Here is a 72,089-nt window from a genome sequence, read left to right as displayed (position 1 = left end):
CAGCTTCCCACGGGGGGACCTCCTTTAGAGCCTGCTGCCCTTTCCACAGGCAACGAATAAACATTTCAGTCAAGGTTCAGGGAAGATTTCTCCAAAGATCTGTGATTAAAGCCTAACCTTTTCCACAGTGCTATTAACTCCCGGAGTCTTAGCAGCTGTCTGGCCTTAGCCTCTGGCCGAGAGAGACTCTGGACTCATGGCATGGGAAGGATCCCTCCTTCCACTACGGTTGACTTTGGCCAAACACCATGGATTGGAATTTATCTGCAAAGATGACTCCAGGGGAACGGCGCTCAGCGTTGCTATTTATAAACCCAAGACAGAGTATGTAAATACTTCACCATTCAATATTTATGAAGCACTGGCTGGGGCCAGCTGTAAAATGCGACTGGCAGGGCCAGAAGACCAGCACAGAGCCGCGAAGGAAGCCTATAAAGGCAGCATCCTGCGAATCAGGAACTCTCCGAAGAACTCTGGCAAACGTTGAGGCTCTTCATGCCAGAGACTTGGATTTCATGACTGCATTCCGTGGCCAGATTCAGAGCTTTTACCAAGAGAAGACCAGCATGCATTATGTGCATTATGCGCCATTGTCTCTGCTTTTGAATGGGCCTCAGCTCCCAGGTGGTGGTGGTGGCTTGCAAAAAGAATAAACAGAGAAAAGCTTTGCTCCCCCTCGCTCACAAAAACTGGAACTCATGGACATCCAATGAAGCCGAAGATTTGGGACAGACAAAAGGAAGGACTTCTTCATGCAACGCAGAGGAGAACGGTGGAATTCCCTCCCACAAGACGTAGGGGTGGCTGCCAACGTGGATGGCTTCGAAAGAGGATTAGGCAGTTCCATGGAGGATTAGGCTATCAATGGCTGCATTCTACCTCTGCTGTCAAAGCAATTATGCTTCTGAATGCCAGTTGCTGGGAATCAGAAATGGGGAGAGTGTTGTTGTGCTCAGATCCCAATTTTGGGCTTCCAGTAGGCATCTGGTTGGTACCTATGGGAGCAAGATGATCAACTGGATGGGTCATCGGCCTAATCCACTAGGGTCTCCTTACGTTGCCTTGCTCCACCATGAGATTTCCAGAATTTACATGGGCAATATGGAAAACAATGCCATAGAAGTGGCAACTTCCTCCACCTGCCAGTGAGCCAGCAATAAGTCTCATGGAATAAGTGGTTAACTCTTTATTAGAAGCAATAGGATCTGCTGAGGAGTCTAGGGCCTAATGAGCACTGCACCTCTTCTTTGGTAGGTCTTGCCCCTGTAAGGCAGTTGTGGAATTTGAAGGCCCCCACCTTCCCACAGCTGCCTTAGTCGCCTCCTCTCCCAGGTCTTTCCGAAGCAATCTGAGACTGCACCGACGAGCTTGCCTTTGCTCCTCCCACGTCACACCTCTCCTGATCCTAGGAGACCAGGGGAGAGGGGAGCTTGTCACAGCAGGAAGGGAAGACACTCTAGCTTCTTCCCCAGCGTGACTCATCTCTGCCTCTTGGTTTCCCTCCTCTCCTGCTTCCACTTCTGATTCTGATTCTGGACTTCTCTCTGTCACAGACTCTCCCTTCTCACTAAACCCTGTTACCCCTGCAGCTTCTGACACATCCTCCTTCCAGTCTTCTCCCTCTTCTCCCTCTGATCACTCTTTGTTGTCCCACCACCAATCCCCGGGCTCTGAGTCTTCTTCCTCTGTGGGTTCCCTAGCTGGTGCCTCCCACCATTCATCTGTGTTCAGCCAGTCCATGACACCACCCCTGAAGCATAAGAACAGGGGACAAGACCATTTGATGGTAGAAGAGACCTGCTCTGCATGCAGAAGGTCCTAGGATCAATTTCTTGCATCTCTAGTTGAAAGGATCAGGTGGTGATGATGGTGATGACAGGCCTGAGATGCTGTAGAGTCACTGTTAGTCCAAACAGACCAACAAGCTGACCTGGTATAAGGCAGCTCCCTAGGAATATCTCTCCACACACTGAAATACCATGTGGCCCTCATACCCAAGGACCAAGAAAAAAAAACACCTGTTATGTATGTAATGGCGCCTGCCAGGATGATTTATGTGCGGAAAAGGAAAGAAGAAACAGTTTCAACTAAGGATGGATGGCAGATAAAATTGCTGGAGTATGCAGAGATGGATAAACTTACAGGGAGAATAAGGAATCAGGAAGAAAGAATTTTAAACAAAGATTGGGAAAAAAATTATTGAATATTTGAAAAGTTGTTGCAAACAACTTAAAATGTTAGGAGGGTTGATGTAAAATGAGCAGTAAATAAAACTTTACAAGGAAATTGTTAAAGAAAATAAATAATTAAGGAATTATTATGGATATGGAAGGAACCACAAAGGGGGTGGGGGGAAGTCAACTTAACGTAACTTTGATCTTATTTTAGGTTTTGCCAATTTGCATGTTTTGTTTCAAAATGGAAACTGATAAATAACAGTATTTTTAATAACGAAGTACCATGTGGCCCCAATGCATGGAGGAGAGGGATGGGAATACACCCGCTGACCCAACCCTTCAAAATCTGTATGTTCATTTGAAGGTGCACCAGGAATCTCTCCTGATCTTCAGATCAACTCATGAGGGTCAGAGTGATGACAGTAGGGCATAATCCTGCTCTGCTCTCCATGAGGTGAACCTCCTTCTGAGAAAATGGTATGGGCCAGAAGAGTAGTAACCATTTGGGTGACTGCTCTGAGACACCACATTAGGACTGGACCAAGATGTTTTGCAGAGGACAAGATGACACCCATACCCTGACAGGGCAGTTGACTCTTACTTACTTCAGCAGCAGTGATGGAAAAGCTTAGGGGCACACTGCAGGTCAGGAGGCACACATAGAATAGCTAAGTCCTCAAACATCCAGCATCAGCTCCCTTTCCCTCCCACTCCCAGGTGCTGCTGCTTCACTCGGCCCACTGTTAGAGCCAGATTTGCAAATGAGGTCTACTGGCAACTTTCAATGAAATTTTAGGAGGCCGAGAGCTGCAATCTTGCCTGTTGGTAGGGATACAATTCAGGCCAAACTAGATGTGAGGTGAGCTGGGGGGGGGGGCAGCATGAGAATTGGTGATCGGATCTTCAGATATCTTTCTCTTTACTTGAAAGCATGTTAAGGGTAAGGTTGAAGTACAACAGAAAGCACCAGTGACTCAGTCAAGTCCACCATGCAGTCTAAATTCAGAGCTTTTAGTTTATGTCAGGCACTGGGGCGGGGGGGATCTTGGGCTTCCATAGGTAGGAGCTGCGTCATTAGAAAGTTTCCAAAAATAGCCCCCTTGAATTCAGGCCACCTCAATCAAGGCTGCAAATTGATCCTTTTTTTCCCCCTACCCGCTGTTTTGCTGTGCTAAAAGCAAGATTGATTGTAAGTTTATGTTGTAAAAGCGCATCATTATTTCAGCACATTAATGCCGCGCCTTTCGGTGCAAATTGATGTTATTTTTATGATGTTGTTTATGGGCCTGAATAATTGGATTGATTCTTAATTTCGCAGGCTCGCTAGGAAGCAGGAGAGGAAGAAACATATGGCAAGGGCACCATTTCGGGCGACCCATAAGCATCTCCACAGATGAAGGGATGTGGAGGATGGAGACGCAGGGCCCTCAAGAGACACCCACCTCACACCTCCCCAGAAGCCATCCCAGAGAGCAAAATATTCTGAAAAGGATGAGTGCTGCCTTCCTCATCCTGTTGCTGTTGACACCCTCCCTTGAGAAACCCGAAAACTGCTCCTTGCTCCCTTCATGCTCCATCACTAATGATACTCCTCCAATTTCTCAAACGTTTTCTTTCCCTGTGAAAGAGGTATCTATTTTCCTGCCTCTTTCTCAGGGCATAAGAACATCAGACACACACACTCACACCAGTGTCCCTATTTTCCAGTGACAGTCCCAGATTTTTAGAAGCCATCCGGGTTTCTGATTCGATCCTGGAATAATCTGCTTTTCCTTGTTGTTGTTTAGTCTTGTCCAACTCTTCGTGACCCCATGGACCAGAGCATACCAGTCACTCCTGTCTTGCACTGCCTCCCGCAGTTTGGTCAAACTCATGCTGGTAGCTTCGAGAACACTGTCCAATCATCTCATCCTCTGTTGTCCCCTTCTCCATGTGCCCTCGATCTTTCCCAACATCAGGGTCTTTTCCAGGGAGTCTTCTCTTCTCATGAGGTGGCCAAAGTATTGGAGCCTCAGCTTCAGGATCTGTCCTTCTGCTTTCCTTTAAGACGTCCCTATTTACATCGTAGAAATGTTGGAGGGCATTGTAGGACATCCCTGTTTTCACTGAAGAAATGTTGGCGGGTATGCAGTTATGTTACCCCTGAGCCAATGAGGTAAGTAACTATAACCTTTAGAAGACATTTCTGAAGACAGTCCTGTATAGGGATTTTAAAAAATGTTTTATTATGTTTAATATATGTTGAAAGGCACTCAGAGTGCGTGGGGCAACCCAGTCAGGTGGGCAGAGTATGAATATTGTTGTTGTTGTTGTTAAATAGGATGTCCCTATTTTCATCAATGTTGGAAGGTATGGAGTTATGTGACCCCCAAACCAAGGAGATAAGTAACTGTACAGCTTTAGAAGACATCTGAAGGCAGCCCTGTACAGGGATTTTTTTTAATGTTTAATCTTATTTAATGTATTTTATATATGTTGGAAGCTGGCCAGAGTGGCTGGAGCCACTCATTCACATTGGCGGGGAATAAATAATACCATTTTTATTATTATCATGAAATAGTATGTCTCTATTTTCATGGGAGAAATGTTGGGGACGTATGCCATGGATTTTAATAGGTCCCTAACAACAATTTCCCTGTAACGTTTCCAGTTTGCATTAGAAGGAAATTGAAGATATACAGATGTATCTTCAGTTAACAATATGTGCAAAAAGACAACTCAGTGATTATGAGATGCTGTCAGATTCTAGGGATGGCAGAAGCCAACAGGGGAATCCCCCTGGGAGGTCCTGGTGTATGGATGAAGAGGAAGCTGGAATGAATCTTTGTCACAACTGTCTGAACACGGGGAAGGGGAATCTGCTATTTTGCCCTTGCGGTGTGGTGGTGCTGTTCAAGACCTGGGTGAAACTCTACCCCAGTTCTGCCTGTCAGACTGTCAGAGCACTTACAGGCCGTTGTCAGGGCAGTAGAAGCAGTTACCATGGCAAGCTCATTGCTCAGGGCCAAAACACAGGCAGATTTTTTGGGTGCAGCAGCAGTGGTGTGCTTGGGAAGGGCGATGGAGAGAGTTAAGTGGCAGCTGAAGTGCTGTTTCAAGCTGTTCCCTGGCTTTGCTGGGGTTTGGATATGGACACAGGTGGAGCAAATGGTTCTCCATTCATGCAAGCTGCTGGATGTTTTGTTTCATTGCACTCTTGGGCAGGATTGCCTCACAAGGGCCATGGCACCAGCCCTCCTATACTCTCCACCCCCAGAGAGGGGAGGGTGGGACTGTTTAGCTCGCACTCTGTGCATCTAAGTTTGCATCTATAGCTAGGGTGTGTATTCACAAACATTCATTTGATGCAATTTCACATTTTGCCACTCAGATATTGAACGCCAAATGCCAAATGCCAAAACAAAAGGTGACATTTAACCTCCAATTTTGATATCTGGGCTCTTTGAGCCGGTCGGCATCTCCCGATTGTTTTTGGCAGGCATCAAATGCGAAACCTCAAAGGATGTCTGACAGCTGTCAAATACACTGGACAGGGTTGCACTCCCCTTAAGGGACAGATGAGATGCCTCTCACCAGGTTTGACAGGTCATGCATACCGGCTGCTAATTGTCTCCTTAGACTGAGAGAGCTTTGCTACAGTTATCTGCACTCTAGGTTGGACTACTTTGGTGTGTGGGGCTGGCCTTGAAGACTGATCAGAAAAAACCATCGGTTCAGAACATAGCAGCCTGGCTATTAGCTGGAGTCCTGAAATGTAACACTGATCCTAAAAGACCTACATTGGCTTCCTATGCATTTTCAGATCCTACTTAAGCCCTTTTTAGTTGTTCAAGCCTTACATGACAAAAAGGAGTGGAGTGTCAAGCCTCTTGGTTCAGCTTCCTTGTTGACAGCTTCATTGCCTTCCATGTGTTAAAGGTAAAGGTAAAGGGACCCCTGACCATTAGGTCCAGTCGTGGCCGACTCTGGGGTTGCTGCGCTCATCTCGCTTTATTGGCCGAGGGAGCCAGCGTACAGCTTCCGGGTCATGTGGCCAGCATGACTAAGCCGCTTCTGGAGAACCAGAGCAGCGCATGGAAACGCTGTTTACCTTCCCACTGGAGCGGTACCTATTTATCTACTTGCACTTTGACGTGCTTTCGAACTGCTAGGTTGGCAGGAGCAGGGACCGAGCAATGGGAGCTCACCCCATCGCGGGGATTTGAACTGCCGACCTTCTGATCGGCAAGTCCTAGGCTCTGTGGTTTAACCCACAGTGCCACCTGCGTCCCCTTTCCATGTGTTAGGAAGGGACCTTTCACAGAAGGGAGCCTTCTCCACTTATGTCGTAGAAGCTTGAGATGTTACATTACACAGGGAGGCTAAGTAGCTACCAGTAAACTCTTTGCTGCAGAAGCTCCCTTCCCAACAGGTGGTAGAGGAGGAAACTGAGATATGATGGGAGGGGTGGCAGGGCCAATGGACTGGTCCCCTCTCTGCCTCTCACATGGAGTCAGTCTCATGGGTGGGACAGAGAAAACGACTGGAAAGGGTTTAAAGATGCTGGTCTTGGCTTTGGACCACCTTGTCCCATATGAACATTAAGATCTTCATCACAAGCTCTTCTCCTAATCTTCACACCAGGAGAGGACAGGCGTGTGGGGCTGGCACACAACAAGCCTTCTCAGGGGTGGCACCCTGCTTGAGCAATGCCTATTCCTTTGCAGCCAAGGAAGGCACCAACAACACCCTTATCATTCCAGGAACCAACAATGACTTTCTTGTCCTTTGAGGCCTCTCAGTAGTTTGTGGTAGCTTTGGATAGCTTTTACAATTATTGTTTCTGCACATATTAATTTTAGATGAGTATTATTGATCTCCTCGGTTTCAAAAGTTTTATGACTTGACTTATATTGTGTTTCTGTCCAGTGTTTTGCTTTATATTGTCCAAATTGTTGTTAGTGGTTGGTTTTTAAGCCCCTTTGCATATTGCTAAAATAGAAGAGGAACAGAATGCATTAAATAAACAAATTTAGTAAATTCCGCTGCATCTCATCTTTCATATGCTGTCAGGCCCTAAATGTTATTACTTATTGCTAGTAAAACTGCCATTAATTCAATTTTTTTTGTCGCCTTATGTCAAACTCTCAAGGCAGTGTATAACATAAGTGCATTAAAACATGACACAATGAAGCAACCACTAATCTAAACAATAGCAACACACACCCCACATAATCTCCATCATCCTTAAAATTAATCAGAAAGACTAAATAATTCCAATGACACTAACAAATGGAAGGTGTTAAAATTATTCCAAGGTTGGTCTTTGCCTGGCACCAGGAATATGTTAAAGAGGCCACCAGGTGAACCTCTTTGGGGAGGGGATCTCATATGTTCACTGCCTCACCCATGTCATAAAACTCTAAATGCCATTGCATTTCAGCCATCAAATACTGTCCCACCAGCTATCAAATATTGGAAATCGAATATTATGCATTTATCCATTTCATTATTTACATCCTACTTTTTTCCTTTCACTGGGAAGTTCAAGGTGGCAAAATATCCCAACTAGCAAATATGAAACATTCATGCATTTGGGAGGAAATCTTTAAAATGTGTACAGGAAAATTCAAGGGAACTTGTTCATTTCTATTCTAGAACTTCTTTTATCAGCTTCCACTGTCTACACAGCGTAAGTTTGCACGATCCTCTTTCAAAGCCCCCAAACGGATGGTCACCAAGGTCATCCATTTGTGATGAGAGCTGCTGTTTGCGATTCCTTTGCTATCAGACACACACTCCTCCCCATCATTTATTTCTGTGGTGTCCAACCAGGACATCCTGCAGAAATGCTGGATATGAAGAATTAATTCCTACTCAAGCTCCTTGAAGAAGATATTGTCACTGGGGGGTCGGTTCCCCAGCATTATTGTCTCTGTCCATTCCTCTCCCAAAGATGGCAGACATGGAGCACAAGAGAGGTGACCTCTCCTCTGAAGAACTTGGTTAGTAGGTCACTTAAATCATTCCAATTATTCCACTCACAGACCATTAACTTTCCCAATAAGATATGCCATTGGGAGGAGACCCCTCACTTTCTGCCCCCAGTATCTGAGGCAGCCGCTTGGAGGAATCACACGCAGGGTTGAGACAAGGGCAGAAAGGGGTGGGAGCCTAGGCAGAGAAATGTCCTGACATTAGGAATTCAGATTTCATTACAAAGGCATTGATTGCTGTGGACTGATTTAGCAAAGGTCTGATTGTCGGGTGGTGTGGAGAGGCAGGGAAAGGCACCGAGAGTCAAAATTACGGAGAAAATAATGAGAAAAGGAAATGCCGCAAGGATGGATTGTAAGCACCCTTGATCATCAGGGTAGCTGTGGAATATTACCTGCCCGTATGGAGGAATGGAAGTGTCATAAGTTTATGTCCTCGGGCCAAAGAGAACTCTGCCAAAAATGTAAAATTATGATTATGATTATTAGCAAAATGTCTATCATTATGATGGGTGGGTTGTGTTTGGAGAGAGGACTGACTCGTAAATTGCAGGGACACCCCCCCCCCCCAGGACTGTCATACGACTCGTGCTCTGAAAGCTGAAACATAGCTACAGTACTGCCAGTGCCAACACCACCCCCTTCTGTGGTATCTAATGGAGAGGAGAGGATCACGCAGGATCAGCAAAGGGGGTAGGGGGTTTACTGCAAAATGCAACAATATTTTTAAGTGTCATGCTTTCTGAGAGAGGGAGAGAGATTTTGTACTGGCTAGCAACCACTTCCTCAAATAGGATAAATAAATATCATAGGCACTGACACAGGCTACTCTAAACCTATTGTCTGCTCACAGTGAGCCAGCCCATCAAACATCCATCCATCTTGCTCAGCTCTTGTTAACAGAGCCATCCTGCCTCTTCTTTGGTATCAGCTCCATCCTGAGTTCTGCTTCTTCCCTGTGTTGGTGGTTGGAAAACACATTTAATATGGAGAGATTATTGTCATCTTCTTCATCATCATTATCATCACCTCCCTGATGACTTGAATACATCCATCATACTGCTGGTTTGTAGAACATGCCGCAGAAGCCAAAGAAAGAAAAGGCTAATTGATATTATTATTTTTCAAAGGGAAAAAATATGTCCTATAGAACAGCAAACGTCCGGCAAATTGTAACAGAACATTGCGTTTCAAATGCCTGTCTAAATGGAAAAACTCTCCAGCTTGCTTCCAAATGATTGTCTGATTAAGTTGGGCTTCTTTGGACTTTGCCTTCCAGAGCCTGTCTGAAGGCATCTGATGTTTGCTTTTCCTGAAACACCACTAGCAACCAAACCCCAAATCCTTTGGGATCACAATGCCTGTCCTCCATAAAGGGTTGAGCCCCAGCTGCTCTCATTGTAGAAATCAGCTGAATGCTGATTCTGCCAATGAGTTCTTTTAAAACAGCTTAAAAGAATATCTTGATCGGCCTGATCCAAGAGGCTGTTTGGTGGAAATTTTACCTCCCCATGAGCATAGGAAGATGCCTTCTCCTGAATCTCTGAATTCCAGCTTGGCAGCAGCAACTCTCCAAAGTCTTGGTCACAGAGAGGTCTTCTTCTGGCACACACAGCCCTTCAGATCCTTTTGACTGGAAATTGAACTTGGTACTTTCAGCATGCAAATTATATGCCTACCTAAAACTGAGTGAGGGACCCCTCCCATCACAGGGTCTGGCTACTATAAGTCATACTGGAATTATCTGTTTAGTGGTGAAAACTTACCTGCCTCAAAGAGACAGTAACTTTGTAAATTTTGCTGAAGCACATGTATCCCAATTAGGGGAGTTTGCATTCAGTTTGCATTGAAAGGTGAATAATATCTAATGCACACTTGCTGGAACCCAGCAACCCTTGGTAAGTTGCAGTTCTCTGAATTTTGCAATTCTCCTGTCAAGTGTACAGAAATGCATTCCATTGGGAGAGATACTTTGCAATGTGTATGTTAGAGAAAAGCACACTCAAAGATGTGTATAGTAGGAGAAATTTGCTCAGAAATGCTGGTGAATTTTCATGAGGACCTTTTAAATAAATAAATAGATCACAAATGGATGTGGAACTGTGGAGCACCAAGCTTATGATGGGGCGGGTGGGATAAGAGAAACTTATCTGTCCCTCCTCCCAGTTTGGTTTCCTGTCTGGTGGGCACGAGGCCAGACTGGCAAACACGGTGCTGGAACCAGCCCTTAGTAAACTCTGTGTAGCAGAAGGGTGGTAAGAACAGCCATGCAAAAGGTGGCATAGGGAGACCGGGTGCATCAAGCAAGTGCCACCATCTCTGCCCCAGGAAATGGAATGGGCTCCGGAGACCAAGCGGAGAAGCAAACTTCCCCTTGGTGAGTTATTATCTCCTTCATTTGCTGCTTCCCTCCTGTAGGATCCTTCAGGCTGTCACTGCCACAGCATAGAAGCCAGCAGACAAGCCAAGAGGAGAATGCCAGTTTTGGGGACAGGGGGAGGAAACAAAAGACTAGACAAGCTTTGGAAACTGTAATTCACTATGCCAGCAATATTACAGGTATGTGGACTTACCTGAGAGTAAGCTCCAGAGTAAACATGGGTAGGCTTGGGCTGCAGTAATAATCACCTGGGGGTACTTTTAATGGGCTGCTGAATCCCCTCTCTTTTTCAGAAGGTATAGCTACCTTTGTCTGCTTAGCTAATCAAAACCTTTGGCATAAGAGCATCCTTGTTGCTGAGACAACAGAAAATCATAGAACCTTAGAGTGGGAAGGTACCTCAAAAGTCATCAACACCAAGCCTCTGTTGGTGCCAGAAATCCACTGCTACAGCACCCCAAGAGTAGGGGTGGGCATCAAAATTCTGCTTTAAAATCTCTGAAAAAGGAGAATGAAAGCAGCAAAACACACCATGAAAGTCAAATTTTATGATTTGGTGGGGGAATAGAGTTTTGCATATCTGAATTTGACACATAAGAAATTAAATTAAATGGTGCAGAAATGTTCCGGGTCTTCCTTACCCTTAGAAATGTGTAATTTATGAGTTGTTTTTATTCTTCTACATCTACATTACCTGCTCCTGTGTTGTGTAAATTTTATTATTTCTTTTGTTTGGTTTTGTTTTCAGTTTTATGTTAATAGAAAATTGTAATAAAAAAAAACTTCTAACAAAGATAATCTATTGCCTTCTACATAGGGGTGTTAAAGAATTCCAACAAAAACTGAAACAAGCAGAAACCAGGTTTACTTACTCCTCCTGGGTCTGGAACACAAATAAATCCAGTGAATACTGAGTGGTATTCAGCGCTGTTTCCATTCCACTGCATACTGAGTGGTATTCACGGTTGTTGTTTTCATTCCACAAATGATACCTAACTGATTACTTCCACACACACACACCCCGATTATATTGTGTTTCCTTTGCATTGATATGAAAAGTGTAGAAATAACTATGCCATTAATTATGTTAAATTTGTAACTTACATCATTACATCAACTAGTGGACAGTGAGACAAATAACATAGTATTTGGTGAAACTGAACTGCAGTGGAATGGAAACAGTGCTGATTGTGACAAATATAGGACTTCTTATGTCCTGACTTCCAAGGCAGCTTCTTCTACTGTCAGACAGAAGTTCTTCCTAATGTTTAGCGGAAATCCCCTTTCTTGTAGTATGGAGCTTCTGGTTCGGTTCCAGTTTTCTGGAACAACAGAAAATTATTTGCTCTGTGATCTGTGTGACAGCCCTGCAAATGCTTAACCACCTCTTATCCAGGCTGATTTGATTTAGCTCCTTTCCTCCTCATGGAGCTTGGTCTCCAGCCCCAACACCATCATTACTATCTTTGCCACCCTCGTCTGGACACCTGCCAGCTTGACAATATCCTTCTTAAACAGGACACAATCCTCCAGTCAAAGCACAACAGAATGGCGCCATTACTGTACCTATTGTGGATCTGGTCACCATGTTTCTATTAATGCAGCTTGGACATTCACACAGCTTTATCACAAATCCTTGGTGACTGAGAACTGGACTCCTGAACTCCTGAGTTGATGCCACTCACTATCATCAATTAGAATAGGCTCAGGTCGCTATTATCTATTAATCCATTAGAAGAGACTCAGGGTTTAACCTGACCTGGAGCAGAGAGTGTGCTGTTTTTGCTGGACAGCTGAGCTTCAGGGAAGGGCAGAAGTAGTAGCACACCTAAAGCAAAACAAGCATGTGGTATGGGTGTTGATCTTTGCACCAGAGACTGACCAAGTGTAGAGAAAGCAATAGAGTCAAGGGACTTAGTTCCTTGGAAAGGGACCCGCTAAGGAGCACCACCACTGCCCCCCCCCCCCGTTTCTTTTTGTCTGCTTAATTCTCTCGCTCACTTCCGCAAAGTCATAGTTTCACAGGGTTGCATCCCCAATGGAGAAACTCAGCAGGAGAGCAATTATATATCATTAGTAAGAAATGTGTCACTCCTTCAATTAATTAGTTTCCTTTCATCATTAAAAAAAAAAGCCCTTACATTTTCCAGAATCACACAAAATGGAATAAAAATAAATTTTGTACTTGTGTAATAAGGTGAAATGTGTGGCCTTTAAAGAATATAGTTGCCTGTGTGTCTCACCCAAATGTCACACTATTCTTATTCTTATTTTTAATTTTATATACCACCTAATGCCAAACTGGCTTCTAATCCATTTACAAAGTCTAAAAACCAGCATCACAAACATTAAATTAGAAACACCTGTAATTAAAATAGTCAATAAAATAATCCCATTGAAATATTGAAATATAAACATCCATAATTAAAATATGCAATAAAGCAAATCCCATTTAAAGCAAAACAGCCATTACATGAGGAGGCTCAGGTCAAGGGGTCAAGGGATTGTCTGTGTAACAGGTGTGCCTTCAGAAGTCAGTGGAATGCCTATACAAATGGGGTATCTCATATTTCAGCAGGAAGTGCATTCCCAAACACTGGTGCCACTATTTTTTTTTTAAAAAAAAAACAGCAACAGAAAGTCCAACTCTGCATCTCTAGAGACCAATAATCCTCAGGCTTTGGCAAGACTAACCAGGCTTCATCTGTGTGGACCTAATGGGTTGTTTTGTCCCAAGCAGAAGGCAAAGCCTTTTTAGATGTTCAGTCTCCTTATGTGAAGAGAGCACCAGGTTTGTACAATGTATTTTGAAGTAAACTATTTACAAAAACACAGGTATGCCTGGGGGAATTAGGGAGGCACCTGCTTAATAGGTGGCAGTGGTCTTCAATGCATCATCCCCAAGAAGCAAAACCACACCCCTGTAGTCCCTTGCCAGCCAGTCCCAAAATGCATAATGCTTCTTTTTCACTAACGAGATTCAGAGCTGTTGCCTTCAGCCCACAACAAGGTTGGTTGGGAAGTTACATAAATTCCAATGGGCTGTAGTAGCCACCAGTAATCATAGTCTGTTAACTGGGACCCTGTTGTCCATTACCAAGTGCCAAAACGCAAGTATCTCATTGACATCTCTTGGCCAGTGTGAGATGCTGCAAGATGCTGCACCCGATGGGCCATTGGCCTGATCCAGCAGGCTCTTCTTACATTGCAGGCCCATGCACAGCATTCTCCCCATGGACAGAAGGTTGAGGTGTTGACAGGTTGAACAAATTGACACAAAAAATGGGAAGCAAAAATTGACCACAGCTTTATTGATTACAGGTGTAGGTAGGCTTTAGCTCAGGCATTGGGCATGTATCCGGTACAGTGGTACCTCTGGTTGCGAACAGGATCCATTCCGGAGGCCCGTTTGCAACATGAAAAGAGCGCAACCTGAAGCGCCATATCGCAGCGCGATTTGGTGCTTGTGGTCATGCTCAAAGTGCGATTTGGTGCTTGTGGTCATGCACCAGCGGCGAAACATGGAAGTAACCCTTTCTGGTACTTCTGGGTGGCCGGGGGACATAACCTGAAATAACGTAACATGAAGCAAATGTAACATGAGGTATGACTTCCTTCTGGATGAAGGCTAAAATTTGAACAGGGTTCTGGATCACCTCATGATACAGGTCCACTAAGCTGGCCTTTCCCAGACCACTATTGAAAGTTCTATGGTTCGTCTGCCCTCCGCTTGGCTTCAGGACATAAACTTCCACCCAGACCCCTTTGCTGGGGTACTCTGAGATATCACACCTGCATGAGGTCAGGGTGATGCACCAAATCACCTCACATCTGGAATTGGACTAAGGATTCTACCCAATGCCTTAGTTATGACGATTACTCTGAGGAAGGCAAAACCCACAAACGGGCCCAGTTTGTTTGCAGGCAAATCCCTTTGCAGCCCTGAACATGGCAACCATTTTGAACCACAGCAAGGTCTTCCACCGACTGTGCCCATGACTCCAGGTGACTCCAGGCATGGCTGGCTTCAATACTCCAGCAGTGAACCAAAGTGAAGTCTTGTTCGCTCTGGTCCGCCACCCAGGCCCCACCCCCACAAGGGCCATCACTGGCCATTTTAGATTCCAATTTTTGGCATGCAATCACGCCACGCCACCCCACCCCCCACCCCCCGTGGCTGGCCAAGGAGAACCCCAATGGCTGGCTATGGGGGATAAAATGTTTTTTCTGTGCCCCAGGGGAGCTGTGCCACAACCACCCCCCCCACCCAGAATTTGAGTAAGTGATCCTTCTTAAAAACCTAGTCAGAAAGAGCTTTATCCGAAATAGAGCTTTGCTTGCTTGTTGAGCTGTCTAGCATATCACACCTGTTCTTCAAAGTTATGGAGGTTATTTACAACTTATTTAAAATGAAATAAAATACATTGACATTATTAGGATGGGGCAACTTTCCCCTTACATCTCATGTGTTCCATCTGCTGAATCTCCTGGCCTGGAAATGGGGATGAATGGATCTGTCAATTTTGGTTTAATCATTTTTCCACTGTTATCTCAAAGTGCACAGGATCAAGGCCCGCCTATCTAGTGAGGCTTCCGCTTAATTAAAGGTTCTGAGTTACATTCAGAAGATGCATGTTATACAGAAAGTTGCAGAAACTGAAAGAATTACTCTTGTTTAGGGCTTTGAAGGCCTTCGGTTTAGGCAGATCCTAAATGTCTTAGTTTTGAATGATTGTGAGCGTCAATGAGAGTAGAAGATGTGCAATTGGAAGGGTGGTTGATAAAAGGTTCATTGGTGAGATTAAATTGTCAGCTCCAACATCATGACCCTGATTCAGGCAGCCTCTGCCCTTTGATCAATTCTTCACCATGCAGTGGCACGGACCCAGGTGTGTACTGTACCAAAAGTGCCACCCTGTCCTAGGAGATACAGTCACACCCATCTCTGCCCTCCTCCCTGGATACAGGCCTCACCTCCTTGCTTCTTTGCACTTCCCACAGCAGGAAGCCGTGGTTGCAACCACGTGGTGCTTATTGTATCAAGGCCTCTGCTACTAGCTTTACTCAGCCCTCTCTGCATTTGCTTTGATCTCATAAAAAGTGAGAGTCACCAGCAATATTGACTCTGAGATTTAATATATAAGGCCATTGTAAATCATTTATTTCATTTCCTTGGCAAGGTCTTCATCTGTTGTGACTTGGAGAGAAGGGAAGGTGCTTGGTGTCTGTAAGCAACAGTGATTGCTAAGAGCAAATATTTGCAGAGCGGAAATAGCACATGTGGCACGACCACGGCATGTACCTACAAGACTGTGGCCTCATTGAAAATTACCTTTGCACTAGGAGCCATGAACTAAAGCTAACCCCTCCTCCTCTTCCAAAAGTGCAGATGTTGCAGTTCCAAGAGGAAACTGCCAATCAGTTTGAGTGGCAGAGCAGGAGTGTAACACTGCCTCCCTCTGCTGGATGGAAGGGGAATTCTGGGTGCTAAGAACCTTTCCCCCTCTCCACCCAGGAAAAGAAATCCAGACTCACCAGATTAAATAAATGTCCTTTCAAGAGAATGTCACCAGAGAACATTTTCCACCAGAGCACTTCTGCAGGTGACAATAGCAGCAACATGGTAATAGGTAAGGCAATCATCTGAAGCAAGACCAGCAAAGGCCCTCTTTGAACATTGTAATCCATTCATGGAAGACATGGATGAGTAGTGAGGCTGTGTATCCTGGCCCCACCTCCGATGTTGCACGTCTCTCATCCCTGCCATCTGGACAGCTGCAACTTGACATGGATGTCTGCAAAAAAATGAGGAAGTCTTTGTGTGGAAGACTTTGCACATGGAAAGGCTTTTTCTTTGCAGAGGTCCACTTTAGTGTGCAGACATGAAGGTGGTACAGCTGGGGGTGGTCTGACATTTGCCATAGGGGCAGGAGAAATGGTCATGCTCTTGTTTCAAGAGTTTGGCCCTCAGTGTAAACTGGAACACCTTGAAGAGGGCTACAGAGATAACTCAAGGCTTCTGGCCAATGGTAATCAACTTTCAGCTTGTCAATTATTTTTACTAGTTATTTATCCTCATTTGTATTTAATTATTTTTGTCAAAAACCCTGAAGGTGGGAGATAAGTTATTGAATCAATAAAATACAACATATATATACCATAATTTTTCTCTTCCTCAGTCATTTGTATGAACGAGGCTTAATTATCAGATCATCTGATAAAGTCCACCTAAGCTTCTGCTGTAATCTATTTGTTAGTCTTTAAGGTACCACCAGACTCTTCACTGTTTTTCTGCAGCAGGACAACACAGCTACCCTTCTGCAAATTGCTTAATTATAGGAAACTGCCTTATACTGAGTCAGACCAATGGTCCATCTAGCTCAGCATTGTCTACACTGACTGGCAGCAGTTCTCTAGGATTTCAGGCAAGGGTCTCTCCCAGCCCTGCCTGGAGATGCCAGGGACTGAACCTGGGACCTTCTGCATTCAAAGCAGATGCTCTAACATTGAGCTATGCCCCTTTGGTCACTCAGTTGCCAAATCCTACCTTAGACTCCTACAACACATAGTTTTAGACTCTTGACCTCATGGTTTTATGTGAGGGCCCTTTAGATCAGTGTTCTCTGATATTGGGGTCCCAAAAGTTATTGGACTACAACTACAATCCTCCCCTGCCTGTGTAGCCAATGGTCAGGGATGATGGGAGTTGCAGTTCAACATCTGGAGGCCCAAGGCTGAAGAACACTGCTTTAGAGAGCAACGCGTATTACGTCGCTTACTTCAAAATGTGATAAGCCAGCCTTCTTGCCTTTAGTACTGGGTGAGTCCTGCTCCAAAGTCCTGCCCTGGTGGCCTACAGCACCAAGGGCTCCAGACAGCCATCAGGTCCAAGGAATTTGGGGTTCAAAAGCCTGCAGTGCTTGACCCAACAAGTTGCTCCAGGCGTCATTACAATTGCTCCATGTTTCTCTCTGTGTGGTACCAACAGACATTATAAAGGTAGTGTTTTATCAGACAGGCACTGGAGGCAGGGCTCAGGCAAGTGGTAGATCCTCAAAGTCCCATAACCAACATCAGGAAATAGGAGGCCTGGAATGTACTAAAGGTGTATGATAATATCAACAGTGCAGGATATCAAACCGTGACTTGAGGAGAAAAATCAGCATGGAAAGAGACTGTTCCTTCTTCTCCAAACCTCCACATGCATTCTACATTAGATTGCTCAACAGTCTCCTCTTTCCCCCAAACCTTGATCCTTTAAACCATGTTTAAACTCAGGAGGTGTTGCCCCTTCTGTCCCTCAAATGATTCTCTGTCTACTTTCTGGAATGTTTTCTTCATTTGTTCATTGCCATTGATGTTCCAGGCCTTGGCATGCAGGGACCTCCATTCCAGTATGTTTGCGTGATTTACCACCTGCACCTTCAACCCTTTCCCTTATTACAGAATTTTTACATTTGCCACCATAAATCCAGTTTGCCAGGGTGATCGTGATCTTCAGGGTCTCCTTTAATTTGCACGGAGTTGGTGACCCATGCTCTGGTGAGAACCATCGCACCGTGTTGGGCCTGCTCCCTTTCTCTTTAGGACTGTAAATCCACCTTCCCTCCCTGACAGGGTCACAGCCTTGATGCTCTAATTGCACATTATACTCTGGGAGAATTGGCAATCCTGCTTCTGCTGCTCATTCACAGGACTATCACTCTGCCTGTCCCTGAGATGAAAGACAGTCTCTGGGGAAGGAAGGAAGGATCCATGGCAGAGGATAGAGTGAGGCTCCAATCAAAGGGTGATGTTGCCAACTTGGTTAACAACTGGATTGGGAAAACAGAGACTTATCCTCCATCGTTAGCTTTTGCTTCTCATATATCATACCATTTTTAAAAAAATCCAGGCAGCTCCAATGCATTTTTGTTCAGTAGTTCAGTGGAACTTACTCCTAGGTAAATGTGCAGAGAATTGAAACCTCAGGTACAAGGGGGAATACACAAATAACAGATGGGGATGAAGGCCACAATGAGAATGCCTGCTGCCAACTTTTAGGCGTCCCCCAGAGGGAGATTCAAGCTCATTCTCCCGACTTTGGCACCGCTGCTTTGCTATGTCTTGAAAGTAAAACAAAGAATTCCTGGCTTGGTAGTTTTGTATTTGCATTCATTCAGTTCACATTCCAAATATTAAGATCTTGCGAGGTCTCTTTCAAACAGAGCCTTCCTTCTGAACTTCTAGCGATTCAGGTTCAGCAAAATTTGCAAAAGAGCTCTAGCCTCCCAAGGGGTTTTCTTTTCATCCAGCAGCCCAGGTTGCCCAAGATTTATTTTAATTAAGTTACATGGGAGCTGTCTTGCAAAGTGGTTCACTTCCACTGAGCAACCAGAGTTTACCTTAATTGCAATTACAGCATCAGGAAAGCGAAATGAAAGCGAAACCAGGAGGGAGGAGGGCAAAGAGCCTTAAAATCTGGAGCTGGCAATTCCAGGCATTCCATTTCGCTTTTCCCCCTCAGGGACAGACAAGGTCTTACACATGCCTATATAGTTAACAGGATTGTGAGAGATGCCTCGGGGTTAGTGCGGACCATCTGTGCTACCATAATCAGAGCCATGCCTGGAATCTGGAGAGGCAGACAAAGGGACTCCGGGGGCAGTGAGAGAAAACAAGCAGATTGATTGCCATGGCAAACTCACGGGAAGTCCAGTTACTCTCCTGCTCTGGCTTCTACAAAGCCAATTTGCTTCTCATGCAACTGCAGGCCCATCAAGCAAGGCCTCTCGAGGAAGCACCATGTGTCCTTGGCTGGAAGCCTGATTCATTTCCCAGGAACTTTCAGACGACACTTCCTGTCCTCATCAGACACAGACAGTGACCTCTCTGCTTCATGGATGGAAATTTGCCTGTCATTAGGCAGAGTGAGGCAACCACCTTAGGTAGCAGGTGTTGGGTACAGCCTTGGTGGCATCATCCCCCTCCCTAACTGTTCCTCCTGATTCACCCCACAGCTTTCACCCAGACTGGATTCCCAACCCTCATCCCAATTATCAGGCCTCTTACCCTACAACCAGCCCATACATAGTTACAGAGAACCAGACAGAGGGCCTTCTCGGTAGTGGTGCCTGCCCTGTGGAATGTCCTCCCAGCAGATGTCAAGAAATAAGGAAATAATTTTTAAAAGACATTTGAAGGCAGCCCTGTTTAGGGAAGTTTTTAATATTTAATGCTGTATTGTTTTTAACACTTGATTGGGAGCTGCCCAGAGTGGTTGGGAAAACACAGTCAGATGGGCGGGGTATAAATAAATTATTATTATTATTATTATTATTATTATTATTATTATTATTATTATTATTATTACAAGGGAGAGGGTGGCCTTCTAGGTCAAAGGTATGATTTGGAGAACAGCTTGTGCTCAAGTTCTTCTCTTCTGAGAAATTAATTGTTGGTTCTTTATCTTCCATAAATACATTCAAATTAATTTTTTGTTTTACCCCTGTCAATGAGGTCTCAAAGTGGCCTCCATCCCTTGCTAGAACAAAGCCATAATCCTCCTTGGTCACTATGGCAACGCCCAGTAGCCTTGGCCTCCCACAGCCCCAGCATAGAGGCAGGGAGATGTAAATGAGGGAAACAGAATTTAAGCCTGTTTTCCTGCAGGAGGCTCTTTCTGTCAATATTGTGCCATTCCATATGCTGAGGGCTGAACAAAGAGAAAAATCCCATGTTTATTAGAATGATACCATCCAAATTTCACTTGGTGATGCCAAGGCACTGTGGGCATTCAACCACACCTTGCTCGTAGAGTTAACAACAGGGTTTCCTTGAAAGGTAGTCATGGTTGGTCCATAGGTAAACCCCCAAAATCCATAGTAGGGCAATATATTGATCAGGCTATCCAAAATATCAGAAAACAGAAAGCTTGTTATTTTTCCAGAACTCTTCATCGGATTAGATGGTTAAAAATCAGGGGAAGGGGTGAGACTTAGCCAAGGTCCACATCTGCTGAAGACCGCCTCTCACTCTCAGCCTCTGGTGGTTCTGCAGGGAAACAATTTGCATCAACCTCTGTGTTCCCTCCTGACCCTTTTCTGAATTAGGCCTTCTCCTAGCCCTCCAGCTTTCTCCCTTGCTCATCTGTTGTAAGCCAGAAAATAGCTTATCTCCTGAGTTTATGCCAATAAAACTCAGAAAAGTGAGGCGTTAGGAATATAACGTTGTTTATTGCGAAGCAATAGGTTACAGTCGGATCATTCTGCAAAACTGCAACCCTGTCCAGGCAGTGGTATTTGTAAAATTTCAAACAAAGCATTTCAATTTTCACCAATCATATACAACATTACCTCATTTCATGTTTAATACACATGCACAATAAGCACTGGCAATTTCTGCTGATAAAGTTCTGATTCCCACCATGTTCTGTTACATTGTGTTAGTGTGCATGTTGGGAACCTGTGTTACGTGTAGCTATTTGCAACATGTAGCAACTTAGGTTCTAACTTTGAGCTGTATCTTTGTGATTTACATACAGTCATACCTCGTGTTACGTTTGCTTCACGTTGTGGCTTTTCAGGTTACGAACGTGGCAAACCCAGAAGTGTTTACTTCCGGGTTCGCCGCATGCGCATGTGCAGAAACTATTTGTGCGCTTCACGCATGCACAGAAGCTCTGCAGAAGTGCTCTATCATGCTTCGTGCATGCACAGCAGCGGCTGTCTACTTACAGACTTTTGGGGGTGCGAATGGCACCCCGAAACGGATCACATTCATAAGCAGAGGTACCACTATATTAGCTGTATTTCTGCCCCAATGGGAACAGCAACTTGCAAAATCATCAGTTTCATAACATAACAGGGTACCATAACTTCTCTATTAGAAGCACACTCAAGGATTTACAGGAGTACACATTATCACATTTATTGTGGCCCTTTGGGCCACTACCACACATCCACAGGCCTCCTCCCTTTCCTCCACCCTTTCCTCCTCTATATCCAACATATTGCCATTTTATTTATAGCATTTATTTTCCACAAATAAATTTGTGCTCAAAGCAGCTCTCAGGAAAAAATACACGATGAGTCACATAATGTCACTACAATGTAACACTAAGAAATTAATAATCAACCATTAACAATTAATTTGACATGTATAAACATTGAACTAAGCATATGGCTTGTTAATAAATCAAGTCAACATATACATCTTCCTCTGGATGCTGCTTCCTTATGAAGGCTCCTAGGGCTGGAAGGTTGAGCAACAGAGGTCTTACTTCTCTGTCCCTGCCTGTTGGAGCTTCCTGAAAGCTTTGGCTGGGTTCCCGCCTGCTCTCAGTCAATCCCTTATCAGCTGGCATTCCAAGGGGTGGGGGAGTTGGCACCAGCTGATGTTCCTCCTGCATGGCAGTTAACTCTCTTTGTACCTGGCTGCTTTCTTCAGTTGGCTGCAAACCTTTACTGGGAGGTGTCTCATTCATGACAGAGGGTTTGGCCTTGGGTACCCATGGCAACAGAGCCTGCAGGGTTATGAAGGCATTCTGCCTCCTCGGTCTGGCCTAGGGACACATTTGCAGCTCCAGCAAGCTGAATGCGGCAGCTGCATCAGACTTTCCCCGGTGCCATAACAGCCCACAGAATCAGGCCCTTAGTGGAAAAGGCAAAGCATTCAAGGCTTGTCTCAGCCTGTCATGGAGCAGTCCAGATCTAGCCATGGGGAGTGTTGGCCAAACCTCCCTCCTGCCTGCACGCTCCGCAGGGTGCCTTCTGGACAGCAGAGTCTCCAGCTGTTCAGCCGATTCAAATGACTTCTTTTCTTGTTATCAGCGAGAGGCTCCCTCTCTGGCAGCCCACGTCCCTTTGCAAAGGAAAGAGTGCAAGATCTTTGGGGACGCCAGTCATCATCAGCTTTTCTGAGATGAAAGAGGAGAGAGAAAAGCATATGGCAGTTAATTATTAATTTTTTGTATTTTATTTTTGGGGTTTTCTTTCTTTAAGAAAAATATATATCCCGCTACCTAGAGATATTCTGGTATGATAAACTGTGAGTGTTTGAATTGCAAAGTATCCTGGGGTGGGGGAAGAGCAAAGACTCCAGAATGGAATTTAAGTACACAGAGAGACATTTTGGAGTTAAATCAAAGGGATGCTGAGGGGCCCGTCAGTGAACAGAAGAGAAAGAGAGGAACATACACAGAATTCTTGCCAGGAAATGCCCTCAAAAGAAATGAAAAAGAACAGGGAAACTGCCAAGCGGTGAATTGTATATTTGGCTGGATATCACCTTTGCCTGGGGGCTGTGTAGTTGATGACCCCAGCGGACTTTCTGACCACTCCCGGGATGCAAATATCTGGTACACCGCCTAAGATGCTAGCTCTGCCTGCATTCTCCAGGTAACTGGCAAAAGACGACTGCCTTACAAAAGAAATAAGACACAGGAGGCCTGCTGGGGATAGAGTAAACATCTCAAGATGGAACAATGAGCAGAACTCAACTGGGGAAGATAGAATTCTCCATTCATCTCTGGCGGCTGTTGTCCTCATTAATTTTACGTGGAAGGCATTGGAGGCCTCACCTTTCAAAGCCAGCATCAAAGCCTTGAAATCTTTTTGAAGCTCTGCTGAGAAGAAAAGGCAACCGTTTTGGAGTGAAACGTTGGCCACTTTCCATCGCTGACCGAACTGGAGACTTCTTGTTCAAACTGAATTGAGCCAGCTTGGTGCTCCAACAAGTATCAGACGCAGATTGAATTTTATTTTTAACATTTCTATCCAAACATGGATCTCAGGGTGGTTATACAAAGATGTCTGAAATGGCAAATACACTAGAAAAATAACGCAGTGAAATTAAGGGGAACACTGTTCTTGAGTCCTTTGCATTTGCACGACTTTTCTTTGTATCTCTTTATGATCCTGGTTATGTGGCTTTCCCAGTTGGAATAAACATGGCTGGGCATGAGTCAAGGGAAGTGCCCCTTCAAGTCTTTGCAACATCTCTGATTGCCTAGTTAGAAATATTGGTGTGGCTGCAGCTCAGCAACAGAGCACCTGCTTTCCATGTGAAAGGTCCTAGGAATCAATCCTTGGCATCTGATAGGGCTGCTAAAGGCTTCTATCTGGTATGTAGGAGCATTGCTTCCTCCAACAATGGAAGCAGAGCAAAGCCATCGGGACTAGTAGCCTTCAATAGCCCTCTCCACCATGGATTTGTCTAATCCTCTTTTAAAGCCATCCAAGTGGGTCGTCATCACTGCCTCCTGTGGGAGTGAGTTCCATAGTATAGCTATGCACTGCACTGGGACCTTTCCCTAAGGTATATTAGAAGAACCTACTACCTAGGTGCTTTCAATGCTGACTCAGCAACAGGGACTTCTCAGTTATCCATCACCCATGCCTCCACTCCCTGGTGCTACCTAGACCAGGCTTCCTCAACCTTGGCCCTCCAAATGTTTTTGGCCTACAACTCCCGTGACCCCTAGCTAGCAGGACCAGTGGTCAGGGATGATGGGAATTGTAGTCTCAAAACATCTGTTGGGCTGAGGTTGAGGAAGCCTGACCTAGACCAAACTCTAATAGACCATCTTTTTATTCTGTCTGGCAGTGAATGACACTGAGAGTGAAAAATGTGTACCTGGCTCACATTTGATGGGTTGTTTTATTATTGTTTTTACACTGGGGAAGAGGGGGAGGGACAGGGTTGAAACTCTGGTTTCCAAAAAGCAACAGCCATTTTCCCACGATCCCTTCCCAGCCTTTGCAGAAGACAACAAAAGAAATGTTTTAATAAGCAGGATGCTCTGAGTGTGCCTGAGCCGCGTGTCAGCATCCATTTGTAATACTGGTGACAGACGGATCTCTGGATAATAGCAGCCTCTTCATACTCAATGGAGCTGGATTGGAGCAATTGAACATCTGAGGAAGATTACCAGCAGTTATGGATATTGCTTGTCATGTTAGCCTCAGCAAATGCCTTCTTCAATTGACCAGTCACACGCATTTCCGGAACAGACGCCGGACGTGTTTTGTGCCACAAAATGAGGCCATCGTGGCCCTTGTGAAAAAACTACTGGCATCATCTGTCAGTGAAGCCCAGGATTCTGTAACCCTTCAATGTCTGTTTAATGGAAAGCACTGGGGAAATAACCCAATCTATCCTTGTTGATTTTCAAATGAAACTAGAAGTCCTGCAAAGCCATTCCTGGGGATCCATGGGAAAAGCAATGCCCCGTGAATCCCAGAATTCAGTCTGATGACTATTTCTCTCTCTCTCTCTCGTACACACACACATGGTAGGTGAGTCACATCCAGTACGTGTCTCTATGGACCACAGGCAACCACCTACAAAGCTTTGAAGTCCATATTGCCTCTCCATTCCTGAGATAACCCTGAGCCCATACAACATCAGTTCTTACACTCAACTCTGGCTGGTTTCCATGGGAACCACATCCAGGCCCAGTCACTGCAGTGAACACTGACTTCATGTGTCTTGGCAGCACCAAAAGGACTTAATCAGCTACTAGATTTGCAATGGAGTTGGGGCATTTTGGAGAAGGGAGGGAGGGTCCCTCAGAATCTCCTTAATAGACTGTTGTGGAGGTCTTTCCACCAGTGGTGTCTGGTAGGGCAGAAGGCATAGGGGACCAGCTATAGAGGGAGCAAGAGCCAATGACAGGGAGATCCACCTAATTCTTGCTTTGCCTCCCTGCTTTGCCTCCCTGCTGAGTTTTACAGGGGCAACACTGAGGCTAAGGAGGAGGAAGTTGACAGGTGATGCCATGCCGTAACCCGATTGCTCGTAAGGGTTAAAAAAGGTGGGAAGATGGGAGCTGGTTGAGGGCAGACTGAGGTTGCAGTGGGAGGCAATGCCCCATTTGCCTGAATGAGTCAGCTTTCTCTGCTTCCCACTCCTTCCCCATCACCAAAACCACATTTACTATTTCCTCTCCTCCTTTTCCTTCTTTCGCTGGGCCAAACTAGATGTGAAGTGAATTACATGGATGCGATTAACAGGCATGTTTTCAGTGGTGTAAATGCAAGCTGAGGGTAAGCCTGAGTAGCCTTGGGAGCAAGGGAGAGGGGGAAAGGAGTTCAGTTCTTCCCCTCTCCCTTTCCCCATCCCAACAACAACAACAACAAAAGCCACCTCTCCAAACTGCTCTTGGCATTTCATGAGAAGTTCCCATATTGACACCAGTGGATGCTTCAAATGAAGGACGAAGAGCAGCTTTTTGAGAGGAAATTTAGGGAAAGTGAAACGCCCCTTCCCCATGGTCCCAAAGCTGCTCAAGCATCCCCTCAATTAAAACATTAATTGCATTCATGTTTAGTGTGGTGCTCATATCCTGCCTTTTGGTCTGTTTCTGGAAAGATGAGGGAAGGAAGCAGGGAGTCAGGGTAGAAGGCCAAGCATCAACCCTCAGGCAGTTGGGTGACCTCTCAGTGCTTGCTTGGCCTCGGATGCCCTATTCTGCTTCGTCTTTGGATGATCAGACCGTTTCAAGGTAGCCAACTCCTGTGTTCAAAGTCCACCAAGACTGCTGTGAGGAGCTTTCCAGACCCTGCTCTTTAGATGGGAAATGGAGGCCAGCTGGGGAGAGAATTTCTTCAGAAAGATCTAATTTTCCCTAAAATTGGCTGTGTAGTTCTCAAATCGCAGCTGTGATGATTCTTGAGCCTCACTACAGAAACACCCAGTTACAGAGTCATAGATCTGGGAGATGAGCAAGGATGGAATTAAAGGGTGTGCATCTCCTCCACTGACAGACTGTTTATGTAACACCCCAAAGGTTGATCCTCTCTTGCTTTGACTAAGCCTTGCGCAGTTTGTGTCAGTCTGAGACATGCAAACGAGGAACACCAGATCTATGCATGTGCCAAGTTGCAGAATTAATGTTCCGTGTTCCCAGCAGAAACTATTTGCATGTGAGCCCATTAGCCTAGACTAGAGGAGTGTACATGCACAGCTGTCAATTCAGCTGTAAGATCTAGCCAACACACCAGATAGATTAGGAACACTAGAAGACTTACTGTCTAGATCACAGTTTCCCAAACTTGGGTCTACAGCTGTTTTTGGACTACAACTCCCTTCATCCCTAGCTAGCAGGACCACGAGTCAGGGATGATGGGAGTTGTAGTCCAAAAACAACTGGAGACCCAAGTTTGGGAAACCCTGGACAGGACCTTGGACAGCTACAAGAGACTTTACCTCTATAGGGAGACTGAAGCCTTATGTAGGCTGACCAGTCCTGGAGTGTATTAGGCTACACCTCCCTGGAAAAGCTGGCTACTTAATTAAAGGGCCCTCACCTAATTTTGCAGTACTTAGCAGTACTGCAAGGGATGCATCCTCTGACAGGGGTGGCATATCAGTACTTTCCAGCAAGTGGACACCATATAAGGTACTAGCAGATCTCTCTCCCCAAATAAGTTGCCTGAACCTTGTCCTCATCCAATTTCCCCACCCGGCACTGCAGGATCTCCAAATATAAGAAGAGTCTTCAGAATTAGGATCACTGCTACCTCACTGTGAGAAGTGAAGTTACAGGGAACCGGGCAAAGGGCCTTCTTGGCAGTGGCGCTTTCCCTGTGAAACGCCGTCCCATCAGATGTCAAGGAGATAAAGAACTACATAACTTTTAGAAGATATCTGAAGGCAGCCCTGTATTGGGAAGTTTTTTAATGTTTGATGTGTTATTGTGTTTTTTATATGTGATGGATGCTTCCCAGAGTATCTGGGGAAACCAAGCCAGATGGGCAAGGTATGATGATAATAATAATAATAATAATAATAATAATAATAATAATAATAATACCATACTTTTTTGTGTACAAGACAAGGTTTTTTTACTGTATAATAATGTTCAAAATTGGGGGTCGCCTTACACACAGATAGTGCTGAGGGGGTACTGGCAATTGGTTGCAGCCACAAGCAGGAGCTCATCAGCGGCGATAGGGTGGGTAATTGGTGTCTGTAAAAAGTGCTGTTGAGGATTGGCAGCTGCTGCAGCAATTGGTCATGTTCTCCCCCCATTTTTTTAAATTGGAGTCCCCCAAAATAGGGGTCGTCTTATACATGGGGGCGTGTTATGCATGGGAAAATACGGTAATAATAATCCCATCTAGTCCAGTATCCTGTTTTCACGTTAACCAATCAGATGCCTCTGGGAAGCTCCTGAGCAGAACCTGAGTGCCACAGCACTCACTTGTGATTTCCAGCAAATGGCCTTCAGAGGCAAACTGAACCCTGGCTGTGGATCATGACACACAAATGAGAGGAAATGTAGCTGATAACATGCAAGTTATTATAAGACTCTCCAAGTGTCCTTGCTTTTTAATTGTTCTCACTGTGTGTATGAGTTGCTAGCACAGTATGGATGGACTCAATTTATTCCTGATTCTGGAGCTTATGTCAGAAGAACGTGTTAGCCTTTAAAGTGCCACAAGACTCTGTTGTGTTTGCTGCAACAGACTAACACAGCTACCCCTCTGGAAAACCTAATTATGTCGCTGTCTTGCTTTGAAACTGTATATGCTAATTTGTGATAAAATTTAGAACCATGGACTATTTTTAGCCTTTCGGTAGTGAGAATGGTGGCACTCAAAATGTGCCATCTAAGTGTGATAAACCTTCCATCTGAGTTGCAGTGACATGTCTTTTTGGGAATGGGAGCCTTTTCCAAATTCCTTAACAAGCCTTTGTCCTGTATCTCATAGAAGTTGCTTGCTTGGTTGGTTTATTCCTTATCATATTAACACCGCGTGCATTTAATCTACAATGCACATAACTGATTCACTTTCTCAAATATTAGCAGGTGAATTCCAGAACGTGAAGATGGGTAAGACTTTGAACCCAGTAGATGAGCAACTGCCACATTCCTTGACCCTCTGAAAGAGACGGTGACCCCGGTTTCAATTCCACCTGCTGCCCCCCACTCTCAGCCTCCCAAAAGGCTCTACTGAAAAAGAACTAAGCTGTCTCCTTCTTCTTAACAGCATTTCTCCTCCCTCCCCACACTCTTTTCCATCAGAGAAAGCGAGAGTGTGTGTGTGTGTCACACATGTGAGTATATATATTTATCCTGCTAAATGCTCTGTTGCCAGAGGGGGCCACAGCCAATAACTGCACCACACTTAAACATGATCGATGGGGAGCTCTGCGGTAACATGGTCAGGCAGTGCATCTGGAACACCCCAAGGATGTGGAGATATGCAATCGGGTCTGCTCAGTCCGGGCTTCCATTCATCACTCTCAAACAAGGCACAGGGAGGGCTGCTTCCATTGGCCCCCGAGGGAGCGCATCAGAAGAAGACCATTTAGAACCATTGTGGGGCAGACCTGCAGACCTGGGTCTTTGAATTGCTGGAGCAGAGTGGAACAGTGCTCTGCTAGAACAGCAGCTCTTCATCTACAGCCCTTTCCTTCATTTAATGCCAAAGATTTGGTGCTGGAGAAAGGCCCACAACCATCTCCTCGTGTGGTCCAGCAGTCATTTGGGGGAGGCTCACTTTATTTATTTATTTATTTATTTATTTATTTATTTATACATACCCTGCCCATCTGGCTGGGTTTCCTCAGCCACTCTGGGCGGCTCCCAACCGAATATTAAAAACACAATAAAAGATCAAACTTATAAAACTTCCCTAAACAGGGTTGCCTTCAGATGTCTTCTAAAAAATCAGGTAGTTGTTTCTTTCCTTGACATCTAGTGGGAGGGCTTTCCACAGGGTGGGCGCCACTACCAAGAAGGCCCTTTGCCTGGTTCCCTGTAACCTTACTTCTCAAAGTGAGGGAACCACCAGAAGGCCCTCGGTGCTGGACCTCAGTGTCCGGGGAGAATGATGGGGGTGGAGACACTCCTTCGGGTATACTGGGCCAAGGCCACTTAGGGTCAGCACCAACACTTTGAATTGTGCTCAGAAACATACCGTTTAAACATTAGTGTTTAAAGCCCTGAATGATTTATACCTCAAATATCTGAAAGGCTGTCTCCTCCCCATGAGATTCGCTCTTGTATTAAGATCAGCAGAGGGGTCCATCTTGGTAGTCCCACCTTCCTCAGAAGTTCAGGAGTGGCTTCTCAGGGTAGATATTCCCTGCAGCAGCCCCTAAGCTGTGAAATTCCCTCTTCCCAGAGGTGGGCTTGACATCTTCATCATGTAGTTTCCTTTGTATGCTGAACATGCGCTTCTTTATCTTGGTCTTTGACCTCTGCAATGTATATTTTAGGACCCACCTTATTCTTGTGTTCGTACTTCTTTGAAACTGCTTTTAGTATTGTATCTAAAAATTGCTGTAACCCACCCTGGGACCTATGGGTGAAGGACAGGTAAGAAATCAAACAAATAATGGATGGCATACATTCTTGCTTTTGAAATCTCATCAAATACCAACATTCAACTTCAAGGCCCAGATTCAGAACCAGCTGGAGTGCCAAGGCTTTGTGAAAATATAAAGATGAGGGCAACTCTGAGCATGGGCAGAGAGTTTATTTTCTTCCCTTGCTCTAGTGGAATTCCAGCCAATCCTCATACAAGTGCATCATGGGAGGCTCTTGCATTTCAAAATTCTCCCACAGGCAAGTATTTTTCTATTATTCCCCTTGGGCCTACTACTCGTGGGTCACAGCAAGTCACAATGCCTCCCCTGTCATAGTCTCCCATTCCGGTGTGGCTCTCTATTCACAAAAGGAGACAGGTTGTAGAAAAGAAGATCGGCAAAAGGGAAGTGAAGAAGAGTTAAGAGCCTCGGATATAAGATCTCCAGGTTGATGGACGCTGGGAGGTTGATGGAACTGGTGGCAGGGGCCGAGACCAGGGAGGGGAGACGGTGGAAGAAAATTGGGAATTTGAAGTGTATATATGGAGATTTTTAAAAAAAAAAAATTAATGAGAGATGGAAAAATCGTGGAATGAATTTTTTATGACCCTAGGGGAAATGTCTTAAGAGATTAAGTTCAAATATATTAGTTTTAAGGAGAAATAAGATTTAAACAAAGTAAAAATGGATGATTAATTGGTGAAAGAAGAGAATGTTAAATTACAGTATATTAAGATAAATTATTAGGATAAAAACAAAGGTGAAGGATTTGCTGAAATATCTAACTGAACCAGAATACAAAGAGGGGAGGTGTGAGGAGGTCAAGGAAATAAGCTAAAGAAAGAAAGTTATGTAAAGGTTTGATTTGTTCTTTTTTCTTTTTTGATTGTATGCATTTTTTTTCTTTTTTGTCTGTTCTCTTTTTTATCTTTTTTTCTTTGATGGGACTTGTTTTTATGTATTGTTTTGCTTTCTTTTTTGGTTTAATTGGGTGTTTTTCTGCTGTTATTTTTTTTATTACTCATGCAATCTTTAAAATTTCAATAAAAATCTATTTTAAAAAAATGTTATAAGCAGAAGCACCAATTTCTCTCTTATCGTTTCTACTGCTGTGCAAAGCAAGCATAATACAATAACCCAATGGGGCCGTCCGATGAATGACGCTTAATGCAGAAGGAATTGGGAGAGACAAAAGCAAGCAGCTCATAGTTACAGCTACTGAATTTCCTACCACATGATGTAGAGTTGACCACCAGCAAGGACAGCTTTTAAAGAGAATTAGACTAATTCACGGAGGATAAAGCTATTAATGGCTGCTAGTCATCGTGGTCATGCCATACCTCCACTGTTGGAGACAGTATACCTCTGAATACTGATTGCTGCAACCACAAGAGGGAGGAATCCTACTGCTACACTTGGGTCCCACTTGTGGGCTTCCCAGAAGGGTCTCACTGGCTACTGTGGGGAAATGATGCTGCACCAGACAGGCCTTTGGTCTGATCCAGCACAGCGATTCTTATGTTCTTAGGCACAAGCAAAAGTTGCCACTGATTCCAACTCTTGAATTTCCTGCTGGGGTGATTTTCTATCCTGAAGTGTAGATGTCTTGCGTTTGTAAGTTGTGTTGTTACAGCACCTAGAGAAATATACAGTGGTACCTCAGGTTAAAGATGCTTCAGGTTACAGACACATCAGGTTACAGACTCCGCTAACCCAGAAATAGTGCTTCAGGTTAAGAACTTTGCTTCAGGATGAGAACAGAAATCGTGCTTCAGCGGGGCAGCGGCAGCAGGAGGCCCCATTAGCTAAAGTGGTGCTTCAGGTTAAGAACAGTTTCAGGTTAAGTACGGACCTCCGGAACAAATTAAGTACTTAACCCGAGGTACCACTGTATATAAGTCTGTGTGTGCATGTGGAGACAGAGATGGAGATATTTCCGTCTTCAACAAAGTGTCTGGAAATCCATTTGGGGCAGAAGGGTTTTGCAAAACTAGACGGATGGGAAAGGAACTGCAAGATTTTTATTTTATTTTTTGCCAGATTCAGGGTGCTTTCATCCCTAGGGAAGAAAAGGGATGCCTTTCAGAAGCAGGATTCTGAATCGCAGGATTCAGCCTGCAAGAACAAGAGAAGCAGCAGCGTTTAGGACTGCCAAGTCCACCAGGGTTATACAGGAAGGCTGTGCTTTATTTTGGTTCCATTCACAATGTTTTACAATACTCTCTCCCTACCACAATCCCCACCACAAGGTTCCAAGGAGTCACACACTCTGTAGTGGGCAGAGAAGAAAAGATTCAGCCAGACTGAAGCACTAACACTTGGATACATTCCAAGTTAAATTGGGGCAGCGGGCAAGTGGGCGGGGGCCGGGAGAAGCAGTGTATTTTAGGAGCAGCTGTTGTGTTTATTTTCCTTTTTTGTTATACTTTGCAATAATTGCAACAGTGTTATCAACATGGACCAGTTACTGTCCTTTCCAGGCAAAAAGGATTTATGTGTTTGGCACCCCTGCCAGCCCACCCAGCGCACAGGCCCATCCTAGCGTTTATAACAATAGGCGCTCTGTGAATAGAAGCTAACTGTTCCCAAAAAACCCCATCAAGCATCTCTCTGAGAGGTCATCTTTGAAGGCAGGCCTTTGAACCAATGCTGTCTTCCAGAGCTTAATTCAGAGTCACCGCTTCCCACTATTTAGCACTGGAACCAGCTTTAAGAAGAAGAAGAGAAGAAGAGTTTGGATTTGATATCCCGCTTTATCACTACCCGAAGGAGTCTCAAAGCGGCTAACATTCTCCTTTCCCTTCCTCCCCCACAACAAACACTCTGTGAGGTGAGTGAGGCTGAGAGACTTCAAAGAAGTGTGACTAGCCCAAGGTCACCCAGCAGCTGCATGTGGAGGAGTGGAGACGCGAACCCGGTTCACCAGATTACGAGTCCACTGCTCTTAACCACTACACCACACTGGCATCACACAGAACACACCCCTGGAAAAAAAGTAAAGGACTGAGAAAGAGAGTGCTCGGGAGCATGTGCAGAATGCTTCTCTCTCTCTCTCTCTCTCTCTCTCTCATCACTGATTACTTAAACCAGCTCCCAGTGATGTGGGGTTAAATGGTCAGAAGATATAACTCCCAAGCTCAGTCTGTAGCAACTCACCTATTAGAAATAAAGGGTTGCAGCAGGGGCGCCGACTTATAAAAAATATTGGGGGGGCGGGGGCCCATACCGACTTATAAAAAATATTGGGGGGGCCCAAGACCTCCAAACCGCTGCTGCTGGGGGAACGAAAGGGGCGAGCCCCGGGCTGCCCCGACCTTAAGTGAACCTGTGAGGGCCCGCCCTTTGCGGCAGCCGATTGGCTGCCGCCGTGGGCAGTGAATATTAATGAGCTAGGGGGAATCCCCGCTCCTCGCGGGGCTGACGCCAGCCCCGCGAGATTGTTGATGGGTCGAGAGCCCGCAACCCCACCCCCTCTCTAGATCGGGAGTGGCTTTGTTTTAACTCATTACTGAATGTATTTTAAAAGATAACTATCGTCAAACAAGGAAAATAAAAAATACCAACATAATTTTGTGATTTTACAAAGCATAATATAACTAATAATTTTCTTAAATTATTGGGGGGGCGGAGCCCCCCCAAACGAATTTTTGAGGGGGCTCGGGCCCCCTCAGGCCCCATGGAGTCGGCGCCTATGGGTTGCAGACATACTCAGGCCACATCTCAGGCTTGGGGGGGGGGTAAAATGTGGCCCTCCACTCCTCTCTATGTGACCCTCAGTGCTCTTGCCAGGCTACAGCTCCTCCTCAGCCACACCCACACAGTTCCCAAGCTACACCACACACAGTCCCTGCTTTGAATGTTTTTTGCCAGGCTAGAATTCTTCCTTGAACTTTGATAATGATTCTCGCTTGCCTGGATGGAAATGGGGGGCGGGGGTTGCACTGTTCAAAGGCAAATTTTGCATTTGCTACTCCACACTCTTTTGCCTCTGTCCCCACCCACTACTTGCATGCAGCCCCCAGAAGGTTCCCCGAGAGGGAATGCATCCCTCTGTCTGAAAAGGGTTCGCCAAGCCAGGAGAAGACTATTGAAATTAATGGACACGCTCCTTTCTCTCCTTTTCCCTTGAAAACCATTTAAGTAAACCATCACTACCTTTCCTCAATGTTCCTCTCGAGGAAGAAACAACAAAACAAAAAGAGACAACAGCAGCACTTTTTGTAATGCAGCGGAAACGCTTCATTCCATAAGCGCTTGGGGACCCACCAGATTGTGTCATGTTTCTCTTTAATGAGCCTTTTGATCAAGCTCATCTTGTGGGCCTGGGACCCAAAATAAAAGGAATGTTCTGTGGTCAGTGTTTTAATGAAAGTTGGGCCTCTGGAGGGAGGCCAGACGCACCAGGAATCCTCTCCCGCAAATCTTCTCGACAGCTTTGGAAAGAGGAGTTGGGAGCACCATTTCAGCATCAGTGACTTTGCAGATTTCTCAAAATATATACTGCCTCGGTGTGTGTCTGAAGTCGTGATTACCTTCCATTCCGCCTGTAGATATATCGTTCTCTGTAGGTCTTTTAGAACAGCACTAAGGGCAGCAAAATTAGCCGGCCAAGGTCTGTTCTTGCGTAAGCAGGAACAGGTTGGGGAAAGTGAGGATTTGCAACTTCGGAGCCAGAGTGCTGAACCCCGGTGCTTTGTGGGTATCATCTCGGCCCACTCTGACACGCATCGTGCCTCTCATGGTGGCCCCAGAGACCCCTGTCTTCCCTTGGGAGACCCACATGCATAGGCGTGCACACACCTCGAAATGGCAAGAAAAGCAAGGTGCTAAGCTTAGCACTAAGCTAAAAGATATCTATGGATCTAAATTTATAAAGCTAAATTGAAGCTCTGCTCCCATTTTCATTAATGACTTTCTGGGCATTGGTGAAGAAAGAAAGGACAATATACATGCCAGCTCCTAGGAGCTGAGCCACTTTTGGGGGCCCCCAATTTTTTTTCAGGGGGCTGGGCATTCAGCTCTGCCCCCTGCCCCCTGGCTCCTTGCGACGGCTGGGAACACGCTTGCCACCAGTGCAGGATGTCGTGAATTCTCCGCAGCGCTTTAGCAGAAATGCTCAGAGTTCCAGGTTCTTCAGCGAAGTATATTTATTGTGAGCTATATATACAAATATCTACAGGCTATAATACACAAGCAGTTCATACAGTCAAACAAAGTACCTGGCTGCACCTTAAGGCAAATAGGAAGACCTTTCTATCTCTCTCTCTCTCTGACCACACTCTTCTACACCACCCCTTTACTGCTGCACAGGTTTCCCTTTTAAACCCATGACAGCCAATCAACTGTCAGCACATTACAGCTGACTCATTCTGACCCAGCACTTCCATAGAAAGTATTGCAGGCTGATAGCATCAGCCAGTTGCATCAGCTAGCAAACTCAAGCCTGCAGACTTACTATCTCACACAGCATTCTGTGAATCCCGTCGCAGGAAGCTTTGCCCACAGTTTCAATTTTCAGTACTTCATTTGCCCTCAGTGACATCATCACATGAGCCTTCTTCAGTCATTGTCATTAAGTGTTATGAAAACAACTGGAGTTGGCAGCAGGGGTCGGTGCAATAGCTCCATACATACCTTCTTCACCATTATTTGCACCATCCTCAACTGTGGGTTAAACCACAGAGCCTAGGGCTTGCCAATCAGAAGGTCGATGGTTCGAATCCCCACTACGGGGTGAGCTCCCATTGCTTGGTCCCTGCTCCTGCCAACCTAGCAGTTCGAAAGCACGTCAAAGTGCAAGTAGATAAATAGGTACCACTCTGGTGGGAAGGTAAATGGCATTTCCGTGCGCTGCTCTGGTTCACCAGAAGCAGCTTAGTCATGCTGGCCACATGATCCGGAAGCTGTACGCCGGCTCCCTCGGCCAATAAAGCGAGATGAGCACCGCAACCCCAAAGTCGGTCACGACTGGACCTAATGGTCAGGGGTCCCTTTACCTTTACCTTTACAACTCTTGGAGAGTGGCCGTCTGAAGCAGGAAACATCTTGCACTCATGTGTGCTCCTTGTGCATTTTATAACCCTGATTTTCCTGGCTTCTAAAACATGTGGAGCCACCACAAATAGACAAGGCTCCTTGCTTGTATATTTGGTGTCAAACGTGAAAAATAACCAAAGAAGAACTAGCACACAACTCATGCCCACTGTCCCTCTCACATTTCTTTTCATAATATTTAATGTTAACACTTTAAGTGGGCTACACGCATAACTCCATGTAGTGCTGTGGCACCAGCTTGTTCAGTATATGATCCCTGATTGGCTGGGATCACTTGAGAAAGGAGAGAACAGGTAGAAAGCTGCACTGAAGAAGCAGCAGAAAGGAGAAACTATGACTGTGAACAGCTGTTATCAGTCAAAAATAGGTAGAGGCTTTCTTCTTCTTCTTCTCGGAGCATTTCGACCCCACTGAAAACATTGTTTTTGCCCTCCCCAGATCAAAATAGGTGAACTTTTGACACTGCCCTAGTTAAAACGAACCTGTCAGAATATGCTATGCCTTCCTTTCTCTGGGCAAAAGCAGACAACAGGCTCCTTCCCCATCCCTGAGCTGCCCCCCAGCTGTGTATAGTTGACCCCCTTACAACAACTCTTTAATGAGATGAAATAAAAGACTTGAGACAAACTATCCTGTCCATACCACTCCAAATTAAATGAGCAGACTTGTGCTTTTCAATCTGCGCTTGGCCTTCCCCAGTTCTTAGCAAACCCTGAAGTTCTTGTCAGAATGGATACGAGGCATTTAATAAGGTGTCTATCTAAGCGCTTGCAGTTGCTCAGGTCTAGGGCTGAAGTCCTTTCCTTTAAGCAACATTACAACATTACACACACACACACCAGATTATACTGATTGATAGGCTTTTCCATCCCAACCCAAGGACACTTGAATTCTAGAGCTTGCAAAGCAAGGGTGAGTAGGTTCATTGTTCACCCTATCTGTATAATGGATCAAAGAAGATGGAGACACGTGTGTCAGACTCAAGCACAGATGATGAGTCCAGGAGCCTTCTCCTTCATTTGAAATCGCAGGCAACAGCTTAACTCCCTCCTGGCTCTATATTTATCATCATTAAGCCACTTCCCAGAGAAAGGGGAGCGCCACGCAGAGCAAGAGGTTTGTCTTGACTCATCACCGCTTTTGACAGCTCCTGCTCTGAGAAGCTGGTTTATAACTGACACACTTCGCTGGATCATGACAGCTATCCCTCCGGCGGTGGCTGTAATATATAAATAACTCTGTTGTAGACCTTTACCTCTGGCAATAGTCAAGTGGTTCCCCATGAACAGTCACAAAAAGCATCAGTCACTCAAACTCCTCCTCTCTGAAAATGCCCACGACTCCCCACGCCCCAACTCTTTAAATTTGGGGGGTTTTTTAAGGTCGCAGCAGTGAATTCAGTTGTCACACAGCTATGGAACTAGAGCAGAAATGAATATCCACAAAAATGTGAAATTCGTCAAAAGCTCCTGTGTCAACATTCAGATTTTGAACTGAAATAGTTCGCTCACAATTCAAATTTTCAGCATTCAAGTCTGTATTGGACATTGCCTTGCTAGCACAAGGGCACTTGCCCTAGGAGGTGAGTTAGTTTGAAAGTTGCACAACAGAAGCCTGTTGCATGTAAGATTGTGTGGTCTATTGCATAACTAGATTGCCAGCAACCTCCTTACACATTTTACTTGTGCAACAATGTTATACTGGCACATACGTTTCACCTGTCGACCAAGTATACAGTGGTACCTTGGTTCTCAAAGGCCTTGGTTCCCAAACACTGAAAACCCAGAAGTAAGTGTTCCGGTTTTTGAACATTTTTCATAAGCCAAACGTCCGATGCGGCTGTCGGCTATTGTTTCCAGGATGCCTTCACCAATCAGAAGCTGTGCCTTGGTTTTCAAACATTTCAGAGGTAAAACGGACTTCTGGAATGGATTAAGTTTGGCACTTTTATTTTTGCTATTTATTTAGATTTTTTGATTTTGAAGCTTTTTTTTTAGTTAATTTGTTTTTGTGACTATGTACAGTAGAACCTAGTTCAGATACTTATTGATTGATTGTGTGACTGTGGAAATGGATAAAAGCCCCCCATCCAAACAATGACTATCATCAGTGCAGGTAAGAAAAAAAAATAGTTTTAATATTTATCCTCTACTATACTGTCTTATTTATTTATTTTATAGTACAGTACATTGATTATTGCTTTCATTTTATGGACCAATGGTCTCGTTAGATAGTAAAATTCATGTTAAATCGCTGTTTTAGGGGTTGTTTTTAAAAGTCTGGAACGGATTAATCTGTTTTGCATTACTTTCTATGGAAAAGCGTGCCTTGGTTTTGGAACGCTTTGGTTTTAGAACAGACTTCAAGAACGGATTAAGTTTGAGAACCAAGGTACCACTGTACTGCTAAGTGACTTAGCTTATTGGCATCCCATAATTTTCATAGGGGCAGCAAAAATTGCAACAAGTCTTGAAGCATAGTAAGCTTTCATGGGCTTCAACCCACTTCATGAAATGCATGAAGTGTTATCCTGAGTTGCAGGAATACATATGTATATATAGCTGGAGATAGTACTATGAACAGTGATAATTACTTTGTTAACAGTGATTGTTCACAGACAAGAAATTGTCAATAACACAGACATCCTGGCATTGGTAAGCCAATTAGCAAATGTGTTAAAAATCCATGGTGCCAATTCAATTCACAAGAGATAGGCGTGACTGTCTTGATGAATTGTAATTCATTGGTTTCATGTTGCAGTCTCCCTTTGAACTCTGTTTGCTCCAGTATGGCCACTTTAAGGTCAGTTAAATCACATCTTAGTTGCTTTGATTTTCAAACATGGAACTCTCCAGCTGTTAACCGCTTGGACTGTAAGATATGAAAATGCAGAAATCAATGTCAAGGTATCAAATTCTGAAGTCAACTGACATCAGAAATCAAATACCCGAATATGAAATGCACACTGAACATTCACCAAAAGGTTCAGAGGAGATGCCGTGAATATTTATCATCAAAGATTATGGAGGGAAACTTCTAGGAAAGCAGTTTGAACCAACCTCAGGGATGACCCCTCCCCATATGAACCAACCCGGACAATGTGATCATCATCTGAGGCCCTTCTTCATGTGCCATTTGCTCTTTAAAGCTTAATCAGAGCAAACAGCAATCCGCAGAAAACCAAAATTGATATTTGTTCTGATTGAGCACTAAAGAGCGATTTTTTGTAGACAGAGAGTTTTTAAGTACAGGCCTGTGTCTGAAAAGAGCAGGGCAAAAGGTAAGTTTCAATAAGCCTATAGTGCCTGTCCACCCAACTGAGCCACAGAGAAATGTAGGGTTCCTCAGGGTTCAGTTTTATCCCCTATGCTGTATCTACATGAAACCACTGAGTGGGGTGATCTGAAGGTTTGGGGTTCATTGTCAGCAATATGCTAATGACAGACAGCTCTGCTTCTTCTTTACATCTGCAGGTGAAGCAGTGGATGTGCTGGACTGTTGTCTTGCCTCAATAATGGACTGGATGAGAGCCAACATGAAGCTTAATCCAGATAGGACTGAGACACTGTTAGTGGATTATTCCCTAGACCAGATGGTTGGGAGGTTAACAGCTCTTGATGCGGTTACACTCCCTCTGAAGGAGAGGGTATGCAGCCTGGCGGTACTTCTTGATGCATTGTTGTCACTTGAGGTTCAGGTGGCCTTAGTGGCACAGAGTGCCTTCCATCAGCTTCAGCTGGTGGCCCAGCTGTGCCCCTATCTGGACAGTGATAGCTTAACCTCTGTTGTCTGTGCTCTGGTAATCTCTAGGTTAGATTACTACAGGCATAGGCAAACTCAGCCCTCCAGATGTTTTGAGACTACAGTTCCCATCATTCCTGACCACTGGTCCTGTTAGCTAGGGATGGTGGGAGTTGTAGTTCCAAAACATCTGGAGGGCCGAGTTTGCCTGTGCCTGGATTACTACATTATACGTGGGGCTGCCTCTGAAGACAATTCAGAAAACTCAGCTGGTGCAGAATTCAGTGGCCAGGTTGCTCACTGGGGCAAGACGGTGTAAACATATTAGACCGATCCTGGCCCAACTGCACTGGTTGGCAATTAGTTTCCAGGCCCAATTAAAGTACTGGTTTTGACCTATAAAGCCAGAAATGTCTCGGGACTGCAATACCTCAAGGATCGCTTCTTACCATATGAACCGACCCATACCCTGCAATCATGAGGCCCTTCTTTGGGTGGGTTCCCCACGAGAGGTCTGGAGGACAGGCCTTTTCTGCAGTGTAGTGACTCCCCATTTGTGGAACACTCTCTCTAAGGAGGCTCGCTTGGTACCTTCATTGCATATCTTTAAGCGCCTGGCAAAAATGTTTCTCTTTGACTAAGGCTGGATCTACAATGACCTTTTAAATGTTATTAGAACAATATTAGATATGTCATTCTAAAAACGTCACAGGGCATACTGGTAAATTAGAAACATTCCTACCTTGTTTCTTCAGTAAGAATGCAGTTTCCCTTACTGCTGCTTCCTGGTTGCTCTGCAGTGTCCTCTGGTGTGACATTTTAATAACGCATTATTAATGCTACAAGCAAAACATAATGTGTCCATTACGTTATGAAAATCATTCCTTAATCCTTGAGTGTAGATCCCTCCCAGGTGTTGGGCTCATTAACATTCTATGGCCTTTTAAATGTGTTTGTTTGTGTGTGTTTTATGTATTTTGTGTTTAAATTTTGTATTATTATTTTTTGTGAACCAACAGAGGGGGGTAAAAAAATTAAGTCTGAAAGTCTGAAGTCTACCTGCCCCCTGGTCTCCTTAGACTGTCGAGTCTCAGGGCTAGAGGGATCTTTTCCCAGGCAGACCCACTTTCTGAGGTCCATCAACTAGCAATGCCAGAAACTAAATTTGCAAAGTTTGTGTTCTACCACTGATCAATGACCCTCCCAACATGCATGCAGGATCCAGACTGCTGGCAGTGCTTGAGCCTTTCAGAACTTATGTTCCTCCAGATAATACTAAGTGGGACAAACTCAGGGTGTAGCAAATAGGATTCTGGAGAAAGCCACTTAACTTGCACAGTAAGAATTAACCAATTAATGGTTTTGTTTACGTGCGAGACAATGACAGGTTCATTAGGGGGTTTTAATTCTTCAAAGAAAAACGTAAGGGGAAAAGCTAGGCTTTTGTCTTCCATATTATAAACTCAAAGAGTTAATTGGGAAATATTCATTTTGTTGCTATGAAACATAATCACCCACTAATCAGCAAGAGCCAGTTATTCCGATATAATTACAGGATATTATATAAATAAGCCTGGGGAGGGGAGCGAGAGCGGGCAAAGAGATTGGTGGAGATGGTTCAGTCTGGTATTGCTGGGATGTTCCAGTGCAAAAGGAGCTGTGGACAGAGGTGGTTCCAACTTGCAAAACGGGATGGGATGATTGCAGAAATGTTACTAGTCCTTCAAAACTTCCTGCTTAGAGGTTAGGTTCCATGCGATACAGGAGATCTACAGTATGATCCACACCCCAAGTCAACGGCACATGCCCCTTTCATCCACACTGCGCTGGAAAGGCACTTATAAGCCCTGGTCTATTGGATGAGGCCACAATCCATCCTCTTGCATCTTCCCTTCCCCTTTCCAGCACAGCATCTCCAGGAAGTACTTAGCAAGTGCTTAGCAAGTGTGGGATAATCCTGCTCCTCTCCACTGAGATGCCTGACTCAGCTTTTGTGTCAGGGACAATGTCAGAGGAATAGCCAAGAAGCAAACAAGTCTGTTTACAATGGAAATGCCAATAGGTTCGGAGAGCAGATCTCGCAGATAAAAGAGGAGCCCTAATTAGGAATGAAGGGACTCTACCCTGCCAAAGAAAAGGAAGAGGTGTGGTAGAGAGGAGAGAGGAGAGCAGACTGGAGGGAAGACTTGCATGGAGGAGAGGCAAAAGGACAACAACCGGGGGCTCACCCAGACTTCCTTTTGTGCCATGTTTATAGGCAGAGGTCCACGCTTTAAATTGCTGTGTCCAAGTGCTTTTTGTGTGTGTGCCCCACGGTTGTCTCAGGTGAAAACAAGGTTGTCATCATATGGTGGTACCTCTGGTTGTGAACGGGATCTGTTCTGGAGGCCCGTTCACAACATGAAAAGAGCGCAACCTGAAGCGCCATATCTGTGCAGGTGCACGGTGCAATTTGGCGCTTGTGAGCATGCACAAAGCGCAATTTAGCACTTCTACGCATGCTCGAGTGGCGAAACCCAGAAGTAACCCTTTCCAGTACTTCCGGGTCGCCGCGGGACATAACCTGAAAGAACGGATGGTCCGCCGCTGCCACTTAATGGATCCAAATGGTTTCCAGAGAGTGGTAGGGGATGCTTTATCCCATGTTGATGGCCTTTCAGCTGATTCCCTGGTGACCCGCTGGAATGCGGAGTTAACCAGGGCTATCGACTGTCTGGCTCTGAAGCGCCCTCTCCGATTGCATGAAGCCCAGACAGCCCCGTGGTTTTCTTCAGAGCTGAGGGCGATGAAACAATCACTGAGATGGCTAGAGCGTCGGTGGCAGAAAACTCACTCCAAATCTGACCGGACACAGGTTAGAGCTCAACGTCGAGCCTACCAAGTGGTGATAGCGACAGCGAAGAAGACTTTCTTCACCGCCTCTATTGCATCTGCAGAAAATAGTAGTAGGAGACTCTTTCAGGTGGTTCGCAATTTAACGGAACCACCTTTACCACCGGGGCCTTGTAAAGACCCCAAGATCTCCTGCAACGATTTTGCAAAGTTTTTTTCAGATAAAATCACTCATATTCGGAAGGAGCTAGACACCACCGTGGGAGCAGGGCTGGGGCGGGAGAGTGCTAGAGCTCTGTCTGGTCAAGTTGCATGGAATCAATTTCAATCCATTACCCCTGAGGATGTGGACAGGCTGCTTGGACGTGTAAAACCAACCACCTGTCTCCTTGATCCTTGCCCATCCTGGCTATAAAAGCAAGCCAGGAAGGGCTGGGCGATGGGCTCTGCGGGGTGGTGAATGCTTCCCTCTGTGAGGGAACATTCCCAGATCCACTGAAAGAGGCGGTCATTAAACTGCTTCTTTAAAAACCATCTTTAGACCCGGCCAGTATGGCCAACTATCGCCCAGTCTCAAATCTTCCATTCTTGGGCAAGGTGATTGAGCGTGTGTTTGCTGAACAACTCCAGGCACGCCTGGAGGATGCAGACCATTTGGATCCCTTCCAATCGGGATTCAGGCCTCATCATGGGACTGAAACTGCCTTGGTCGCGCTGGTTGATGATCTCCGACAAGCTAGGGACAAAGGTGAGAGTTGTTTCCTAGTTCTGCTGGATCTCTCAGCGGCCTTTGATACAATCAACCATAACATCCTTCTGGACCGTCTAGAGGGGCTGGGAGCTGGGGGCACTGTTATAAGTGGTTTCTCTCCTTCCTCCTGGGCCGTGTTCAGAAAGTGGTGGGGGGGATGAGTGTTCAGACCCCTGGGCCCTCACTTGTGGGGTGCCTCAGGGTTCCATCCTCTCCCCCATGCTTTTTAACATCTATATGAAGCCACTGGGAGAGATCATCAGGGGGTTTGGATTGGGTGTCCATCAATATGCAGAAGATACCCAGCTCTACCTCTCTTTCAAATCAGAACCAGTGAAGGTGGTGAAGGTCCTGTGTGAGTGCCTGGAGGCGGTTGGAGGATGGATGGTGGCTAATGGATTGAAGTTGAATCCTGACAAGACAGAAGTACTGTTTTTGGGGGACAGGAGGCGGGCTGGTGTGGAGGACTCCCTGGCCCTGAATGGGATAACTGTGCCCCTGAAGGACCAGGTGCGCAGCCTGGGAGTCATTTTGGACTCACAGTTGTCCATGGAGGTGCAGGTCAATTCTGTATCCAGGGCAGCTGTCTACCAACTCCACCTGGTACGCAGGCTGAGACCCTACCTGCCTGCGGACTGTCTCGCCAGAGTGGTGCATGCTCTAGTTATCTCCCGCTTGGACTACTGCAATGCACTCTACATGGGGCTACCTTTGAAAGTGACTCGGAAACTACAACTAATCCAGAATGCAGCAGCTAGACTGGTGACTGGGGGCGGCCGCCGAGACCACATAACACCAGTCTTGAAAGACCTACATTGGCTCCTGGTACGTTTCTGAGCACAATTCAAAGTGTTGGTGCTGACCTTTAAACAGCCTCAGCCCAGTATACCTGAAGGAGCGTCTCCACCCCCATCGTTCTGCCCAGACGCTGAGGTCCAGCTCCGAGGGCCTTCTGGCGGTTCCCTCATTGCGAGAAGCAAAGCTACAGGGAACCAGCAGAGGGCCTTCTCTGTAGTGGCACCCACCCTGTGGAACGCTCTGCCATCAGATGTCAAAGCGATAAATAACTACCTGACATTCAGAAGACATCTTAAGGCAGCCCTGTTCAGGGAAGTTTTTAATGTATGATATTTTAGTGTATTTTTTGTTTCTATGGAAGCCGCCCAGAGTGGCTGGGGGAACCCAGCCAGATGGGCGGGGTACAAATAATAAATTATTGTTGTTGTTGTTGTTGTTGTTGTTGTTGTTGTTGTTGTTGTTGTAACGTAACATGAAGCAAATGTAACATGACGTATCACTGTACTTAAAAAAAACCTGCTGGACTTCTTTGACAAGGGATGAGAGCAGGAAAAATTAGGGTGTGAACCAGCCAGGCAGCAGCGGCTTTCTCATCCTAGCCTTCAGTGCTCTTTTGAAACAGCTGCCTGATACCTGTCTTGGTGGTATGCAACCAAGGAAGATGAACATAAGAGCCCCATTTAGACCAGCATCCTCTTCTCACACTGGTCAAGCAGACACCTTCAGGAAACCCACAAGCAGGACCTGAGCATTAAGAGCACTCTCTCCTGCTGCTGTTTCCAGCAATTGATGTTCAGAAGCGTTCTTGAAAGAGCATAGTCTCTTTCATAGTCAGTAGCTGTTGATAGCCTTGGACTCCGTGAATATGTCCAGTCCTCCAAGTTGGTGGCCTTCTCTGTCTCCTGCGGAAGTGAGTTCCAGTTTGTGCTGTGTGAAGAAAGACTTTCTTTGATGTCCTGAATCTTCCCAAGCTCAGCTTCACTGGGTGCACTTGAGTTCTAGTGATATGAGAGAGGGAATAAAACTTTCCTCTGTCCACTTTCCCCATGTCATGTATAATTTTATAAACTTCTGAAATTCACGGCACCTCGTACGCTGAAAGAAAACTATATGAAAATGACGTGGCGGTGGAATTTAACTCCTAGTAAATTAGCAAAAATGTATAAAACAAGTACAAATACCTGCTGGAAATGTAAAGAAAAAGAAGGTACCGTTTATCATATGTGGTGGTCATGTAAGGCAATAAAGGCTTTCTGGGAAATGTTATATAATGAATTGAAAAAAAATGTTTAAAATAACCTTTGTAAAAAAACAAAACCTGAAAATAGAAACCTTAATAGAAGCCTTTCTATTAGGAATTATAGGTACTGATATTCCAAAGGAACAGAAAAGACTCTTTATGTGTGCAACAACAGCAGCATGGATGCTACTAGCTCAGAAATGGCAAGAAGAAAGAGTCCCTACCAGAGAGGAATGGCAAACTAAGCTGTTAGACTATGCTGAAATGACAAAACTGACCAGGAAACTCAGAGATCAACAAGACAAGAAATTCAAGGAAGAATGTTTAGAATTTACTTCGGAGACCACTGTAAGCAGATGAAAACATTAGCAGGATTCTAATCTCACTTGTAATGTAACAAATACTATGGACAATATAGATGGATACAAAACATAGACTACAAAATAATATGCAATTGGAAATGTTGACAATAGGACTCCTGGAGGGGATGGGGGGAAGTATCAAGATTCAGAGAAATCTCATTTTATGGATATGTATTTGATATTGTAACTAGTTTACATTTGTAAAATCAAATAAAAATGATGGGCAGAGGGGAAGCAAAAACTTCTATCATGTCACCTCAAAGGCTTGGGGTGAATTGGCCATGATGCCAAGGGCACTGTAGAGTCATGTAGTCCAGGCAAGTGACCAGGCTCTAGCGTGTCATCACCCCAGAGGATGGTAGGACTCTGCTCTCCCTCCATACCATTTGGGTCTCTGCATTCCCTCCCAACCAGAGACATCTCAGAACTGTGAGCAAAAGGGAAACTGATCCTTTCCTGACTGTAGGGAGAGCCAAGCCATGGCTGCTACTTCTTCTTCTTTTTCGGCATCAGCGAAAGGGAGGCAAAGCCTGCTCTCCATCCCCTTTGCCTCCCTCATTCATCACTGTCACATCTGGAGAGGTTTTTTATTTAACAACCAATTTATTTCCAATTTAACTAATCTCGGGCTGCAGCATCTCGCACAAACACACCGAAGGCGTCGTCTGCTGTAAATAGACTTACAGGCCACACCAGTTAATATAAACTCCCATCAAAGTGCATCAGGCAGGAGAGAGATACCAAGGGGAGATTGCGGGGCCTCTAAAATATGCACGGGGGCACGCTAAGCGCCAGCTTCCCACCCGCTCCTCTGCTGCTCCGGGCTCCAAGAGCTGCTTAGATTTATATATTTGCCTTCCGGATCGCCCCGTCTCACCTTGAGAAGGCAACAAAAGCTTTCATAAACAATTTATGGAGAGATAATACAGAGAGACTTGGAGGCAGGGGCTGGGCGGGGGGTTGGAGAGAGAAGGCAGAGAGGCAATCAGGGAGAGGACACTGTCTATTTCCCCAGAACCTGCCGCTCACTTCATAACTCCCAGCCAACTCCTCATCATTGTCCCTTTCCCTGTAAGGTCATGTTGCAGCCAGAAGATGCACATTGGAAACAACAATTGCATTCGATAAGGTGGGGAGGGATGTACCGGGATGAAAGGGGCAGTTAATCACATGGCAGCAAGGCCTCCCCAAATGGCTCACAGACAGATCCAAAAGGAGAAGAGGGAGTGAGTTGTGGTCTCTCTCTCTCTCTCTCTCTCTCTCTCTCTCTCTGTGTGTGTGTGTGTGTGTGTGCTGCTCATCTCGACAAGCCAGCTAGCCTCCCATTGCCAAGCCAGGGAGGCCTCTAGTCCTCAGGCACCTCTCTTCTGCTGCTGTTTTTCCTCCAGAAAGATAAACTTCCGACTGTCCCTTCAAAGGCAGAGGAGGCTTTTAAAGCATTGACTTATTAAAAGCCCCCCTCCCGATTCTGATCTTTCCATAAGCCCCTGAATGCAGCAAGATAAACAAGCCCTCAAAAAAAGGCCTTTTTATCCAGCCGGGGCTCTCAACAGACCCAGCCTAAGACTGGCTTATGTCGCTGTTGAAGCTGACAAGAGACACTCGATCTCATCAGCTGTCATTGCAGAACAGCGCCTGCACTTAAGCACTGCAGGAGGCCTTCGCTACCACCTGCTGATCTTCTCCGACTACTGCGGTGGCATGTTTGATCTCTGGAGACAGGCCTACAACTACGCTGCACGAGCCTCTGAGCCAGTCAGATGAGCAGCAGAGGCCAGTGGCCAGACCAGGGCGCTCTTCCGGGTGCTGATTTAGACCAATAGCTTGCAAAATAGTATACCAATCACCCTTCACCAGGTTAACAGGCCCTCCACATGTCCTGGTTTTCCAGAGAAAGTCCCGCAATTACAAAAGCCATCCCAGTTTCTGATCTGATCCCATAATGTTCCTATTTTCCTTGCCAGTGCTGCTGCCGCCAAGCTCAAGGGGGACACCATTTTCCCCAGCGGTAGTAGCAGTGAAGGAACATCCCATTGCTGCTACCAGCTCCCCCTTGGGCAGCTTGTAGCGGTTGCGGGAGAGAGGGCAAGGTGCCACCGCTGAGGCCCAGCACCACATGATATGCCGGTTCTGATGGGCAGACCGAAAGCAGAGCCGCCCTAGGAAGGAAGGAAGGTGAAGTAGAACGGTGCAGAAGGAGTCTTGATTTTATTTAAATAAAGTGCTTTGCGCATCTGCACCTAAGCTTGCCCCTTTCTAAAATTTGTTTATTGGTGTGTGTTTTTCTTTTTGTAAATCTACCCAAGAATAACACAAGATAAAACTGGGATTAAGGGGTTTTCTCAAGACAGTGGAGGGTATGTGTGCTGTGTCCCATTGGTGAAGTGGTGGTTTCATATGTTGTTATTTGATTGGTTTTGGGGGGGGTTGGGGGAAAGACAATTTTGAAATAAATAAATAAGGTTCAGTCTCCACCACTTAGTCTCCCACAGAGAACAACCAGATTTCCTGGAAAACTCACACACAGAGTGAGGTAGAGGTGACCATCTCCTGCCGCTTGTACCCCCTGCCACAGGGTCAGCAACATCTGGCCAGAAATATGGAACACTTCATGAATGTGCACATCAACCTTGTGCAGCAGGAGGGGGCCAGGCTGGCATCCTCTGTATCTTTCCTTATAAAACAATTCACCATCCCTTTCCTGACATCCCCCGCTCTCAGCTGCTCTTGTCAAGCACACGTTGTTGTTGTTTAGTCGTGTCCGACTCTTCGTGACCCCATGGACCAGAGCATGCCAGGCACTCCTGTCTTCCACTGCCTCCCTCAGTTTGGTCAAACTCATGCTGGTAGCTTCGAGAACACTGTCCAACTATCTCATCCTCTGTCGTCCCCTTCTCCTTGTGCCCTCCATCTTTCCCAACATCAGGGTCTTTTCCAGGAAATCTTCTCTTCTCATGAGGTGGCCAAAGTATTGGAGCCTCAGCTTCACGATTTGTCCTTCCAGTGAGCACTCAAGGCTGATTTCCTTAAGAATGGATAGGTTTGATCTTCTTGCAGTCCATGGGACTCTCAAGAGTCTCCTCCAGCACCATAATTCAAAAGCATCAATTCTTCGGCGATCAGCCTTCTTTATGGTCCAGCTCTCACTTCCATACATCACTACTGGGAGAACCATGGCTTTAACTATACAAACCTTTGTTGGCAAGGTGATGTGAAGCACACACACCACCAGAGAAGCCAAATCTCTTCTCCACCCTGAGTATCCTGGGTGGCCCTGAGCAAATCAGAGCTTTTCCGCCTCAGTTCCCCATCTGTAAAATGATAATATTAGTGGTCTGGCTCCCAGCACTATTATTCATATGTCCCTGGAGGGACCTTTGTACCTTGTACAATCTTTACAGCAAGGCATAATTGATAGTCTAATTAACAGAGTGCCTGCATTTACTGACTGCTTCTGGATTCTGAAGGGCAGCAGACACAGTCAAGTAGAGACCAGCTGGAATATGGTGTCATGAGTTTGTGGGGCAGGGGGGGGTCAGTTTGGATGATATCCTGTGCGCCTTCCACACCTGAGATCCTGTCTGTGTGGCGCAGGATGTCTTAGAGCAAGCTTGCCAAACCAGTTCCTTTGTCAAGGTCAGGGCTTTGGCTAGCTAGTTTACCACAATTAGCATAACTAAAGAAGCTGCATAGAACAAATGGTTGGACCTTTCCCCCATCCCCTCACCTAGCTGCTGTGTAGGAGAACAACAGTCAGAGATGTGTGTGAAAAGGCTGTGAAAAACAGACTCAGGGCTGAAGACAGAAGAGAGATACATTTTGCTCTGTGGTGAGCCTCAGCTGGATTTGGGGAGCGCTACTGGAAACCTAAAGAGGAAGCAAGAGCTATGGTGGTGTTAATGCTGTGACCCCTCTTTCCTATGCTCAGGTTGCACTGTATAGGTATATAAAATAATAATATATCCTAAAGACATCTTAGTCTCCATTGACCTTCATTTTAGGGAAACCAAAGCCTTTTTTAAAGCCATCTAGGTTGGTAGGTTGCCACCTGTCCTGTATAATACAGAATTGTTCTGTATTCCAAGATAAAATGCTGCATCCTGTATTGATCTCTCTCTCTCTCTCTCTCTCTCTCTCCCAAGTTAGGGATCCTCTCCAGATGCATGTGTTTGAAAGGGTGTGTAAAAGGTCATGAATTTAAGTTCTGGGTAGCAAAGCACAGACAAATTTACAAATACAGGTGTATGTGCATGTGCGTAAGTGACAAATTCCAGAGGGACATCCTATTAGACTGAAATAGACTGTAATGGATTTCTTTGAAGTCACTCCAGCACTTGATGGGGAGAAAAATCACTCTCAACCACCCACCCTGCCTCACCCTGTCCTGTATTTTGCCAGAACAAAGGTGGCAACCCTAGTTGGTAGCAATCACTGGCTCCTGTGAGCATGTGTTCCATAGTTGAACTATGTGCTGCATGAAGATGTACTTCTGCTCATCTTGTATATCTGTGACCAAATGCAAATTTTATGAAAAAGTCCAAACCCTCCTATGACCTCCTTCCAAAGGAGACCGAGACCTGGATGGGCACTGCACTCCTGGAAACTTCTTGCCACTCCTAACAGGGAACCAGGCAGAGGGCCTTCTCGGTAGTGGCACCCGCCCTGTGGAACGCCCTCCCAGCAGATGTCAACAAGAACAAAAACTACCATACTTTTAGAAGACATCTGAAAGCAGCCCTGTTTAGGGAAGCTTTTAAAGTTTGATGGACCACTGTATTTTATTTTTGTTGGAAGCCGCCTAGAGTGGCTGGGGAAACCCAGCCAGATGGGTGGGGTATAAATAAATTATTATTATTATTATTATTATTATTATTATTATTATTATTACTATGATTCTCTCGTTTACTCACCATTTCCCTGCTCTGTGGGGCCAACACAGCTGCTGAGACTGACATTCTCTACTGCGTCCCTGATTTAGTTAAAACTTATTGGCTGTTGTCCAGCTCTGTGCATTTAAAACGAGAAAAACAAAAACAGCTTTCTGCCTTGAAGCAGGACCTTTTTCCTCTTTGATGAATGGATTGAAAGGTTTGCTTGGCATCAACGCATCCACCACCGAAACGTGATGATGTAATTTCATGCAGCAACACTTGCCGGCCGGGAAGCCGCGCTGGCCATCCTCCCTCCCTCCCTCTCTCCTGCAGGAGCCTGGCTTCCAACTCCCTACAAACCACGTACAAGGATATAAATGAGGGAGAAGCGGCACTGACATTGACGCAGGGATGCTGGAGACGTGCAAGGAGGCTGGGTCCTTAATAGTCTGCATCAATGCTCAGTCAGAAGCCATACACAATCCCTGGAACTGAGTTACTTTGACAGGGCATCAATAGAGTGTTTTCAAGGCAGAGTGTTTAGGAGAAGCATTCTGAACAGCTTGGAGAGATAGATGGCAGCAACAAGGCTCAGGGCTCAACCTCCAGATCTCGTCCAGGCCTGTGTTTCTGTATGTGAATTTCACAACCTGGACGGTAAATATTTGCAAGGACACATCTTGTGGGAACAAGTTGCACAGGTAAACTACAGAAGTTGCTTTGCACAATATATAGAGATGGCTACCATCTCTATATATTGTTTTAAAAGAGTGTGAGACAGATTCATGAAGGATGCAGTCATCAATAGCTACTACCCATGATTGCTGTGTTCACCACAGAATAAAAAGGTAAAGGGACCCCTGACCATTAGGTCCAGTCATGACTGACTCTGGGGTTGTGGCGCTCATCTCACTTTATTGGCCGAGGGAGCCGGCGTACAGCTTCCGGGTCATGTGGCCAGCATGACTAAGCCGCTTCTGGTGAACCAGAGCAGCACACAGAAATGCTGTTTACCTTCCCGCAGGAGCAGTACCTATTTATCTACTTGCATTTTGACATGCTTTTGAACTGCTAGGTTGGCAGGAGCTGGGACCGAACAACGGGAGCTCACCCCGTCGTGGGGATTCGAACTGCCGACCTTCTGATCGGCAAGTCATAGGCTCTTTGGTTTAACCCACAGCACCACCCTCATCCCCTTCACCACAGTATAGGGCTGAGCAATATCTGGTTTTCAACATTGTGCTATATCAGCAGCTAAATACCATGATGTACTGATATATCATGATGTCTGACTCTGGAATGTATCTCAGCTGCTTCTTCCTCCCCACCTTAGGGGACAAAGAAGCACCCGAGATACATTGTCCAACTCTACAAAGCCCCAATTCCACTCACATGAGCCAGAAGGATATCAGGGCATCATTCAGCTGCTCAGTTGGGGGGCGGGAATCATTCCTATGGGTCCTGTGTGGCAGAGACTGTCTGCCGGCCTTCTTTGTTCCCCACCCAGAGTTGCATGGACAGCTCGGCCCACCAGTTACTACTTTGAAATGTCCAAAGATTTGGAAGCTTAACCTGATATAGTCATTTTCCTATCGCTCAGGTGACAAGGGGAGGGTGCCACAGCAAAAAGATGGGCCTCTTCATCAATGCAGAGAGCTCGACTCCTACAGCTGGAGGATCAAACTGTCCTGGAGTTCATTTCTGGGCCTCATCCCAAGCCCCTTGGCAGAAGTGGAACGGACGTCTGTTTGTCTCTGTGAGCTTTAAATCCATCGTCTTATTAGCAACTGTGACATAACAGATGCTGGTGAGTCTGTGGAAGCGGTAATCAAATTTCATGCTTTGGAGCAAAACTACCAGATCATCGGCAGGGGGTTAGCAAGGACGCGCAAGCCTTGAACCCTCTCATCACGACACAGCACAGCACGCCTCTTGGAAAAGGGCAACGGCTTGGACTCTTCCTCTGAAGGTCTGGCACATGCCAAAGGCAGAGATGCCAGGCTAAAGGGGGCCAATGAACCGAGTGGATGAAGTAACCTCTGTTAATTAGAAAGCAGTAGATGGGAGGGTGGGCGGCTGGGCGTGAGGGGGAGCTACTCACAGGGCTCTCCTGCCTTGGCTTCCCACCTCCTTGTGTGTGGCAAATCTGGGGATTTCATAGAATCATAGAGTTGGAAGAGACCACAATGATTCTATGATTCTATGATTCTATGATTCTATGATTCTATGATTCTATGATTCTATGATTCTATGATTCTATGATTCTATGATTTGTGAATCCAGTTTAGGACCAGGCCCCATTCAGCTCAAAACCAGCTGGTACTGTCACCCAACACTGTTTCCCAACAGGGTGTGTCCTTTGCCTAAATGCATCCAAGACAGATGTCTCTCAAAGCTTCTTTTTATTTCCTTCTTGCCCTCTTGAGTGTTCAGAGGAGATCACAGGGGGTTGTTGGGGCAGATTTCAGGTCCCCATCTGCTCTGCATCACCACCAGAACTATAGCAGAAAGCCAACAGGATACACTCCAGAGGTTACTGAACTCCAACTCCCAATATCATTGGCAATTAGCTATGTGGGCTAAGGCTCAAAGGAGTTGTAGTCCAACAAGTTCAGGAAAGCACCACACAGATTACCCCATGACAGTTCATTTTCTTTGCACAATGATAATGGAAGAGGATCTTCAAGGAGAGAGGCAAAGCTGTACCCCGTCACCACACACAAGGTTAATATTCCTCCTCCAAACCTTATGCATTATCTGATTATAGGCACTCACTTCCTTGCCTGTTTAAAACTACTGGTTCCTCCACTATTCAAAGTAGATATGGAGATAATGGTGATGATTTTGATCTATTATTACCTGCCCTTAACCCTAAGGTCACAACATTAAAAAGAGTTTTAAAGCTAATTACAATCAAAAGATGATCAAAATAAATACTTCAAGTGTCAAAGGCCACAGTAGACAGGTGCATCTTCAGCATGTAAGTGAAATTTGCATAGTGAAGTTGCCAGATGCACCTCTATGGAGAAGGAATTCCACCCCTTAGGGGCTGCGACAGAGAGGTCCTTCCCTGGACCACCCTCTCTGAGCTTCTGAATGTGGTGGAACACCCAACAGAGCTCCCTCAGCCAATCTTAACACCCAAGAGCAGCGGTTCTCAACCTGTGGGTCCCTAGATGTTGTTGGACTACAACTCCCATCATCCCTGAGCTCTGGCCTTGCTAGCTAGGGGTGATGGGAGTTGTAGTTCAACAACATCTGGGGACACACAGGTTCAGAAAGGCTGCCCAAGAGGGTCTGTAGGGAAGGAAAACATATTTGGGGCCTAAGTCATTTAGAGCTTTAAACACTAGCAGGAGCACCTTAAAAAAACACCCAGAAATAAACTGACAGCCAGTGCAGCTATTTTAATATAGGGATTTTATGAGTTTTAAATGGAACCCCACCCAGCTATCTGGTTGCTCCATTTCAGATCAGCTGAAGTTTCCAGGTCATCTTCAGGGGCAGCACCATGGACAGCACATTGCAATAATCCAGTCTGGGAGTTACCAAAGCATGGAGTACAGTGGTCAAGTCATCTCCATCCAAAAGGGGCTGTAGATAGAGTGAATGATGATCCCCTTGCCTTTTCTGCAACCATCTGTTTGGAAATATATATTTAAAAGAGCCAGCATATCTCCCTGAGGCTGCAATCCTAAGCACATGCTCTTGGAAGTTGGCCCAGTTAGAATTTACAGGATTTCTGAGCAAACCTGGTTCAGAGGATTTTAGCTGCTACTGTCTTCCCTCTAGGCTAAACGTACCCCGTTTGCTTAAGCCTTTCCTTATATACAAGTTGCCCTCTTGACTCCTCATCTGCTGAGCTCCCCTCTGAATTGTTTCCAATTTGCCAACCTCCTCCTTGAGCTGTGCGGACCCCCAAAATGGTACACAGGACTCCATATGTGGTCTTAAGACTGTGTCCTGGAAATGGCACAGTGTTGCTGGTACAACAGCAACCGCAGCACTGTTGCTGTGGGTTGTTGCCGGGTGCCGGATTACAGAATCCTAGCAGTGGGCTGTTTTGTAGCTGCCCATCATTCCTTTCTTGTAGTAGAGGGTGGGGTGGCAGGATTTAATATATTTTATGAGTTTAGAAAAATAAACCACTGGAGAAGCAGAGAAAGGGGTGATGGTGGTCAAGGAAACAGAAACCGCCTAGCCTTCTCATTCCTCCGCAGCTCAAGGAATGTTTTGTCTTCTGCTTTTGTTCCGTTTGATCCCCCATTCCTGGTAACAAAGCAATGTTTCCATGGTGATTGCCAAGCGGCAAAGCTCTTTGATTGTTGCCCAGAGCATCAGGCTGAGCCTGGATATGACTTTCAGAAGTCAGAGCCTGCCATGCTGCTGGGAAGGCTTTGTTCCTGCTCGGGATTTCTTCCTGGAAGCCATCCTGTATAAACTTCTCTTTATATGCTTCGGCGGAGGGTGGGGCACAACAAAATGCATCTGCATTGGCACAAAGAGATTTAAAAGCCCAGGCTGCCCAACCCCCAAGGACATGAAGGTCTAGTTCTATCCTGAACACGGTCTTCTGAGGCCACCACTTAAGAATCTGTTGGGAAAGGAGAAAGAGGATGGGATGAGATGGGATGGGATCCCAGCATGCTTGTACTCCCACCCAAACCCAAATTCACATGTATAAACACAAAGGTATGGGGTGGCTAGCACAGTTAAATGCATAGGTAAATAATAGTGAGTGTCAGGGACAGAGGAGGAATGATGGAGACCACCTCCCCCTCCTCCTCAACCTTCCAGAGAAGAAGAAGAAAGTATAGGTGTACAACAGTGGTTTGCAGAAGGTCGCGGCTCTGAGACAGAAGAGGGGCAGAGTTGGGAGATAATGGGAGAAGAGGAAGAGGGAAGCAGAGCCAGAACAGTTGGCTGACACGTTATCACTAGAAAGCATTCCAGACCCCCCCCCTTCTCCCAGAACCCAGCCAGCAGTGAAAGTAGAAGAGCAGAGAGCTAAGAGGCAAATGGCCTTAAGCAGCCCCTGTAACTTTTGAATAAATGTGTTGTTGTTGTTGTTGTTGTTGTTAAAGAACTATGGAACTCACTTCTACAGCAGGCAGTGATGGTTACTGACTTGGGTGGCTTTCAAAGAGCATTGCACCAATTCATGGAGAAAGCTACCAGCAGCTACCAGCCACAATGTCTATGCTGAACCTCGTACTCAGAGCCAGTAAGGGTTCTGAATACCAGTCATGATGTGTATAGCCAGGCAGATGGTGGGGGGCGGGGGGGGGAGGCAGCTGCCCCCACCCACTAAATCAAGTAAGTAAGTAAGTAAGTAAGTAAATACTTAAAAGTAGAAATTGTAGAAATGTTTCGACAGATTTTTCAGAGCGCTTGGGGTCAAAAGAAAGTAATTTAAAACAACTGTTGCTGAGACATTTCGTTCCAAATCCGTTAGGTGGGGCCAAACAGAGGTTGGTGGCAGATGGGGGTTCTGCCCCCTGCAACATAAATCCTGGCTACGCCCATGATACCAGTTGCTAGAATCGACAGAAGGGGAGAACGCTCTTGTGCTAGAATCCTGCTTGTGGGTTTCCCAAAGACATCTGTTTGGCCACTGTGAGAACAGGATACTCGACTAGATGGGCCACTGGCCTGATCCAGGACGCTCTTCTTGTATAAATAGAAGGGAAGAGTGTTTATGCCCCTCCCCATCTCCCAGGTCTGCCTTTTCGCTAGCTGGAGTGACTTCCAGTCCCAGTCCCAGCTTGAGGGGAAACAAGCTAAAAAAAATGGGCATTTACAGGAGAAATATTTATTGATTGATATTTATTTATTTAGCAAGGTTTATTTACTGCAAGAACTTCAGCACAGTTTGCATAAAACGCTATCAAATATTCATTAAGAAAGCAATGGAAGGAGGCATTAAAAGCAGCAGACACAAAATTATCAAAATATAAATAAAACCAGTGGTTTTTGAAACAAATCCACATAATTAAATTACATGTCTCGGTAAGGTTGCCTTAAAAAAAAGAAAAAAGAGGGAGGGGCAGCCAGGGGTGGGCAAGGTGGCCTTTGCCAAAGCAAAATATATGCTGCAAAGCTAACAATTTTCTATTGTATTTGTAGGCTGCAAGATTCAGCGGCAGAATTTTCATACATTTTAGGTTAGTCACAAAGAGTCCACAGGCTCTTCCTCCCAGAATAATTCCATAGAATCATAGAACTGTATAGTTGAAAGGGATCACGAGGGTCATCTAGCCCAACCCCTTGCAATGCAGGAATATTTTGCCTAACGTGGTGCTTGAATCCACAACCCTAAGATTAAGAGCTGAGACTTCCCAGCAAGGCACCCCCATCTTATGACAGGCAATTCCAAACAGAAGAGGCTGGTGGACTAACTCATTTTTACACCTTGATGTGCAAGACAAGAACCCAAACTTGCACCAGCCGGGCTCTCTGCCAGCTCTGGGGAATATGTGCATGTTTGTGTGAAAAGGAGGGTGAGGGAGACAGAAAACATCAGAAAGGCTGCTCTAGGGCACTTTGGACTGTCCTCAGATGTAGAGCAAAGCAGTTTTCGGTGGGATGAGGGGTGCCAGGGGACGGCCTGGCCGCTCTGCCTCGAGGGGGTCTTGCTCCCTTTCAACCTTGTTTCCTGTCACAACAGACTCAGCTCTGCCTGGGAGATCAAGCTGATGGAAGTCTGCCTGGATGCCAACATCAAAGGGGCACCATCAGAACTCTGCCATGAGGCTTCCAGGGATCCAGATGCTTCTGCTGATTCTTCCCTGTTGGCTCAGCCTCCACCCCAATATTTTGTCTGCAGCAGAATCATTTGTGGGCATTGCTGTGCACACCTGGGCAGAAATACCAAACAAGCAATACAGTGGTACGTCGGGTTACAGACACTTCAGGTTACAGACACTTCAGGTTACAGACTCCGCTAACCCAGAAATAGTACCTTGGGTTAAGAACTTTGCTTCAGGATGAGAACAGAAATCATGCTCTGGCAATGCAGCAGCACCAGGAGGCCCCATTAGCTAAAGTGGTACCTCAGGTTAAGAACAGTTTCAGGTTAAGAACAGACCTCCAGAATGAATTAAGTTCTTAACCCGAGGTACCACTGTATTTTTGTTCATACCAATGAGTGCTTTAAAAGTAGGACAACAAGCTCTGGAAGTGTGCAGAAGTCATCCTCAAGCTGGATAGTCAAGAAAGGTTGGCTGCTGTACCAGCTAAGTCCATTCTTAGACAATGGTGGGCTTGTTGTGGCGATTCATGCATTGGCAATCTCAAGACTTGATTACTGCAGTGCACTTTGGGTGGAGCTACCCTTGTGCCTGGTTCAGAAGCTCCAGCTGGTGCAAAATGTTGCAATGAGGCCAGAGGCAGTTTTAGGATGATGCCACAGGAGCCAACTTCTAGGGGCCTCCGCAAAAAAAATATTTGAGGGGGCCACCACCACCACCCAAGCTGATGGCAACTGACATTCAAATGGTGTGCATGCACCACAGCTTGGGCCTCCCTAATATTTTATTCAAGTTGGCACCCCAAGTGGCATGATTGGTGCAGTCGCAATGGGTGCCGTGCTGCAAAGCAACGCTGTAGAATGGTGTGCAAGAAATGGGGTGTGTGTGTGTGCTGAGTTTTAGCATTGCACAGGGTGCCACTGAAATTTGCATCTTTCTTGATGGTAAAATTTCCTTACCGCCCACCAGTGCTCGATGGAAGGAAGATTCACTTTGTGCTGTAGAACCCCCTACCACCCACCTAGAATCCTGAAACGCCCACTAGTGGGCGGTAGGGACCAGGTTGACAACCCCTGGGCTAAACTGTTGATGGGGACAGACTACCAGAAGACATAACACTCATGCATAAAAGCTTGCACTGGATGCCCTTGGGTTCTTGTATCAAGGTTCTTGTATCAACTTATAAGGCCCTTAACAACTTGGTCCCAGGATATCTTGAAGACCAACTGATTCCTTATACCCCTGCCTGATCACTGAGATATTTTGGGGACCCTCTGTTGGTGGTCCTCTGTGGCTCAGTTGCATGGCTCATAACTAGGCTTCAGGGCACTTACACTACAGCGTTTTCCAAACCCAGCACTGGGATATCTGTTGAGTTCTGCACCTTCTGAAATCAACTCATCTGCTGCCTTGGCACCATCCCTAATTCCCATATAACAGCCTCCCCAGCCTAATCCCCTCCAGATGTTTAGAACTAAAATTCTATTTAAGCTCCAGCAACATCATGAGGCCATACTCATGAGGCTTGCAAGAGTTGCAGTCTGAAACATCTAGAGGGCACCAGGCTGGGGGCAGCTGCTGTAAAATATCCAGACTTGGTTGCCTGCTTCTCTCTACTCTACTCTAAAAGGTGTACTACCTGCTGCTGTCACAGTGGTCACCTACAGCAGATCCCTGGGTTATTGTTCCTACCTGCCACTGACCATCCTTTCTGCCCCTGCTGTTTCCAGGACATTTCAGAGTACCTATTCAATACCATGTGGGGGCTCCTTCTTCAATGGAATAGGACAGTTACCATTTCCCAACCTGCCACATGTTGCCCAGACATCCTTCCCTTTATTGCACCTCTCCTTTTTCCCCCCTGACATCAGTCTGTCTCATATCATAATTTTTGAACGTAAGATTAAGATCCCATTGATTCACAATTTGGATTTGTTTTTTTAAAGCTACATTGTGAAGAGTATCTCTGGATATGATTCCATTATGCTACGCTGATATGTTGGATTCCAACATGGCTTCAGGGAGGGATTTGCAACATGACAAGCCTCCTCTTCCCCCCTCCCCTCCCCCTGATGGCTGTTTTCTATGCTTCAGCTGGGCTTCCAACACCTTCCTCAAGTACAGCTTTCCTTCCCCTCCAACGATCTCACTCTTGCTTCCAAACAATATTCTCCCAGCCGGTGCCTCTGGGTCTCTGTTGGGTTCGAAACACAACAAAACCACCAAGCCCTTAATTATTTCCCTCGCTCTCTGGGGTGTAAGATACAAGGCGTGTGCCATTCATTTGTTCCAGCGTTCCTGCTTCTTCTTCTCTCTTGCGGGCAGTCATGACATAGCAACCACCAGGCTACCAGCAAACAACAAATGCACCAGAGGAGGAGGAGGTGACAAAGCTGGGGAGGGTCAGATCTGCTGACATCTCTCTTTTCCTTCAATAATTTAATGGCACTTTTAGTGTTTGTGAAACAGAAGGGTCATCTGCAAGCTGAGTCCTGGAGCCAAATGATGATGCTCATGGCTTTTCCAAAACAAAACAACAGAATGAAACACCAGTGCATTGTTCCCAGTTCACCCCCACATTCCCAGCTAATGTTTTAACCTACATCCAGCTAGGGTTGTTGGATAATTTCATCCGAAACAGAAATGGGCACATAAAATTGCTGCAATCCGCACCTTCATCAGAGGCCAGGGAAGGAAATTATCCAAGCAGATATGTGTGGATATGAGCTGGTTTCAGTCCTCAGACATCATGCAAATAATTGTGCTGTTTTTTGCATTGTTTTTGATGTTTCCTTTGCTCTGAAATGTGTTGAAGTTGATAACGTAGTTAATTTCAATACTTTCAGCCATAACGAATAGCAAGATGAACAACAAGCTTTTTAGGAGAGGCAGAACTGTAGCAAAACAGAAACATCACTGATAGCGATAAACACCCCAAATGGGACAGAAATTGTTGCCTCCTTGAATCCCCAAAGCCAACTGCTATTCCATTCCTACTATGCCAACATTGCTGCTCTGGCCAACCCAATATCATTTAAACCAGCCTTTGCCAACTCAGTGACACTTCAGATGTTTTGGACTACAATTCATGGCAGCTTTGCCATCATACAACTGTTGGGGGATGATGGGAATATCTGGAGGGCACCAGATTAGCAGAGACTGATAACAATCTCCCCTAAGGACAAGGGCCTCCCTTTTTTCTTTGCTTATATTAAGCACTTTGCTCATTTTCCAATAATAATGAGAGCAAAAATAACAATGATTCTTCACATGTTTACATACCCTTCATCTAAGTAGCTCATTTATCCCTTTTTACCCACACAATAGCCCTGGAGGGAAGTTTAGGGAGAGGGAAAGAGGGAGGCAGGAGAGAGGGGGCAGCTGGCCACTGAACTTTGTGGCTGTGGAAAATTTGAACACAGATCTTGCCATCCTTAGACCAACATACAGTGGTACCTCGGTTTAAGAACTTAATTCATTCTGGAGATCCGTTCTTAAACTGAAACTGTTCTTAACCTGAGGTACCACTTTAGCTAATGGGGCCTCCCGCTGCTGCCGCACTGCCGGAGCACAATTTCTGTTCTCACCCTGAAGCAAATTTCTAAACCCAAGGTACTATTTCTGGGTTGGTGGAGTCTGTAACCTGAAGCGTCTGTAACCTGAAGCATCTGTAACCCGAGGTACCACTGTACCAGTAACCATTCCATGAAAACTATATGAAAATGTGAAGTTGTTTCCTAGTGACTTTCTCACCCCAAACATGATAAGAGCATCCTTGATAGATCAGGCCAATGACCCATTTGGTTCTCACAGTGGCCAACCAGATTCCTGTGCAAAACATGCGAGCAGGACCCAAGCACAAGAGCACTCTCTCCTCCTGTGATTTCTAGCAACTGGTATTCAATTTCAGTACTGCCTCCAGCCATACCATCATTGACTAGTAGCCATTGACTTTGTGATCTGGTGTTCAGACATTGATTTTGTGACTTGGCATTCAGCCCGGGGTTTGGACCATTGCCTGACCTTCCTGCTCATTATCCCTGGAGGCAGCAGTGCCATCAAAGAGAGCCGGGAAGACCTGGACTGAGTTTTGCTGGTTGGTTCAATGATCTGGATTCTTGCTGGAGAAAGATAAACAGCAGTAGAGAGGGAGCCTTGCCTGCCAAAGGAGGAAAGAAACCAGTACCTTCCCTGTGGGCTCAGCCACTCATTTATCAGAGGGTGCGGCTCAAATTAAGGTGCTCCTCTGCAGAAGGGGAGCCGCCACAACCACCACCCCACCCTCCTGTTTCCTTTTTGACTGCAGCTTGTTCCCCAAGATGTAATGATCCTTTTCTTCCTTCCTTTTGTTAAAACAGTGCCACTATAATTAAAGTTTTATACAGACCTTCAAAAGGGGTGGAGGAGAGAAGGAGGGGGACTACCTGTCTTTGAAACTGACTTACAAAGAGATGTCACCGAAGGGAGAGAGAGAGAGAGAGAGAGGAAAAAAATGGGAAATACAGACATGTGCAGCCTAGCAATCACCGAGCAACAGCCAAGTGGCAGGCAAATGTTTTCTTGAAAGCTTCAGATTCAAGCGCAAATGACGGCATATAATTCTTTTTTTAAAGCAACACCTACAGAGTGTACCTAGATACAATCAGTGGATTAAAGACTCCCTGCCTAGAGAAAGCAAGACTCTGATGAGCGATGATCCAACATTCTCTAACTCCAGTTTTGCACTGTGTTGTTCATGTAAAATGGATACAAAGCAAAAGAAGGAAGAAACGGCGTGTTTCCTGATGCCTCAGGTATAGACCAGTGGATTGGGAGGGGGGCACGTGCACACACTATTCCCTCATACATCCTTTGGAGCATCAGAAACTGTCATAATCAGTGACAGATGCACCCAGCTTCTCAGTTCTTCCCTGCCTTTCGGCCATGTACAACATTTTGCCCCAAAGAGCTTTCTGCTTCCTTCAGGGTAACTGCACTGATTTTTCAGCCTTTCACAATCATTTCCCCCTGTTTAGAAGCTAGAATGTTTCTGAACATTCTTTGGCATCACTCAGCTTTAGCTCTTTTAATGTGGTTGCATTCATGGTGGCATCTGAAGTAACATCTCTCCTGGGATCAGCCCACCTGGGTGCTTAGGTCTAGAGATAGAGGCCATTCTCATAGTCCCACTATTGAGGGAGCTACATAATGTGGCCCTATGAGATAGGGCCCTCTTTGCAGTGGCACCTCATTTGTGGAATGCCCCCCATGGAAGCACAATTAGCACTGGTGCTGCTAGCATGTCAGCGCCAAGTGAAAACATACTTGTTTTATGAAACTTCCAGAGACATTACTCCTGCGAGGAGATCGATTTGTGGTTTCTCCAGGGTTCGCTGTCAATTTGATGGTTGTTTCACTTGCTCTCCTACTGTTTTATTGATGGGGTTTTTTGTTATGGGCCCCTCAGCCAGGATTGGGTGTGGTTTGGCAGCCCCGGGCAGATGACGAAGAAAGAGAAGCAGTTGAGGGTGGGGGAGGTGAGCCTCCAGGAATGGAGGAGAGAGGTCCTCCCCTTGTGACTCTAGAACTCAGAGAAAGGAAGCAGATCTGCTGGTCCCGTCCCCCCCTGCTGCTCCTGCAGTGTCTCATTGGGGAGGGGAAGGACTTCAACCAGCCGGGGGGGGGGGGGCTGAACAGGAGGATGTGGTATTAGAGCTGGAGGCAGAGGGGCAGTGTCAGGAGTGCGTGCAGGAGCCCGGCCCTGTGACCAATAGGACTTTGCAGGACTGGGGCCTTCCTAAGTTTGTTCTGAAGAGGCAAGGCACAGCCACACAGGTGAGGCCGATTGGTAACTCACAGCACCTGGTGGCAAGAGCCAGGAAGGAACATACAGTCAGCATTTTCCCTTCGGCTCTTTGCCACAGCAACACATTCCCTGCCTTGCTTCTTGATCCTCGGACCCCTGACTTCATGACTCCTTGCTTCCTGACCCTCGGACTCCTGGCTTCCTGACTCCTGGCTTCTGGACCCCCCCTTCCTGCTCCCACCCCGCCATCTTGCCCCCGGTCCTGACATCCCCTGCCAGGACTTTGATCGCCCATGAACCGGACCGTGACAGGCAGGACACAGTCCTGTCGTCCATAACCAGGCACCAACTTCATAGGCAGGTTCAGATGCACCCACCTAGACAGAGCGCATGGGTGTGCCCACAGCAAACTCCTACGACAAGAGAGTCTCATGAGTGAACTTGTCATGGGCTAGGTGTGGGCTCCACATGCTGAGCAGCAGCCTGAAGGAGCAGAAGGTGAAGTGACTCCACCTGCCAATCAGCCTTCTTGCTCCTGGCAAGAACCAGCTGGCTCCAGCTTTCTTAAGCAGGGTTTCCAGCCTCAGTCAGTTGCTGGAAACAACATTTGTCATTCCTGGCTAGACCTTGCTGCTTCTTGCTTCTCGTGACCTTGAACCCTCGGCTTTCTTGACCTCTGGATCACCTGACTACATGAACTGAGATGCTCCTGACCTTAGGACTGGACTGAACCTTGCATATGGACTCTGTCTCCGGGCAAGTACCCCCCTGAGACTCAGCTGGTTGGGTAGCTTCTCCCTACCTTGAGCTCTGCCATGGCTGGCAGCATAGACAGTTTGTTCATCAGGAACAAGGCTGATCAGCAGCAGGTAGAGTCACTTTGCCTTATGCTCCTTCAGGCTGCTGTTCAGCAGGTGAAGCCAACTCCTGGCCCATGACAGAACTCGCCCTTCCTCATCTTTAAAAGCTTGGTGGGAGGATTGTGTCAACTGTTGGGACATCTTTGTAGCTTCTGTTTTATTACAGACCTCTAGTCTTGAACCTTGGAATCTTGACTTCAGGACTTTGCTAAGCCTGTACTGCTATTAGCTGGAATAAAGATCTCTTCCTTACATTCAAGTAGAAACCACCGTCGTGTTTTGGGATGGGAGCCTGGCCATTTTAATGGAAATGTATCTTGCCCTGAGATCATCAGCTGAAGGGCAGGTTGAAATATATATTCAAATCATAAATAAATCATAGCACCCTTCTGAAACGCAGGTGAGCTGTGACCCTCTCCTGGCCCAAATGATTCCTAGTGCTGAACTTCTGCCCTCTACCTTGACCTGATGGAAAGAGCTACCTGTTGAGATTAAGTCCCAACATACAATGGCAGAGAGAGCTGGACTCTATCTGGCATGCTTGTTCCAGCGGAACCATTTCAAAAGGAAGGAACAATAATATTTGGCAATTATGGCTCTGGCTTTCTTCTGAGCATTTCAAAGTACTTTAGCAAACCCTTGCTAATTAAAAGGATGCCAGCAAATCTTAGTGGCTCTGTGGGGAGAAGCAGCTTCTTGCAGCCATCCTGGAGTCGCCCGAATGGCATTTACAGCTGTGTGACAACATCTTCCTGGCTCATTTTATATTGCTAGAAATAAGATGAACAGTGTTAGTGGTTTGGCTCCCCCTGTAGTCAGATGGAAGACTTGGAAAACGGACGAGAGTGGATAAATTAACTATGCTGGTTATGAGAATAGAAGAAGAGCCTGAGGGCTGGAACAGTCCAATGGTCCATCTAGTCCACCTTTGTATTCTCACAATGGCCACCCAGGTGCCCCCATGGGAAGCCCACAAGCAGGAGCCCAACAGCACTCTCCCCTCCTGCAGGTTCCAGCATCTGGTATCCAGAAGAATTATTTCTTCCAGACATGTGAGCAGAGCAGAGCCATCGTGGCTAGTCCCACACATTTAACCCACAAATGGAGCAGCAAGATAATTAGAATTAGAAAAGGGTCTGGAGTAACTTCTTATTTTTTTTTTTTATAAAAATTTTTATTGGGTTTTCAGCTTTTTCAGACAAACACACACATATAAAACAAACACAAAACAAAACATCTGTAATTTCATAGTCTTACATTCATTACCTTCTTTCAGTGACTTCCCCACACCCCCCTACCCACCTTCCAATTTCATTAAGTATCTCAGCAAGTTATTTGTTCATTTCTCTTAAATATTGTTCATATCTTTCTTAAAATTTATCATTTTTCCATTTTTACTTATCATATCCCATTATATACATTGAATCCTTTCTCTAAGGTCGGCCTAATTTCTCTCCCACAAATTCCTCGGTCTTTATATTAAACCAAAAATCATATATTGAACCAAAAATCATAATATTTCAGTTCTAGATCCCAGAGTCTTACCACCCTACACTCCCCTCCCTCCCCTACCCCGGTTTTTGCCCCTTCCCATATTTTTAACCCGGATTTCTCACATCGGAGGCCCTTAGGCCCCAATTAGTCTCTTTCCACCAATTTTGTTTATAGTCCTTTTTGTTGGTCTTCTCTTCTCGGAGGAATTCTGTCCCCAGTTCCTCATATTTTCCTCCTTCCAAATCAAACAAAAACAGTTTCTGTCCAGGATCAACAAATCTCCCCTGTTGCAGCTTAAAGAATAAGTCCCCATCAAACTTGTTCATTCTTTTATAGCTCGATATTCCAGTTATTCCAGGGACTTCCATCTTTCTTTGCAGATTTGTAATCCTTTGGTTGTCTTCTTCATTTCTTTTGTTCCCAAAAGTTACAGACTTTTGATTACTCTCTTCCTCCTGAACTCCCTCTTCTCCTTCATCTTTTTCCCCCAGTTCTAAAGTTATCTCTTCTTCTGCAGCTGCAGGTTCTTTTTCCATCCGGTTAATTCCATCAACAGAGTTGCTTAGTTTAAGATTGAAGGTCATCAATTGTTCACTCATAGCCGAGCTCTGTTCTTGCAGAGCTCCCACCAAAAAAAACATTTTTTTTATCTCTGCCAGTAATTTTCCTTCAGCCGCCATTGCAATGTCTTTAGTTCCCTCCAGGGGGATTTCCATCATGGTTCTTTTCCAACGGTCCGTTACTTTGTTGTTCAAAATTAGTTTGTTTCCAGTGAATTTAATGTAACACTTTTAATCCAAAAATATATTTGTAGCACAGTTCCAGGTTTTAACTATCCGTTTGACAGCTCTTTTGACAGCTGTCAAACTCCTTATTCTTTCTCTCGGGTTCACACACAGGGCGCTGCCCGGGTTCGGGGGGGGGGTCAGCCAGAGAAAACAAAAGAAAAAAAACCTCTGAAATTCCCCTCTCTTCACTCCAGCACAATTAACTTTTTAATCCAATTTATGAAAGCTTTTTCTTTAAACACCACAGTTTTTCCGACTTAGTGTTCCTCTCCTTACTTTAAGTCTTTTGGTGGGGGGGGGAGTGTGGACTTCCTTTTTGACACGTCCCCCGATCGTACTCGAATTCAGGAATAAAAACTTTTAATGCCAAAATTTCCTTCTACTCACGGGTTGCTTTTTTCAGTCCCAATTTCAGGAAGAAAGACGGCGCTCTACGGTCATGGCTCGCGGCTTCGCTCCGCCGAGGTAGCGCTGAACTCTCAGCACCACGCCGCTCCCCAGTCCACTCCGCAGCCTTTAAAAAGGCTCTTCGCGGGTCGGGGAGGGCGCTTGAGGTGCCCACCGAGTTACCAGGTCCGCAAGCTTCCGCGCTTGCGGTTTTTAAGGGTCCCCGTGTCGCCGGCACGGCAAGACCCGTCCTCGACGGAGCCGATTCCCTCCGGGGCTCGGAGGGAATCCGCCATTACCCGTTCGCGCTATCCCGGAAGTCTGGAGTAACTTCTTAATCCAGTGATCATCTCATCACTTAGGATGCTGCTCTCCACTTATGTTCACAGGTGATACTCATAAGGTGCCTCCAAATTGCAAGTGTTTTGTGAGAGGGGGTTACACGCATGTCAGAACCATTAGGTAAAGGTAAAGGGACCTGGGACCGTTAGGTCCAGTCGTGACCGACTCTGGAGTTGCAGCGCTCATCTCTCTTTATTGGCTGAGGGAGCCGGTGTACAGCTTCCGGGTCATGTGGCCAGCATGACTAAGCTGCTTCCGGCGAACCAGAGCAGCGCACAGAAATGCCGTTTACCTTCCCGCCGGAGCGGTACCTATTTATCTACTTGCACTTTGATGTGGTTTCGAACTGCTAGGTTGGCAGGAGCAGGGACCGAGCAACGGGAGCTCACCCCATCGCAGGGATTCGAACCGCCAACCTTCTGATCGGCAAGTCCTAGGCTCTGTGGTTTAACCCACAGCGCCACCTGCGTCCCTTTGTGTCAGAACCATTAGGTTTGTGCAATTAAAGTAGATTAATGTGCTCCATTGTTCCAGCACAACAAATCCATGTTTAAAAGAACCGGTCTGCTTGTGGTTTCGAAAGTGATAGGGAAATGATTTTTAAAGTGTGGGATGAATGTGCAACTAAGCAAATCAGGATGAATTCGGGAGGGGGGGAATTCATTGCCATATAACCACCTCATAAACAAAGCAGAGGAAATACTCCATAAGGACTAGATATAGTCTAACCTCTCTGGAAGTTTTGTGCAGGGAAATCAAGATGAATGCCTAAAAGAAAGGTCATCTTGAGGGGCCAACAGACTACTTCAGGATCCGGATGAGTCTCTCTAGGCAATTCTCCAAATTTCTGCTTCTTATATTTCTTCACTCTCCAATCATCATTGACCCTCCGCCCACCCTCCCCAAAGCTCCCTTCTAATTCTGATACTTGGTAACGGTATCTTGGTTTTAGCTACCATACATATCTTACTAAAGCTGTGCATACTTTGCATACCTGGTTCAGTCCTGAACCAAACGGTGCACACACATGCTAACTATGTATATTCAGAAGTAACTCCTGTTGAATCAATGGGGCTTGCTCCCAGATATACAGCAGTAATTATATAATACAGAACACCTGAGTGTGTGGAGAATCCACTACACCTCCCTACTCCCAAAATTGAGGGCAAACTGACAGAAGCATGCTTTTCAGAGTCATGCGGCTCCTAAGCAGGCCTTATAGAGACCTTCCACAGTAGATTAAGGTTACCAGATGTCCACGGATTTACAAGTCAGTCCCCTGACAAAATCCATCTATTTAGTAGGAAGTTGAAAAGTGTCCCTGGATTCATTGAAAAAAATCTGGTAACAGTAGATGGACCTCTCCCCACACCCTACAACATGTTCTTCAAGGGGTTTACTCTTCAGAAGCCATGGGGGCCACGAATGAGGTGTGGGATGGACTTTGCCAAGGAGCAGAGACTTATAGAAAGAGGTTTCAGACAGCATATTAAGCAAGATGTTCTTGCTGTCACTTTGTTTCTTGCAAATCCCATCACTCTCTGTTTGGACTGTCCTGCTGTTGCCATTATTTGGTTAGGCTCCTTGCCTTTTGGTTTGGGGACTTGTTTTGTCAGACTTGGTTGGCTTTAATTACAAGTGGTGTTTAATTTGCTTTTGTTTGTTTTCATAAACCATTTTGGGAGCCGTTGTGGCTGACTGATAAATATACTAGGGGGGGGGGAGGGAATTCAAAACCACACTACTTTTTTTTTTTTGGTCCTTTTTACACATTGTGTGAATTTCCATCCAGTAGCTCATACCCAAATATCACTTTTCTTCTTCCTAGTATTTCACTGGATGAAGATGTTTCCAGCATGAATTTGGAAGATGCTGTAAGTTTTTGAACCTGCTATTCTTACCCTCTCAAGCCATCTCCCTTCCCCTGGATCAACAATTTGTTATTGACAAGCACACAGCAACATAATGCTTGTGTGTGCGAAAGCTAGAGTTGAAGCAAAAATTACAGGCTTTTAAGGTGAGGGGGAAGAAATGTACAACTCGAAGCTCTTAAGCGTTTGGCACAGCTTCTCCATACCCTGCCACGTAGGCAGCCGAGCTTAAGAGATTTATGGGAGCTGGCGGAAGGCAAGGAGGGTGTTTGTGGCACTTGATGTAATTCCTAATGGCATTGCACTAACTCGACTTAGCTTTGCAGTACGATGATTTCTGGGATAAGCAGATAATCTTGCCCACCTTTGCACAGGAGGCCTGACCCTGGGCTTGTTGGAGCCACAGATTAATATGGAATTAGCCACCAAAAAAAACACAGGATCTGTGGCAGAGATTTCAAGGCACACTATACAGGAAGGCTCCTCGATTGCCTCTGAAGATTCAGGAATCTGGGGGTTGAGGAAAACTAAGGGGTTCTCTTTCTGGTCTCTGTTGGGTCAGCTAGCCATTGAGTGACACACACAGCCAAAGTGTACACTAAAGAAAAGCTTGGCTGTTGATGGGCAGCAGATGTCTCTCTCAATGCTGCCACTTGCTCCACAAGACCCTGAGGATGAAGCAGAGGTAGCATGTCCAATATGTGGAACCTGGTTTCAGGTGTTGTGTTTGATCTCAAGACTCTGTTTCTACTACGAGACATGTTGGGTATGTGAATCTGGACCTTTTCTCCCTGTCCCAACTAGACAGGCATCCATCATGACATTGCAATGGAGAGACTTGTCCTTCTATTCACTGAACAAGTGCACCTTGCCATTGCAATGTCACGCTATACAGGGTGGCTCCTTGATTGCAATGTCAAGGCAGAGCCCCACTTGGTCACTCCAGGGCTGAAGCATTAGAGAAGACTGTTGCCTTTAGTGAACAAATCCTAGAAGGTGCTGAAGACGGGGTTGTTTATGAAACAGGTGTTGTGTTCCTTCATGGAAATTTCATTAGGGGCGTTAGGTATAGATAGTCACTGGACCAAAGCCTACAAGTAATTATGGGTAATTACTATGCCTCAATGTTTGGAATAACAATGGTAAGCCAGCACCTGAGGCTGCAAGGTTGCTGTCATTCAGAGGGGAGCTATGCATTTACGTCTCTGCAAAGTTTTCCCCTCCTGCCTCCTTTGGGTCCCAGCATTTTAGACATTCTGCCTCCTGATCTCTGGATCTGGTGAATGACCTTGCCTTGGTGCTTGATTTCTAAAGCAAGAGAACGGTTCGGCAGAGACACCCTCAGCCCACAAACTACTGTCCTTTAACCCCAGAATCAAGAGGATTGTGATGGGTTCTAGCCATGCTGAAGAGTGGTCAGTGGCCCCAAAGTTAATGGGCATTGCTATTCAAATGGTGTTTGTGTGCCCTGTGTCTTGTGATTGATTATACAGGGCAGGGCTTACCTGCTTCCGCCCCCCCCCCCTATATTTTATTCAAGTTGGCACCCTTGCCAACCTGTCAGGCCAGGCGGAGCAAGTACAGCCCAGCCCAGTCAGAGATGGCAACAGCAGACATGTGCCAAATAGGTCCGTCTTCCCCTTTGCTGCATTTTCTCCAGCACATTTCCAAGTCACACCAGCCAGATGCCTGGAGGAATTACAGTGTTTGGGAGAGAAAACAGAGCCACACAGAGACTTTGTTGAATGTAAATAGCAGTTAAATATGCAGCGCCGTCTGCCATCACTCCGGCAGCCGGCAAGGAGTCAGGAGGAGCCGGTGGGGAAATGCGGAAGCAAAATGCTGCAGGGGCCGAGATTATTTTTCCCCCCCAAGCCTTCCTTTGCTTGCCTGGCACTCAACCAGCCCACCCCCGGGGCAACTGCTTGCTTCAGTAGATAGACAAGACATCCTCCCAGGGCCCCCCAAGCCTGGCCCAAGTCTAGGGGCCTATTCTGCCCACCAAGGCAGTGACAGGGTGGAGCCTGGGATGTTCCGACTCAGTCATTTGGAATCGCAACCCCAGCCAGCCCAAGAAAGCACATCCAGGGGGCTGAAAGCAGATGAACAGCTGAACTGATATTCCACCCACCCTTTCACACACACAAGCACAGGATTTTCCTTTTGAAGAGGACATTGTTTGTGTGAATGCTTAGAGAGTCTGCCTCTGTATTGGAATTGTTTGTAGATGTTTTGTTTTATCATTTGTGTGTTTGCCGCCCTGGACTCCCTTGAGAGGAAGGGAGGGATAGAAGTTTAAAAAACAAGACGCTCTCATCATGAGAAGGGAGACAGTCTGACTGTGCAAGAAATCTCAGCAATCCCTGGGGACAGGAAATAGCTTCAGAGGCTCCAGTGAAACCGCCTGCAGCAAGATGGTGACCCCAAAAATCTACTGCAGTCATTCGGATTGCAACCTTACATCCCCTGCAATGCTGCAAGGGATCCCAGGGCATGCCACTCAAAAGAGCAGAGCTCCACTAAATGTCTAAGGCTGGGTGGTGCCCAGATTTGATTGGGCGAGAGCAGCTCATATAACCCCTGAGCCACTGGCCACGCTGGTTGGGGATGATGGGAGTTGGAGTCCAACAACATCTGGAGGAGAGCACATTGGTCTGCCTCAAGCCCCTCCTGCAAAGTCAGCCCAAGTGAGCCTATAATGGTCAGTGGAGCAAGAAAGGGAAGGTTTTAAATGTTTGATGTTTTAATATGCTTTTATATTTCTTTGAAGCTGCCCAGCGTGGCTGGGGCAACCCAGACAGATGTGCCGGATACAAATATGATGATGATGATGATGATGTGAGCCCAAAGGCCTTTCCAAAAGGAATGCAGGATTCCACCCCCTGGGTAAGCAGCATCCTGCCACTTGTATTTCCCAGGGCAAACAAGTGCAGCCAGTTTTGCATATGTACGTTTCCGAGCACAAGTGTTGGTGCTGACCTTTAAAGCCCTAAACAGTCTCAGTCCAGAATATCTGAAGGAGTGTCTCCACCTCCATCGTTCTGTCCGGACACTGAGGTCTAGCGCCAAGGGCCTTCTGGCGGTTCTCTCGCTGCGAGATGCCAAGTTACAGGAAACCAGGCAGAGGGCCTTCTCAGTAGTGGCACCCGCCCTGTGGAACTCCCTCCCACCAGATGTCAAAGAGAAAAATAACTACCAAACTTTTAGAAAACATCTAAAGGCAGCCCTGTTTAGGGAAGCTTTTAATGTTTAATAGGTTAATGTATTTTAGTGTTCTGTTGGAAGCCACCCAGAGTGGCTGGAGAAACCCAGCCAGATGGGTGGGGTATAAAT

Source organism: Podarcis erhardii, assembly GCF_964252035.2.
Source record: "Podarcis erhardii genome assembly, chromosome: 16".
In the NCBI taxonomy this organism is placed as follows: Eukaryota; Metazoa; Chordata; class Lepidosauria; order Squamata; family Lacertidae; genus Podarcis; species Podarcis erhardii.
Note: the sequence above shows the minus strand (reverse complement) of the source record.